This window comes from Cannabis sativa, chromosome 9 (genome assembly GCF_029168945.1).
Source record: "Cannabis sativa cultivar Pink pepper isolate KNU-18-1 chromosome 9, ASM2916894v1, whole genome shotgun sequence".
NCBI classification, from domain to species: domain Eukaryota; kingdom Viridiplantae; phylum Streptophyta; class Magnoliopsida; order Rosales; family Cannabaceae; genus Cannabis; species Cannabis sativa.
Genome location: NC_083609.1, coordinates 6,542,890 through 6,606,208, shown reverse-complemented (window position 1 = coordinate 6,606,208; position 63,319 = coordinate 6,542,890). Strand labels below are relative to the sequence as shown.

Genomic DNA, 63,319 nt, shown 5'->3' with positions numbered 1-63,319 from the left:
TGCCACTGATGTTGGCCACGTATACATGCCACGTTAGGTGAGAAAAAAATCAGAATAACACAACCCATGAGTCATTTTCAAACAAAATTATTTTGATATATATTATATAAATGTAAATTAATGTAGCCCAAGTGGGAGAATCTTAAACTTTTATTTGGGCTTACATTAACTTTTATTAGTTTTATTAAAATTTGGGATGATTGGATAGTTCTCTGCTGTGTTAGTCCATATTATTAGTGATCAATAGTTAATGGGCTTAGCATCTATATGTGTAAAGTATATGTGAAGTAGAAGTGTGAGTTTTTCTAGTTAATTAAAACTTTTGATGAGCAGGTCCAGCCTAACTAGGGTTATGTAGCTAAGTTTCCTCCCTAACTCTATAAATACATATTATCTCATCACAATTATATACTTTTGATAATCAAATAGAAATTAAAATTGTTTCTGATTTAGAGATCTAGGAAGGAAGACTTAGTTAATAATATTGCACTATCAAATTGTTGTAATTATTATGCATCAATCAAGTATATATTCTTAATTATATTTATCTAATTATTATCTAATATTCTATATTATATACAAATTTTGTATACAAAATATGCTTATATATTTGTTTGTCAATAACAATTACGCTGAGTTTTAAATAATGTTGAAGTTGTTAGAGTATAATTTTTTTTTTTTTGACGCGGTGATCAAAATCACACATGATTAAACAAAGCAGCAATCCACAATATTTCTTTCTATCAATATTAACAATAGCCTTTTATGATAGTGTATATATAAAATGGTCTTTCAATTTTATTTATTTTGAATTAATATTAATAAAGATAAATACTCCATTATATCTATTCTATATAAAGTGTGCCTATATAACTAAATTCTTGGTTTATGAGAAATTCATGGGTGACTTTTTATTTATATTTAATAAAATAATAAAATATTATTTATATATAATAAAATAATAAAATAAAAATAAAATAAATCCCATTAATATTTGAACTGATATTTGATGCTAATTATTCGAGAGTCACAACCCTCTTTCCTTCTTTATTCGAGAGTAATATATAGGTAAGTTTTGATTATATAATTGGTTTGTATAATGTCGTTTTCTTCTTGTGATTCACGTTCTAAAGTTATTTAGTCAAGTTTCAATATATTGAGACTGAGGTAGTGTCTTCGAATAATTGGAGCTCATAATTAGATTCATCGAAATCATCACCACTATCGTCATCGTCATAGAGGTAAAAATCAGCACTATCATCGTTATCGTCTCCCATGGTGAACCCACTCAAACGTAATATTAAACCTAAAGAATTAATTTTAGGAATCACACTACCGATCTCTTTAACCAACAAAAAAGAAAAATTCAATATTATAGGAGATAACTTATTTTAAAAATAATTTGTTTAATTAAATATATTTTTAATTTATTATAAATGCACTTATTTTTTTTTTTTGAATAAATTAACAATTAGCTAAAATAATTGCTGCAATCCAATATTCAAAAACAAAACACTGGTACTATCGTATAAAGGGCCACATAGTATTAATATATATATATATATATATATATATATATATACTAGCAAAAAAAAATTTATGCTAGGTATTTTTTACTTTATTTAAAAGTGATACAATTAAAAATTAAAGAAAAAATATAATTAGTTATTAGGTGAGATTATTATTATGTATATCTAAATAATATAATTTATAATTTTAATAATTAAAAGTAAATATCGGATGCAATATATTAGTGTTTAAGAAAGCTTGATAATTTAAATATGTTCTTAAGTTAACCCAAAAATAAAATAAATATTGATGTTCAAATAGTTAAGGAAACATAACATAAATGTGTGTAAGATAAAAAAGAAAATTAAAAATCAATCTCTAAATTGTTGATAATTGAAGATAACATCTGTCTAAAAATTGTAGATAAGAAAAATAATGATACTCATGGGTGGATTTTAATCTTCCTCTGCTTCGACAGAGACAATAGTGTAATTTTTGTATTTTACATTTTTTATTCTAGCCGGATCCGCATATAATTGGATTATCCATTTTTCGTTGATAAATTGAATATGGTAGTGTCGACAAAGCGACGATTTTCTGCAAATAGTTATTTATTTTTATTTAAGATGATTAGACATGGTGTGGATAATTAATTTAATTAAAAAAAATCTACTTATGCAAACAAGTAAAATTATTTTATTTATTTAAAACTACACATGTGCAGTATAATCAATTAGTTTGGCAGCAGTACATGAAAATATTTTTTCCATAATATCTGTGAACATAACAGCAGATAGGCTCTTTGAATTGTCATCAAGTTCAATATATGATATAACACTGTAAAATGCATAAAGAGGTCACTGAGCAAAGTGAGCTTACAATAATTTTCTATTTTCTTTAAATACAATTAGTGTTAGATAATAGAAGGAATCACCAACAATGGCCCACCGACTTTTACCTATGTTTTATTATTGTAATCTTAAATTCAAGTAGAATTTATTAAAGATTAGAATTTATAAAATACATAATGTGTAATTTCTAATCTTTCTACGACGAACGAATTAACCAAACATGAATAATAATAAATAAAATACTTACCTTCGAGGATAGAAACTCTGAAACAAATAAAATACGCGGTGACAAATTAATTGTATCAACAATTTCAATAAGTGTAATGAATAAAAGAAGTGAAACCAATCCTACGATAACAAATCAAAGAAATTCGAATATATTATTAAACTAATAACATGGATAATGGTAGGAAATAGAAGAATTATGAGAATCATGAGTGATGGATTAATTTTTACTTACTTGTTTGTTTCAAGTGTAACTAATTCTCTTGTTGATTGCATTGTATTATGTCACTATATAAACCATGTACGATCAACACTAATATGAGATATATACCGATTGTATTCTTAATCATCATCTAATTTAATTAGTTATAAATATCATAAAATATTTCACTTTATTTTCTAACTAAATGAACAAAAATAAAGTAATTTTAAAAAATTTAATATATTTTTATAATATTTTTATATTTGACGATTTAAAACCTTTATATTTTAAAATTTAAAATCTTATTTTCTTTATATTAACTATTTGAAAATATTAAATATACTAAACCGTATACTAAATCGTCATCAACCCTTATTTTCATCACAGAGCCTATTTCCTCGTGTCAAAAAATTAAGCTAAAGTCATGCCTATAAATTGAATAACGGTGTTGTCTCTGATTTACCAAAAGATGAACCTTTGCAACAGGTGAAAAGTTAACTAATAATACTGGAAGTAGTATTGAAGAGCCAACCTCAATTATAAACCGTGAGATGATGGTAGAAGGTGAAAATGAGGAGAAACATCCTCCTGAGGAGTATGGTGAGATTGATAGTTCTGATACAGATGATGAAAATGAAGATATTGTCTTTGGAAGCTCAACCAAGCAGTTCTTGGAAGAGTTGGAACGAGCATCAGGAGCAGGTTCTCATTTTGGGGCTGATAGTTCTCATGATCATTCGCAGAGAATTGACGGTCAAATTGTGACAGACTCGGATGAAGAAGTAGACACTAATGATGTTGAGGGAGGTGGGAAAGAGATGTTTGATTCTGCAGCATTGGCAGCTCTTTTGAAAGCAGCTACAGGTGCTTCCTCGGATGGTGGCAATATCACTATAACTAGATCATAAGTTTTAGCTTTTTATTACATGTCATATGACGCATGTCATAAAAAAATAGATTTATACAGTCGCGATGAAAAAATAATATGTGAGAAGCCAACATGCGGCCAAGAAAGATTTCCTACACCACGGTATATTACAAAAAACTTGTGATGTTATTGAAATTAAGTTAAAATTAAAAAACATACTAACAATCTTATTATGCATTTTATAGTGCTATAGCATATGTTGAACTTGATGACAATACAAAGAGCCTATCTGGTGTCATGTTCGCAAATATTGTGGAAAAAATATTTTCGTGTACTGCTGCCAAACTAATGAAATATACTGCAGAGGTGTAGTTTTTAAAAAATAAAATAGTTTTACATGCCTTTCATAAGTTGATTTTTTAATTAAATAAATTATGCACACCATGTGTAATCATCTTAAATGAAAATACATCATTGTTTGCAGGAACACCGCTGCTTTGTCGACACTACTACATTCAATTTATCAAAGAAAAAATGGATAATCTAGATATATGCGGACATGCCTTGAATGAAAAGTGCAAAATACAAAAATTACACTATTGTCTCTATCGAAGAAAATGAAGATTGAAATCCACCAATGACTATCATTTGTTTTCTTATCTACAATTTTTAGACTAATGCTATCTTCAATTATCAACAATTTAGAGATTGATTTTTAATTTTCTTTTTATCTTACACCCATTTAAGTAATGTTTCTTTAAGTATTGGAACATCAACTTTTAGTTTATCTTTGGATTAACTTAAGAACATATTTAAATCATTAAGCTTTCTTAAACACTAATATATTGCATTCGGTATTCACTTTTAATTGACAACATTGTAATCTATAATATTTAGATACACATAATAATAATCTCACCTAATCACTAATAATATTTTTCTTTAATTTTTAATTGTATCACTTTCAAATAACATAGAAAAAACCTAGCATAAAATTTAGTATACGTGCCTCGCACGTAGCTTTTTGCTTGTTTTAACTACAAGATTCTATTGCTAAAAGATAAAATGATGAGTAACAAAAAAAAATAAAATAAAGTAAAGCTAATTTTTTATTTTTTGAAACATAAAGATAAAATAATTTAAGCGACATATTTTACTAAATTGTAAACGTAGAAATAAAAAATATTATCCTTAATTAAATGAATTTAGTTCCCAAATATAAAATATGTTCTCTTTGAATAAGTGTTATAAAAATATAATAAACTCAATACCATAAAAAAAAAATTCTAAACACATAAAATGATATGAAAAGTGGACAAAACAAAAATACGTGATATTTTTCTAATATTATTACAAAATTCTATAATTGTAATTTCAACATTTTTTTTTTTGCTTAAATTTCCATATATGTGTGTGATTGAAATTCATAAGAAAATAATAATACTAAAAATGGTTAAATATAATATTTAAATAATGTTGAAAAAAAAATTAAAGAAGTTGATACATACATATTATAATGTAAAAAATTTGAGATAAAACAAAAATATATATATTTTAAAAGATAAAATGAGAAATTGACACGCCTCTGACCTAGGTTCTCTCGTTCCCCATGGCGAGGAAGAAGAAGCATGGTCGTCGGCCGGGATTGAAGGTGGTGAGTGATGTGATTTTGCCGGAGCTTCGACGGGAACAATAGGAAAGTGTAGCTGATTCGTTCGATAGCCAGGAGATGCAGGACTTGCGGCCAGATCAGATCTCAGTCCGGGAAGAAGAGGAGTCCCTGCAATCGGCTAGGAAAAGCTGGGCTGATGAGGTTGATCACTTCCAATCAGCTTCGCAGAGCCATTGGCAACAATTTTCAGGAGGTAAAGTTCTAAACTCAGATGCTAAATTGTCTTTTACTGAGACATTGATTAAGGAGGGTAGGAAAATAGCTCACATAGACTTGGAAGAGGTGAAATTAGAAGAGGAAAGTTGGAAATCAGCAGTAATTTGTATGGTTTTGGGAGCTAATATCCCGGCTGTGGTCTTTGAAGGCTTTGTGCGTAGAATTTGGGGGCACTTAGGCATTGTTCAAGTTGCTAGAATGACTAAGGGGCTCACTATGGTTAAGTTCAATGATGAAGCTACAAGAGATGAGGTTCTTGAGAATGGAATGATTCAATTTGATAAGAAACCTGTTATTATTCGACCTTGGTCCACGGATTTGAATTTGATTAGGTTGGTGAAATCGGTTCCGCTTTGGATTAGGTTGCCGAACCTTGGTCTCCAATATTGGGGGAAAAAATCTTTGAGTGCTATTGTTAGTACTTGAAGCCGATAATGGTGGACAAACATACCAAGGATCGAACACGAGTCCAATTTGCTCGCGTTCTTGTTGAAATGGACATATTCGATAACCCGGACCGTATTTGTTGGTTTGTTAATGAATATGGCCAGCTAGTTGAGCAAGAAATTGAATATGAATGGTTGTCGGTTAAGTGTAATCATTGCAAGGGGTATGGTCATTTAATAGCTGACTGCAGGAAAAAAGATAAGCCATTGGATAAGGAAAATGGGCAGATGGTTGCCGTTATAACAGCTGGGAATAAAAAGATTGAGGGTCAGGAAGAAGGGAACCAAGTACATGCTGTTGGTGTGGAAATTTCTGCTCCTATTGCACAAGAAAACGCAGCTAATGGTGTAGATAAAGTTGCTGCCATAGCAGCAGAAAATGGCAAAAAATCTGCTGCACTTGCAGCCGAGACTGTTGTGGCTGGAACTGTTGTTTTAACAGCGAGCAATGCTGAAGAGGGAAGGAAAAAAAGAACTATAAAGGCTCCTAATGGTTCTTGGCAGGCCCCTAAACACAAGGGATCGGATACTACTAAAAGAGCAGAAGTTGAAAAGCAACGAGTTCTTAGGAATTCTTTTGAATTGCTTGGGGAAAATCAGAGAGAGGAAATAGGTGAAGAGGGGCCCTTTTTAGTTGTTGATGGATAGTTGCAATATTGGAAGTTGGAATGTCAGGGGTTTAAATAAAAAAGAAAAGCAAGAAGCGGTGTTAGATATTCTGAGAGTAAATAATGTTGGAGTTGGTGGTTTGGTAGAGACTAAAATAAAAGGTGATAGGTTGGTTGAGATGATGCAAAAGAGGTTTGTCAATTGGAATTATTATACTAGTAATGAGATTGAGGGGAGAATTTTACTAGTTTGGAGGAAAGGCTTTGTTCAAGTGGAGGTAGAAGAGGAGTCTAATCAACATGTCCATTGTCGTATCAAGATGATTGGGCAACAGAAAGAATTTTTTGCTACTTTCATTTATGGAGCCAATTCTATTGATGAAAGATTGGAGCTTTGGAGATGTCTCTCTGGGATAAATATTTCTAAAGCTTGGATCATTCTTGGTGATTTCAATGCGGTTTTCAATCATGAAGATAGAGTGGGAGGTAACCCGATTTTAGCTGCTGAGCTTGTGGATTCTAATAATTGGCTTATGCAGGCTAAAGTTAGTCCCCTAAAGAGAATGGGCTCTAATTTTACCTGGTCGAATAAGCAGGAGTCCCGAATTTTTTCTCGCATTGATCATGTCTTCCATAATGAGGCTTGGGTGGATGATTTCCCTAATACTATAGCCAATTTCACTTGGGAAACTTGTTCTGACCATTGCTTATGTTTAATTCGTTTGATCACTACAGAGATTATAGGAAGTAAACCTTTCAAGTTCTATAATTTCTGGATTGATCATAAGGATTACAAGCAGTTGGTTATGGATAGTTGGAATAGGCCTATTAGGAGTCATGGATTGAAAGGAGTCTTCTATAAAACTTTGAGACTCAAACACAAATTGAAGGCTTTCAACAAGTCTTCTATTGGTGATATTGGAAGCTCCTATGATAAAGCAAAGGCCGATTATAAGGATGCTCAATCTGATCTCCAAGCAGCCCCCTAAGACAGTTCTAAGATTGAAAGAGAGAAATTAGCAGCTAGTCAATTTCAGTATCAGGAAAAGTTGTATCTGAGTTTTTTAAGCCAGAGGAGCAAGATTAAATGGATACAACAGGGTGATTCTAACACTGCTTATTTCCACTCAATGCTCAAGAAAAGAAGAGAGGATAACAGGATTGTCTCTTTTACCACAGAGCAAGGGAGTTTGAATGATCACTTTCCTGAAGTGGTTCAACACTTCCTTAATCATTTTCAAAACATTATGGGCAAAGAGAATCCAACATCAAGGCCGATTCAACAGGATTGTATTGACATGGGCTCAATTCTCACTTTGGACCAACAGGTACATCTACTGAAACCTTTCTCTCTTAAAGAAGTCAGGTCTGCGATGTTTAGTATTCCAAGTACTAAATCTCCTGGGCCTGATGGATTTGGTTCGGGGTTCTTTAAATCTGTGTGGCCAGAAGTGGGGAAGGAGATACACAGGGCTATTATTCATTTCTTTGAAACAAATCAATTCCCTGCTGATCTTCATAATACATCCCTCTCTTTAATTCCAAAAGTGGAAAACCCTTCTGAAGCTATTGATTATAGACCTATAGCTTGTTGCACGACCCTTTACAAATGCATCTCCAAATTATTGTGTTCTCGATTAGCTAAAGTGCTTCCTAATTTAGTTAATCAGAACCAAGGTGCTTTTGTAAAAGGTCGTTCAATAGCTTACAACATTCTCATTCTCCAGGATCTTTTGAAGAACTATAAGAGGAAGAATTGCTCCCCCAGGTGCACGGTTAAGATTGATATAAGTAAGGCCTATGATACGGTTAACTGGGACTTTCTTGAGAAGTTGTTGAATCTTTATTGTTTTCCTTCTAAATTCATAACTTGGATCATGCTTTGTGTGAGAAACACTTCCTATACTTTAGTTATGAATGGAAGGTTACAGGGTGCTTTTAAAGGAGAACAGGGATTGAGACAAGGTGATCCAATATCTCCTTTACTCTTTGTTCTGATTATGGAGTACTTGTCTCGAAGATTCCAACTTGCTGCTAGAGATAAGAGATTTAGATATCATCCTTTGTGTAAAAAGCTGAAATTGACCAACTTATGTTTTGCTGATGATCTAGTTGTCTTTTGTAAGGGGAATGAAGACTCTATCCAGGTGATTAGGGAAGTGTTGGAAGATTTTGGTAAAACTTCAGGTCTCTCTATTAATCTTGGGAAGTCTCACATATATTTTGGAGGAGTCTCTCAACCAGGTAAATTGGCTCAACTCATCAATTTACAGGTAGGGAGCTTTCCTTTCAAATATCTTGGTATTCCCCTTAGACCAACTAAATGGAAGCTTGAAGACTGTGGTACAATCTTGAAAAAAATGAAGGTCAACTTAATTTCTTGGGCAACAAAGCACCTTTCTTTTGCGGGGAGGGTTCAATTAATTCATTCAACCTTATTGAGCCTAAGGAATTATTGGATGAGAATATTTCTTGTCCCAAAAAGTGTGATAAAGGAGGTTGAGAGATTATGCCGTGGTTTTCTTTGGGGTTTAAAAGATAATCGGCCAAAGATCCATTTAGCAAGTTGGGAGAAAGTGTGTCTTCCAAAAGCGTGTGGGGGTTTGGGTTTCAAGGATGGAGTTCAATGGAATAAATCATCTCTTGCTAGGTTTGTTTGGGATCTTATGAACAAAGAGGACTTACTTTGGGTGAAATGGGTTAATGGTATTTATCTCAAGGGGGCTAATTTTTGGAATTATGATCTAAAAGGAGACACAAGTTGGTATTGGAAGAAGTTGTGCTTTTTGAGGAGATGTTTTTCGGTTACAGATATTACTTCTGCTGGAGCTAAGGGAAAATTTAAAGCTTCTAAGCTCTATAATTCTCTAATCTTGCAGCAGCCGGATCCTGCAGCTCGGGCCATTTGGTGTGGGTTGAATGTTCCAAAACAGAGCTTTATCTTGTGGCAGACAGCTCATTCTAACCTGCTCACAAGAGATAAGCTTGCTTTATTCCACATAACAGCAACTGATTTATTATGTGCTGTTTGTGGTTCTGACATTGAAAACTATCAGCATCTTTTCTTCACTTGCAGGTTCTCAAAGAAGGTTCTTGAAGCAGTCTTTGCTTGGGTGGGATTTAGTTGTTGGGCTGCTGATTTTGCGAGCTGGAACAATTGGCTTCGGCTAGGCCATTCTAGCTTGATTGGGAGGTTGTTGATTGTTATGTTGGCAGCCACCATTTATCATATTTGGAGGAATAGGAACAATTGTCATTTTTCGAATTACTCAAATACTGTCAGTTGTATAGTAAGCAAAATTAAAAAAGATGTCAAATATAGATTGCTTCTTATCAAGGATAGGAATGGCTCCAAAGTGGGATTAGATTTACTTAAGCGGTTGATTGTAATTAAGTGAGGGTGAGGTCTCCTTGTGAGTAGGGCTGTACATCGGTCGGTTTGGGCGGTTTATCCTATATATTTTCTAACCCAATTTAAAGTTCGGGTTGCTAAAATTTAAGTGCAACCCGCCCAATTTTAAAAAAAAATTTTATAAACCGACCAACGGTTTGGGCAGTTTGGTCGGGTTAACCCGCCCAAACCAGCAAATTTTTTTTTTTTTTAGTTTTAAAGTCAAAATTAACAAAAATTTAAAAAATAAATTAAAAATATCACATTCCACCAAAGTACAATACCATATATATGACTTTAAAACTAATAATTAAGTATATAACTTTATATTATTATATATTTAATCATTTATATTATATATAATAAAAACTAAAAAGTTTAAAAAAAAAAAAAAAGTGCAAAATCGGGTTAGTCGGGTTGGTCGGTTTAATTGGGCGGGTTAGACCTATTTTCAACCCGCCCAATTAACAGATTGGGCGGTTTGTAATTTTTTCGGGTTATTTCGGTTTGTAATTTTTATAGGTTTTTTCGGTTCGGTTTGGGCGGGTTATTCGGTTTAGGCGGTGTACAAATTTTTTTGTACAGCCCTACTTGTGAGAGCCTTGAGGGTGTATTCCTTTGTGTTGGTATGATTAATGAAGCTTTCTTTTTCTTGATAAAAAAAAAAAAATGAGAAATTGTTTGTTTTTTTTTAAAAAAAAGAAAAGTGAGAAATTGTTTGAAGTGCTCTTTTTACTATTTATTACTCTTTTGCCACCAAACTCGTTTTCTCTTCATGTGAATGTGAATAGAGAAAGACCTTAATCTTTCAAATAAAAATATCTCCATTTACAACCATATATTTCTACACAAGGGAGCAATTTTGACCCAAAATAGCTGGATTTTTGTTTTTTGTTTCTATAATCTGTTTTTGCTAAATGTACAACTTTTCTCCATTTTTATTTTCTATTTATTACAAATAATATATTTAAGGAAAAAATATCTTTATTATATCAAAGCATAAAGATGAATGTGGTATGAATATGAAAGCAGGTAAACGTTAAATTATGAACAATTATGATAAAATGTCACGCTTTATATACAACACAATTAGCAATTATGAAGAATTTTAGCAGCACACTCATTTGAATTAATTATAAGAAAACAATTAATTCTAGAAACTAATAAATTGCCATTCAATTCTATTATAAATAGGACATATCATCACATTTTTATTTTGCAGCACATCACATATATGTTGAAATTATATATTTTAATATTAGTGTAATCTGTATCTCACACAATAAGACGAAATGTATATATATTATAGGGACACGATTTTGTCTTGTGATGTATTTTTATGGGATGTATTTCGTAATATACAACAGCCGTTAGATGAGAGAGTTATATAATCTGAGAGCTAGGGTTGATCTAGGGGTAATTAGAGTTAAAAAATGGTAACGTACTCTGAGATCCATCTAATGTATTCTGAGACCCATCTAATCTACCATGAAATAAGCCACTAAGGCTAGTTTAGTGGTGAGGAGATGGGAAAAGGGAGAGGTCATGGGTTCGAACCTAGAACCTTGAAGCTATTAAGCTATTAAATGATTGTAAAATACTATTACGCTACACTCAAAAAAGAAATATACCATAAAATATACGTGAAATATATCACGGAACAAAATCGTGTCCATATATTATATAGTTAAAGGACAATAAAAAGAATATTACATTTTGAATTTCTCTATCCCTTAATTTATTATTATTATTATTATTATTATTATTATTTTCATAATTTAAAAATTGATATATTTAGGTGTGAAGTTGAAATAATGATAGGCCCATTGAACGCGTTATTAATATTATTGTCCTATGTTATGTTATGTTATGTGGTGTTGAATATGAATTGAACCGATGTGTGTGTAGATATGTGTTACATTTGTCAATGTATTCGAGTGTAAGCCACAAAGTGTGCTAAGCTGTCGTTTTTGATGAAAACGACATCTATTATAGGACTTTAATTTAATTGCTACAACATCAACAATACAAAAACAAAGGCACAAACATCTCTACTTATAATTTTTTATTCATTTTTAGAATTACATTACTAATACGTAATTACACCTCATGGTCACATTTGCCAATCCAATACAAGTCTATCTATCCTCATCATTAGGAAAAGACAGCTTTATCACCCTTTTTTTCTTTTTATATGAATTGAAAAATAAAATTCAGTACCAATAAATATTTTCTAAATGAAGGAATTGATAAAAATACCGTAAAATTAATACTTAAGAAGATAAAATTTTGAAGAAAGTATTATTATAAAACTAGACAGATAACAAAAAGTTTCTTATTTATGTATTAGATTTTAAAAATTATTCAACCAACTTGTGTTTCTATGACTCTCAAAATGAATGAGCTATTGCATTCTGTTACATTAACAAAAATTAAAAAAAGTTCTTTTTTAAATACATTTCGACAAGTAGTTAGGACCTGACAGAATGACCTCAGAGTTTTATCAAAAGTATGGGCAATTGGGGGTGAGGATGTGGTTTCTCAGGTAAAAAGTTTCTTTATTAAAAGTGTTTTTCCTAAGTGGTTGAATGATACGAACGTTGTACTAATTCTAAAGAGAAAATAACTCGTTAATATGGGAGATTTTAGGCCTGTATTATTGTGTAATATGTTATATAAGATCATATTTAAGGTCTTAGCTAATAGGCTTAAAGTGATTCTTCCGTATGTTATTTTGGATACCCAAAGTGTGTTTTTTGTGGGTTGATTCATTTTGAATAATATCATGGTCTCCTTCAAAATTATACATTATTTAAAGCAGAGAAGGCAAGGTAAGAAACTAAGAATTGGTCATATATGGCTTTAAACTTTAGTAAAGCATATGATTATATGGAGTAGGGATATCTTCAAAATTATAATTGTTGGATTGGTTCAATTATACAATGTTTAACCTCCATGTCCTACACTTTGGTTCATGGGGGAGGGAGATGAGACATGTCAGGAATAAGACACTGCGGTCTAATTTTACCTTATTTATTATATCCACAAAAAATAGAGATATTTACACAAACTAACTAAAAACTTTATCTATTTATATTTTTACTTTGACTAACATATTTTTTCTTTTATACGGATTCAGCATGTGATGGGTCAGGTATGGTCCACTTGCTAGTGGTAGAAGGTTGACGCGCCATTTGGCGCATTTGGAGGTTACTTTATTTATTTAATTTTTTTTAAAAAAATGAAATGTATCTTTCAAGTTTAGATAGATTTAAACACAAAAAAAAAAAAAAACAAATGTAATACCAATTAAAGGACTAACAGTTTTTAGCATAAGAAATAAGGAGAAAAGAAATAATTTGGCCAAATAATTACTTATTTCAAATAATACAAGAACTAATATAAATTAAATTTATCTTTCATTAATAAAATATTATTTTATGTTGACCAAGACCTTACTTAAATTATTTTTAATTTAAAATTTTACTATTTTTTTCCAAAATAAAAAATAAATATATCTTTTTGTTTTATTTTTAAAAATAGCATTTGCTCTTTTTCCATTTTTTTCAAATGTGCCACAAAATTAATTTTCTTACAAAAATATTTCATTATAAAAATATTTCAAATAAAATTATATCAGGTTAATATAATTAAATTTTTAGTAGAATTAATTTTATTTTGAATTCTTACATTTATAAATATGCATTTTTATGCACTTAACACAACTCCTAAATAACTTATTGCTAATTTCTAGAAATTCAAGTGAATAAAAAAAATTGCTAATATAAAATATCAAATCAAATTGTACTAATAAATAAATTTATGTTTAGTTTTTCTTAAGTACATATATTTTTAAGTTGATATATAAGCAATTTGTAGTTGCTTTTAAGTTGTTTAATATTTTTAAGATTGTTTGTGTAGTATTTTTCTAAGTTACTGTAATGTGTTGATGCCTAATTGATTTTTATATTAGAGTGTGGTTGTTATCGAGTTATTTATTCATTGTTATTAAGTTGTTTAACAATAAAAAATATATTTTTTAAGTTGGTGTAAAATTATTGTGTAAAATTGTTTTGTAGTTGCTTTTAAATTTATTTTATGGATTATTGGTGTTTTTTTTTTCTTCTTGGATTGCAATTAGTGGGGTTATTTTATAATGCCTATTTAATTTGCATATCATAATAGAGTTGTCATACAGTTGTTTATTTGTTGTTGTTTAGTTGTTTAACTAAAAAAAACGAGTACATATGTATATATTTTAGTTTTTCATGCGAATACATATTAAGATTATTGTTGTTGTATATTTTTTTTTTTGTGCCTTTCAAATTGTCAAAAAAAAAATGTATTGATTCTTAGTTGATGTTCGTATGTATTATAATAGTGTTGTTGTCCAATATTATTTTTGGTGTTGTTTCTTCGTTGTTATTTAGTTGTTTAATTGAGAGAAAATGAATATATATATATATATTTAGTTTTTTATGGGTAATACATTAAGATTGTTGTTGTATTATTTTTTATTTATTTTACATTTAAGATTGTCAACAGCAAAAAAAAATGTATTGATGCCTAGTTAATTTTTGTACGTTTCAAAGTAGTGTTGTTGTCTAGTAGCTTTTTTGCTGTTATTTAGTTGCTAAGAAAGAATAATTTAAAAATCTTTTACTTATAAAATAAATTATTATATTTAAAGTACACTTTTTTTTAATTACACTTTTTTAATAATATTTATTCAAAAAATTTCTAACAACGTTTTACAAATCGCATCAAACTTATTTTTAAAATCTAGTTATTTGGTTAAATATTGTATTGTAATGAGTTGATTTTCAGTTGAGTATTTGTTTTTGTTAGTAAATTAATGAATTGTTGTATTACGTGATTTGTAGTTGTTTTCAAGTTTCGTTTGTAATTAAGAGGTTATTTTGGTGTTATTTTTAAGTTTCTTTTGAGTTGATTTGCATATTATAATAAGGTTGTTGTTTAATTATTTATTCGTTATTATTTAGTTGTTCAAACAAAAGAGAAATAATGATATGTATATTTTTTACTAGATGTCTATCTTCTTTCTAATCAAGTATATATATATATTTTTAATACATTGAGTTAAATAAGTAATTTATAGTTGTATTGTCGAACTATATTATAATGAACATACACATCGAAACACAATTAGAAAAATAAGATATTAACTCTAATGCAATATGCAAATCAACTAATGAACTCAGAATAAACTATAAAACAACATTGAAAAGATTAGCACAATATTTAAAAATATTTATAAAATAGACTAGAATGTGTACAACGAACTATATTTTTAGTTATTTTTCGATGTTGTTTTGTTGTTGTTTATAGTTTATTTATTATTGATCTTAGGTTGATTTGGATGTTGTAATGCATTTGATGTCATGTTATTTATTCGTTGTTTTTCCATAATATTATTTTTAAATGAGAAGTCTTTGTAATTTTAAAACTTTAAAAATGTATTTAAAAAATTAAATTTGCAAATAAAAAAAAATGAATTGTTAAAATGTAAATAAAATATTTTAAAAAATATATTTATGAGAAAATTCTCATATACTTTTCAGTTGTTACACAAATATTTTGTAGTTTCTTTTAAACTTAATTTAGTTGTGTGTTGTTTTTGAGTTTATCTTGAGTTGATGTAATGTGTTGATACCTAATTATTGATATTTTATATTAGAGTGGTTGACTAATTATTTGCTCATTATTATTTAAATTATTAATTGTTATTAAATTGTTCAACTAAGATAAAAATAAATAGATATGTATATGTGTTTATATATTAATGTTGTTTTTATGTTATTTTTTCGCAGATTTTAGATTGTCGACATAATATATGCCTAAGTTATTATGTAGCACTGTTGTCTAGTATTTAGTATATTTTTAGTTGTTTTATAATTGCAAATATATGTAATGTTAGTTTATTTATTATCATGTATACCGTACAATATAAAATTATTTTTTATATTTTATAGAATAAAAATTATGTCAAAATTAGTGATTGACATGACATCTTGTCCATGACAATACCTAAATTAATAGTATATGTTGTTTTGCTATTTTTTTTTTTTTTTATAAATTTAACCTTTTTTTTGTGTCTAAAGATAATTTTTTTTTTGTCAAAGGTAATATCTAGCATAGTTGTCAATTTTATTTTAATAATAATAGGATATGTTTTCCACGTGGCAGCCTTTGTAACATTGTAACGGCAGAGCCACTTACCTAATTGAGTGTGAATGTTGTTCCCCAATTGAGTGTGCCTTTCACGCGCTCTTTTGTCCATTTTTTTGTGTAATCTTATTTCTTTACAGTATTTTTGTAAATACCAAATTTTAACAATAATATTTTTGTAAATATTAGATAGTATAAATGTTTATTTTTTCTAGGAGTAGTATAAATGTGTATTTTAGGTAATTTTAGTTTAAAATAGAAAAAACCCCAAGATTTTTTGTAAAAATTTAATTTTATATTTTTACGTTCAATTTTTTATGATATTTTATAAAAGTAATATAAAAATAATTAAAAAACTACATTAAAGTAATAGGAAAGTAACATCTAAACAATAACAAAAAAACAACATATAAATAACAACAAATTAACAAGAGTACAACTTAAAAATATATCAAAAAATCGTATTTTCTGTAAATAAAATCATAAAAGTCGTAAAAATATTTAAAATTCCATTCAACCATATTTTCTTAACTTTTTTTTTATTATTTTTGTGTATTTGTAAAAATAATCTAAAAAAAAAACCTAGAAAACATAAAAATATTAAAGGAAAAATTATAAAAACTAATCATTTTTTCAAAAAAAGTTATAATAAGATGTATCAATTCATACAAAACTTCTTTTGTTTGCTGTTTAATTTTGGCTTTACCTTTAGAAATAAAGAAAATAAAAAAGAAAAGACAAACCACAAATTCAAATACTCGAACAAAAGTAAGAAAAAGAAAAACAATTGGTTTCTTAAACAAAAATAAAAAATAAAAAAAAATAAAGGAAGAAAAAGAAGTCAAAAGTTGATTAGTGGCTGTCCACAAAGCAATTGACATTCTTAAATTACAAGCAAAGAGAGTCACGTTAAAGTCAAGTGGCATTTTTCGTAATTAACTCATTAAAACAATGGCATTTCCATATTATAATACACTTTATATATATATATATATAACTTATAACCCCAAAACCAAAACCTCTTTCATTTCATTCAATTTCTTCACTCCATTTTTACTATGGCAACCCTTCGCTTCATCGCCATTTGTGCGATCTTAGCCGTTAATTTAGCACTGGTTTCATCCTCAGCCATAGATTTCACTGGCAGCCACCATCTGAGCTGGATTTCATCGAGATCGGAATGCACAGGCACAATCGCAGAGTGTCTATTAGCCGGAGACGATGATCTGGAGATGGAGATGGACTCGGAGAGCAACCGGCGTATTTTAGCCACTAGGCGTTATATCAGCTATGGTGCGCTCAGGAGGAACACTGTCCCTTGTTCTCGCCGTGGAGCTTCCTACTACAACTGCCGACCTGGTGCTCAGGCCAATCCTTACAAGCGTGGATGCAGTTCCATTTCTCGCTGCCGAAGATAAATATATATATTATATAATTTTTTATCATTTTTTATTTTATTTTTTTGGTGTCTTTTAAAATATATTATTACATATGTATGAATCTGATCGAAGATTGTGTGTTATATACATTAAGAAGAAGAGATTGGAATAAGTTCTAAAAAAAAATTGAAAATAATGCTTATTACATTTATTTTTTTCATTTAATTTATTATCAAAATATACATAATTTTGCCTCTGATTTTTGTCATATCTATTTTTATATCAAAATTTCATTATGTGGTTTCTTTATATTCTGGGCAGGTTTGATCTACCAATTTTTAAAAATTTCAGAAGACATTGTTTTTTAATTAAATTTTATTTTCTTCACTTATTTATTTATTTTTTTTAAAAAAAAAATTGTGGCTATGAAATTTCGAGTTATCTCACTATTTTGTTTTGTCCTTGCAACTTACAACTGTGATCGTTTTTTCTTTTTCTTTTATCTTCAATTAATTGATGTACACAAATAAGAGGGAGGGACCACATGCCTCATTGATATTTGGTAGCCCTTTTCTCATTACGTGTCTTTGTTTTTTTCTTTTCATAAATATTATTATTGAGTGTTGAGTAATAATGGGTTAGGCAAATTCATAACATATTCGATTATTTAGGGGAAAACGCCAAATTCCAGCTGAGAATTTAATGAAGCTATACAAATCTAGTTAGACAAAGGGCTAGTGTAATGCCAGATTGCCATGATCCAGCACATTCCCAATATCACTTATTTTTTTATTTTATAGAAAAGAAAAGAAAAGAGAAGAAGAAATAAGTAGTAGAAGAAGAAGAAGCATATTTTGGGGGAATCTGATTATCTGGCCATACAAATGAAAAGAAAGCCCCCACATGAATGTGATCTCACATTCATTATTATGGCATCTCATAGTGCATATCATAAGTTTATCTTTTCCATACATTTTACATCATATTTCTTTGTCGCATTATAATCTACAGAAGAAACACAACTTTATTCTTCTATTTTTGTTTTAACTTTTATTATGCCTTTACCTACAGCAACATATAGGACTCATTTTTGTATTGTATTATTATATACAATTTTGGGTGTATCAAATCAACCCATAATTTATTATTTCTTACAATCCTTGCTAATCAAGAAGCTCAAGTGTGCAAGTGCAACACAACCAAGCTGCAAAGGTTCCATGGCCATTTACAAAAGGCCAATTTGAGTATGCTTTGGTGGCTTTTGAACCTAATGAGCCTAATTTTTATGTGATATTCTGCTGAGATTCAAAATATACCATCAATGGTAAATAAAATTGGAGTTTAATCTAAATACATAATTGAATTTGAATGGATTTGTGAAAAGGGTATTATAGTAATGGTTGCTTCCAATGTAGATATTTATAATATTGATAAAAATCAGATGTTAATACTATGACATTTAAAGATTTGGTGACAACGCATTCAGTGACAGTTGGCCAGTCACAAATATTTAAATCTAACATATAGCCACAAAAAAGAAAAGAAAGGGAAAAAAAGATTGATAGATTTCGATCCAATAATGAAAAAGATTGATACTTAAAAGCTTCCAGCTAATACTGGTCAGTGAAAATGACAACACATGCTTTTAAACAACACAAATGTTGAACTTTGTCTGAGAATTGATATTCTATTTACTACTCATTTCCGTATGCCAAACAAAAGGGTTCATAAAATCAGGGAATAGAAAGTTTAAACCAGAGAGTATGCTGTCAACCAACTCAAGCTGAGTCCTCACCAGACTTAGATTCTATCTTCGGGATTGGAGAGCCGGTTTCGGTCTTTGGCTTGGAGTTGGAAGGAAGTGAAGGCGAAGGAGAGCCTTCCACTCCCATTTCAGTTTTGAGATCATTGATGCTTTGTTCTAACTCATCAATTCTGCTTCCCATCTCATCAAGTGACTCACAGTTAAGGAGACAGTAAACAAGTAGAATTCAAGTACTTTAAACAAGGAAAATGATAAATTTTACTCTCATAATAAGATTCGTTGAAATATTATTAGCATAAAGTACTTCTACTAAATTTCATTGACTCAGCCAGTAAATTTATGCATATAAGGTGTAATCACTGGAAATTTCATCTAGAAGCCAACCATAAGAATAAGCAAAAAAGTCAAAGTGCATGAGACTAAGAATATAAATGTAAAAACCATGTAAAATTTTCACCACGCTACACGCCATAAATTTTGCCATTTTTTTCCGACAAACCAAGTAGACAAAGAATACAATTCGTACTAATTGTATAAATTAGTATGACTAGACAGAATGAAAATGCCAAGATGCTGTTAACAATGACCAAATTACACAATCATATCCCTCCCTAATATGAAGTGAATTAAAGTAGAATGAACTCAAGAAAAGTGACACACAAAGAAATAAAGAAAGGATATTCTTTGTAATGATAGAGTCAGACATTGCCTGGAATCTTGTTTGCTGTAAGCACAAACAATGTCAGCTTCTTATACCATATATCTTCATTCACCACAGCAGTATAAGTAATTATAATAACAAAACCTCACTTATACAAACAACTCACCATCTGCTGAAGAAGATTTTGTACCTGAAGAAAACAAAGAAGAAAAAAAGTTCAGGCAAAAGTTGTGCTTTAACCACTTTCATAATAAACTATTGTATCACAGAGAAAGGTAGACAAACTATAAACATCTATGAACAAGAAAACTGCAGTTTGCAGCCTATACTTAGTGTTTAGTCAGTACGATAACAATAACACAAAAACAATGTAAATCTGTGAAATGCAGAAACCAGAAATGGTATACAAACCCAAAGACATTGAAATTCATTTAATTTTATTCACTTCATTGATTCATTTGCTGGTCTCTACATTCATACCGAGAGTACCATCCTAAAATATTCAAAAAAATCCACAAACTTTGTCATCTCTAATCTATACAAAATGCAGCTACTGCAAGTAAGGATCTAATAACTGGAAACTTAGATCTAATACATAATATCCATACAACAACATATTGTTCAGATAAATAGTTGGCCAGAAACTCACAAATGCAGTCATGTCAGCAGTGCTCTGCTTTGATTCATCCGCATCATGTCCATCCTGCCAAAAGTGCCACAAGTAACATAATTATTAGCATGTGATTAATACTGTCAGCTCAAGGTACATGAAGGGTTGCTCATGGAGTCACTCATTTGCAGTTTTATCAATTCAAGTACGTTTAATTGACTCATACATACTATTGGTCTTAATAAGGAACAACCAAAAAAAAGGCAATTATAGCTGCAATCACAAGGAAAAGGAATAGCTTCCTCTGACCAATACTTTCCTGACTAGTAATCAAGAATTTCCAAATAAGTATTACAGTAACACAGAACTTTTGGGGAAAGGAGCTAATACTAAAAAGCTCATAAGATAAGAAGCCTAGCACCGTTCATCGTATTGCTATTGGTACAATTTAAGTATGGGTTCCACAAGATTTAATAATAATAATTTTTATAGAATATCGTTAAGCATTTATTCCTCGCACACTGGTTTGAACCCTTTAACTCATTATTCATGCTCTGCTATAATAAATCTCATGCTCTAAAATTATTCATGAAAACAAAAGCCTCAAATTTTAGTTTGAACCCATTAACTCATTCATCCCGAGCTCTAAAAAGATGGATTAAATACTAAAATGAGAGGACGAGCAATGCATATTTACAAATATAATTTTTTTAAAAAATAAGAATAAGAAACAAGCAATCATACAAAAGAAAATGAAATACCCAAATGTGATCAAACAAATTAAACGCAGTTACAGATCCAAATTGGGTAATTTTCCTACGCCGATTCAAATTATCAATCATGTATATTTCTTACAAACATATATAAATCAATTAGAACAAAATTCAAGGAGAAAAGAGAAAAGCAATTACCATGTTGGAGTGTGTTCTTCTCTGTTGGTTAGGGCTTGGAAACTGGTTTGTGGCGATATGCAGTGGTGGTGTAAAGAGAAGAGGCTCAGCAAATTTCAAATATCGTACCAATAGAAAAGCTGTTCAGGTATGAAATTACGATATTGTCCCGGTCAGTGGTACCTTTTTTTTTTTTACTATGGAAGTTAATTATTATTCTAGGTGTTAAATATGGAAGGAATATAAGATAACATTGCGATAAGTTCGTGCGTGCCGTGATCTATATTTAATTGTATTGTTTAAAAAGTAAATGTGTTGTGTTGTGCTATTAAAAAATATGAGTCATGTCTCGTAGTAATATTTTTAAAGGGTAGATCTGGTACTATCTCAATATTTTCGTACTGTGTTCGAATTTGTATTGTTTTTTGCTTGTGACAACCCGTATTTCTTTAAACAGACCAGCCTGTTTTCATATCCAGACTTAAATTTTTGCTTTACTTTTTTATATTTTTTTTTTATAATTACTAAATTATGTATATATTTTAAAATTTTAGTTATATTTATATAATTTTTGAATAATATTATAAAGATAATTATATAAAAAAATTATTAACAATTTAAATTTCTACTTATAAAATACTCTAATTTTTATATCACATTCTATAAATAAATTAATATATAATCTTAATTTTCTATGTTTTAATAATTTTAATTATAATATTATAATATTAATATTTAATATTATATTTAAGTTTTATTATATTTTTGATTATTTATAATTAATAAATTCATATTTTATTATTATTATTATGCATGGACGTGTGAGCGTAACACGTAGTATCTATGATATATAGATATTAGATACAAATGTATTATTATAAAATGATAGTGTAATACAACAGTGTAGTGGCATGTTTATCTACGCAAGGACATATCGTGTGTTATATGTATACTATCTGCTCATATTATATTTGTTTTACTGTCTTGTTGTGTTTTAGCTCACAGGTGCTCTAATGTGCAGACAAAGGTAAAGAGGTGTCAGATCAACCAAGAGTTCGAGGGTTTTGAAGATGAAATGTACATGTTTCAACCAAAGTGGACCACGAGGGTTGGGTCTAACAGGAAAATTTTATAGAAATTCTATTTTGCCACTTAGATCGTCTTGTATGTAAATGACTTGTAATATTTTGTAAAAGATTTTACGGGATCCTGAATATGTAGTTACATTATTTTGGCTTTAAGTTAAAGATAAATCTTATTTTTAAAAGTTGTTTTATTTAATTAGATTATTTTGTGTTTCATTACTTGGCTTATTGATCTCGATTAACTGGATTTGTGTAATATAATACAACACGTGGCGTTCTTTTAAATAGGGCATTGCACGGATGGTGTCAAGTGGGATTCCATCTCTATTCTTTGACAAGTTTACTCCTAATGATGTAAGGAAAATCTTATTTGTTTCTCCTTTTGATTTGGTCCAGGAGGATCGTGTGGAAACTATAAGCTGACCTTCTCTCTCAAATATTCTTGTTGGACTCTTGATGTGAATACCTTTAATGGTAGTGATGAGCTTTATAGGATTCTTTGGGGATCCAAACTTTACCCTTGCCTCAAACTATTCTTATGGAAAGTGCTCCCTAATGCTCTTCCTAGTGGTTCTCGGCTTAGAGGTGATTTTTGACAACAACTCATAATCTTCTATTCTTTGCGGTTTGCCTAATAGAAATACTATTGGCCATCTCTTCGATCTTTTCTTGGTGTTGCGAAGACTTTGTTTCAAGTCAAAGTGGAACTTAAGGATTGAAGCCTTCTATTTGGATCCAGGGATGTGGTTAATTTGATGTAATTTGATTCTTATAACTCTGTTAGAGTCCCACATTGTTAAGGTGTGAAAATACAATATAATATATAAGATGTATGGGCTACCCATCTCTTTGCCAATTGGTTTTGAGATAGAAAACCTCATGCACTTTAGCCACTTGAGTCCTTTGTGATCTGTTGTGAGCCCAAAGTGTCGTCGGTCCAAAAAAACGAACCAAAAGAGCCGCTTGTAATTTGAGGATAGTGAGCCAAAATTGATGGCGGTCTAAAAATATGAGATATAAAAGAGCCGCTTGTGAGCCCAAAGTGTTGCTGGTCCAAAAGAAGAGCCAAAAAAGAGTCATTTTTTATTCTCTGTGAGCTAATGGTGTCACTTGTGATCGAGCCGTCTTAGATTGGTGAGCAAAAACTAGCTACCATCCTGAGTAATAGTGTCACTTGTGATCGAGCCGTCTAAGATTGGTGAGCAAAAACTAGCTACCATCTTGAGGGGTTGTTAGACTCCCACATTGCTAAGGTGTGAAAATATAACACCATATATAAGATACATGAGCTATTCTTATCATTGTCAATTAGATTTGAGATGAAACCTAATGCATCTTAGCTACTTTTATCCTAAATTCTAACAAACCCATTCCTCAACTGTTATATTATTTATAATAATATAATATATAGATTAAATATGTGTAATAAACTAATAATATGTAACATATGACTATATTAGTTGTCATCTTTTTGTAACATTTTGGGAGTTGTTACTATGAGTAACCTCCACCATTATCACCAACATTAAGAGTGTAAAAGATGTTACACACCTTTATTTGAAATTCTTAATGCTATAGGAGTTATGGTGTGTGTAAGAGTTACATTTGAATCCATAACATCTATAGGGGTTATGAGTTTGAATTTCAAATGATGATATCCTAAACACTATATAAAGAGGTCTAAGGTGCTCATTTTGGAGATGAAGTTTTCTATCAAGAAAGCACATTGCTAGAAAACCCTAAAAGGCTTGATAATTCCCAAAGCTATTTCCTAGAGAGTTCCCTTAGTGCTTAGAGATAGGGGGAACAAAGCTTTTGGACAAAGGTGTAATACCTTGTTCAAGTCATGGTGATCCCCACTAATCTACACTCAAGGTTGTGAGTGAGTGTTTATATATATATTATTCTCTTGTTATATATATACATATATTATATTACATGTGTTGTAATCTTCTCTTCTACCTTTCATATATATATATATAATATATAGTGTATATATATGTATAGTAACATATATTTAATCAATCTCTTATTTTAGTCCTTGTATTATTTTACAATAGAGTTGTAATAAATCTTGATTTTCTTCCATTGTTATAAAATCTCTAACAATCAAAAGCTTATTTCTTTTCAATGGAAGAGGTGATAAGTCAAGATTGTGAGAATACAAGGATAAGAGATTTTATGTAAAAAACTATTCATGGGTGAGCATGGTGGTGTTTATTATGTGATTTACTATATTTTATATAATAGTAATATATATTATATATATATGAGTTATATATATGTGATCATGTGTTTATATCATATTATATATATGATATTTAAAATTTATATCATGTTATTTTATGTATATATGTGAGATATATAATATATAACATGTATATATATGAGTAATATATATTATATATATGTAGAGCATGTGATATAATATATATTAGTGAGATTAAATATGTAGAAATAATTATTTTTATGTATTTATATGAGACATGCATACATAATATATGTTATATATGTGTATATAATATATATCATGTATATTAATGTGTATATATATGTTATATATGTGTGAGGTATGTAACAGATATAGTTGTGTAATTAATGTATATATTATGTGTATATGATATATATGTATATTATAGTATATATGTTATATATATGTGAGATATGTAACATATATATTGTGAATTTAATATTGATCTCATGTGTATGTTACATATAAGATGTTGATTAGTAACATACATATTATATTAATGTATGAGATATATAGTATGATAATAATGTTGATAGTAATAATATAATATTATTTATTGCTATTGATGTGGAAATTATTATCATCTATTTTGTGAATAAAGAATATTTTAAATTCTTTTTCAATTTGGTAGTGAACATCTCACTTATGAGATAATAAAAGATTGCTTTTGAGAAGTTACATCTTTTGTTGGGTTATAAGAGATAAGCATCTCATATTTGAGATAAGAAAAAGTGGACTATGAGAGTTTCACTTTTATTGGACTTGCATTGTCATAAGCAAGAACAAATTGATTAAAAGTGAATCCAAACTTGTGAAATGAGCTATAAATTGGAAGAGCAATTTTGGACTCAAAAGTAAATGAATCAATGTGGATTCAAAAATAGTGAAAAGATAACAAAATTGGAGAAGCAATTTTGAATCTTAAATGATCAAAGTTGTGAACAAAATTGATGAGAATTTTGTTAACTTTGGTATATTTTTGGGCTAATCTCAATAAGGAGATAACCTTAAAATTATGAGTAAAAATAATCACATTATTTTATGAGTAGTAATGTGAGTTTTATATTTTAGTTTTGTTGAGAAAACTAAAAATGTCAAATGGTATTTTTAAAGTGGCCTTAAAGAGTCATTTTAAGAGGAAAATACACAAAAGTGATATTTTATATACACTTTATGGTAAAAATGTGGGGGTGAGCCACAAATTTAATCAAAGTGTGTTGAGACATTGTTGATTAATTTATTTGATTTTGAATTTAAATTCTAAATCAAATTTGGCTATGTGTATATGTAAAATTTTGACATATTTTGGTGTCAAAGTTAAGTAAAAATAATTTCAAGAAGGAAATTAATTAAAAGAGTTATAGAGACAAAGTGGTCTTCTATATTTTAAAATCAAGATATTGTCTTGATAATGAAATGTGAAAGTGTGGGGGTGTATAAGAAAATTTAGACATACTTGGTGTCTAAAAATAAAATATGAGAATTTAGACATGTTTGGTGTCTAAATTGGTGTATTTTTGATATGTTTGGTATCAAAATTATTGAGAATTTGAGTTGTGTGAAAATTAATCTTATATGATTGAATTTTCAAAGCTTAAGTACTTAAGGAGAAAAGTGGTCACAAAGTGAACACTATATTTTGGCATGCATGATTCACATGGAATCAATAGTGAGAGGTTATAACAAATCGCTTAATCTCCGTACAAGATTAAAGTATGAATTTTCGAGGGATGGGACCTAAACTCCCTTAGTGTTTTGCTCATTGATGGTAACCTATCTTAACACTAGTAAACATCTAGTCTTAAGTTCAATAGGTAATAACAAGTCAATAGAGTGAATATGGTACTCAATTGTCTCATCTATGAATGAGTACATGTGGTGAAAATTGAGGGTTAAAACCGAAAGGTTTTTTAATGGAGCTTAAGCTTAAGAAGTGTCTAAAGAGTGGTGAGACACTAAAACTCCACCTATATGGGCTAGAGGTGGTGCCGCCTCTTATGAGAATTGGGAGTCTTCTCTAGAGAGTCCATGAATTAGAATTTTGCACATGGCCATTAACGGTGCAAGAGCGAGACATGCGGTCTCAAGTGAGCATTAGCGAGGGTGTGTGTGTTATCACCGGTTTGTATTAAAGGAATAATGGTTCAATGCTACGGCAACCAAAATTTCATCAAACTTTGTGGTAACTACACTAAGGTAAAATTCAAGTCGAAAGACATATTACCTAATGCACCTAAGCAAGATTTCTTCAGAAGTGTGTATTTAGTCAATCAAAGTGGGGGAATGTTATATTTTGATATAATATTTTTGATTGATTAAATAAATGTTACAAATGTTACAAGTTTGTTACTAAAGAGATAATATTTAATCTAGTGGGGGATTGTTATATTATTTATAATAATATAATATATAGATTAAATATGTGTAATAAACTAATAATATGTAACATATGACTATATTAGTTGTCATCTTTTTGTAACATTTTGGGAGTTGTTACTATGAGTAACCTCCACCATTATCACCAACATTAAGAGTGTAAAAGATGTTACACACCTTTATTTGAAATTCTTAATGTTATAGGAGTTATGGTGTGTGTAAGAGTTACACTTGAATCCATAACATCTATAGGGGTTATGAGTTTGAATTTCAAATGGTGATATCCTAAACACTATATAAAAAGGTCTAAGGTGCTCATTTTGGAGATGAAGTTTTCTATCAAGAAAGCACATTGCTAGAAAATCCTAAAAGGCTTGATAATTCCCAAAGCTATTTCCTAGAGAGTTCCCTTAGTGCTTAGAGATAGGGGAAATAAGCTTTTGGACAAAGGTGTAATACCTTGTTCAAGTCATGGTGATCCCCACTAATCTACACTCAAGGTTGTGAGTGAGTGTTTATATATATATTATTCTCTTGTTATATATATACATATATTATATTACATGTGTTGTAATCTTCTCTTCTACCTTTCATATATATATAATATATAGTGTATATATATGCATAGTAACATATATTTAATCAATCTCTTATTTTAGTCCTTGTATTATTTTACAATAGAGTTGTAATAAATCTTGATTTTCTTCCATTGTTATAAAATCTCTAACATCAACTACCTTAATGAAACATATATAAAGAAGGAGTTATAGTTATTTTGCTACAATCAAGCTTTTCACCAAAAGATTCTTCATCAATGTAGATGTTATGGCTAAAGAGATTACTCTGGATTTTAATTAGCACTGGAAACATGTGTCTTTACATAAGGAAGTTTCTCTCAACAAGGTTTTTCAAGCTATTGTTTGTCCCAGTCTTCCTGGGCGCCATAGAGTTTTTGTTGACACAACTCACTTGCTAAGTGGGGGCTAACTAATGTTTTGTTCGGATTTTCTTAACTTTTGAAGAAGTCTTTTAAAGTTTTTATGACCATTACATATATATATCAATGTAAAAATAAATTACCTCTAAATGAAATCAATTGATTTTAAAATCAAATTGATTGAGTTTTATATTTTTGGCAATTATTAAAAGCAATATATTCACAATTAATAAGATAAAAAAAAATAAAGAAAGAAAGACATAACTCTCTCTCGTACAAACAAAATGCCAAAACATTCTCAAAAAAAACTCCTAAACTTGCTCCAAAACGTTCATTTCATTCCAACCCCAATACAAATTCCCTTCACCATATTTTCTCTTCCTTCGATTTAACAATTTCTTCTCATCCCATATATTCTCCTTTTATGGTTTATTACCCAACAAAAATCCCACAATGCCATCCCAATCTCTCCATTCTGCTACTTTCGTTCTCGACCAAACCACCATCAATTCCAAGATGCCAAAACGAGAAGACAAAGCCAAGGCCAAGACCAAGAGAGCCCTTCGCTCCCTCCTCATAGCGGTTTCAGTGCCTCTTTCACTTACAGCGGCCATCATTTTCTTTTTCGGGTCGGGTCAACGTTACCGGGCCTTTGCAAAGCCCTTTTGGTTCCCACCCTTGTGGTTCATACACCTTGCATCGTTGGGCTCGTCATCTTTAATGGGCTTTTCGGCCTGGTTGTTTTGGGCCGACGGTGGGTTCCATGCCCAACCCGATTCGTTGCCTCTGTACATCGCTCAAGTTTCTCTGGGCCTCGTTTGGGACCCACTTGTGCTTGTGATGGGCCAAACTTGGCTTGGTTTGGTTTTTGGTTTGATACATTTTGGGACTCTCTTTGCTTGTTACCGTACATTCCGACGTGTCAATCCATTTGCTAAGGATCTTGCTAAGCCTTGTTTGGCTTGGGCGTTTTATCTCACACTTGTCAATTTTAAACTTATTTATCTTTGAGTTTTTTTTTTTATATATATGATTGTTATTTTAGGTTTTTTAATTTTGAAGAGCATTACCTCATTTTCATTGAGGGTATATGAATAGAATTGAACTGTGTATGAAATTAGAATAGGAATATATGTATGGTTATGAAATGAATGATTTTATTTGGTGGTTGAATTTTTGAAATTAATTAGTGTTGGAAATTGGAATGATGTTATATGTCTTTTTTATAGAAATATAATGGACAAGTGATGTATTAAAATGGTATTTAGCATTTTTGTAGTAAAAAAAGCAATTTATATTTTAGCATTTATATTCTATTTTATTGTTGATTTATGAATATGTGGTATTATAATTTTAATAATTTTTTAATTATATATTTATTGATTATTTAAATTTTACATAAACTATGGTATATTTTCATAGGTTCGCCGCGAATCATAAGTTAAAAATAAATTTTAAAATATAATTTACTTTTGTCGTTTATAAAAAAATAATATTATTATTTAAGCATTTTTAATTGTTTGTTTTTTGTTATTAAAATTATAATACCACATATTCATAAATCAATAATAAAATATACTAAAAATGCTAAAATATAAAAATGTCAGGGCTAAAATTCTCTTTAGCTATTATATGTGTCCGCTAGTATTTATCTTTTTTTCTTCTTATTATTAATGTATATGAATATAATAAATTAAAGTATTAAAAAATTAATATTAATATAATAAATAAAAAAGTATTAATATAATTATTTTTCTCAAAGTATTAAAATCAAAAAAATAAAATTATTTGAATTTAACGCAAAAATATAAATTAAAGTAAGTAAAATAAATAATAAAAATATCAATATCTAATAGTAGAAATTTAATGTTGATAAAGAAAAAAAAAGTTTGAGGATTAAATTACCAAAATATAAAGTTTGGGGACCAACTTGCCAAAACTTATATAGTTTGGAGACTAATTTGTCAAAAAATAAAGTTTGAGGACCAACTTGCCAAAATATGTATAGTTTAGGGACCTGCGGTACAAATGAGCCAATTTTAGTATAATTTTAGGCTAATCTCTTGGGGAGATAATCTTAAAATTATGGTAAAAAAATCACATTATTTTATAAGTAGTAATGTGAGTTTGATATTGTAGTTTTATTGAAAAAACTAAAAATATCAAATGGTATTTTTCAAAGTGACCTCAAAGAGTCATTTCAAGAGAAAATACACAAAAAGTGATATTTTATATACACTTTATGCTTGAAATGTACAAATTTAATCAAAATGTGTTGAGACACTATTGATTAATTTATTTGATTTTGAATTCAAATTTTAAATCAAGTTTGGTTATGTGCATATAAGTGAAAATATTGACATATTTGATGTCAAATTTTGGTGAAAATAATTTCAAGAAGAAAATTAATTTTAAGAGAAATTATAGAGACAAAGTAGTTTTCTATATTTTAAAATCAAAATATTATCTTGATAATGAAATGCGAAAGTGTGGGGGTGTATACTCCAATATGAGAAAGTTTAGACATACTTGGTGTCTAAAATTAAATTATGAGAATTTAGACATATTTGATGTCTAAATTAGTGTTTAATTTTGATATGCTTGGTATCAAATTTATTGAGAATTTGAGTTGTAAAAAATAATCTTTTATGATTGAATTTTCAAAGCTTAAGTACTTAAGGAGAAAAGTGATCAAGTGAACACTATATTTTGGCATGCATGATTCACATGGAATCAATTGTGAGAGGTTATAACAAATCGCTTAATCTCCTTACAAGATTAAAACATGAATTTTTGAGGGATGAGACCTAAACTCCCGTAGTATTTTGCTCATTGATGGTAACATATCTTAACACTAGTAAAAATCTAGTCTTAAGTTCAACAAATAATAACAAGTCAATAAAGTGAATATGGTACTCAATTGTCACATCTATGGATGAGTACATGTTGTGAAAATTAAGGGTTAAAATTGAAAGGTTTTTTAATGGAGCTTAAGCTTAAGAAGTATCTAAAGAGTTGTGAGATACTAAAATCCCACCTATATGGACTAGATGTGGTGTCGCCTCTTATGAGAATTGGGAGTATTCTCTAGAAAGTTCATGAATTGGAATTTTGCACAGCCATTAATGGTGCAAGAGCGAGACATGCGGTCTCAAGTGAGTATTAACAAGAGTGTGTGTGTTATCACCAGTTTGTACTAAAGGAATAGTGGTTCATTGTTACGACAGCCAAAATTTCATTAAACTTTGTGGTAATTACACTAAGGTAAAATTCAAGTTGAAAGCCATTTTACTTAATGCACATAAGCAAGACTTCTTTGAAAGTGTGCATTAAGTCAATCAAAGTGAGAGAATGTTATATTTTGATATAATATTTTTTATTGATTAAATAAATGTTACAAAAGTTATAAATTTGTTACTACAAATAGATAATATTTAATCTAGTGGGGGATTGTTATATTATTTACAATAATATAATATATATATATATTAAATATGTGTAATAAACTAATAATATGTAACATATGACAATATATATCAGTTGTTATCTTTTTGTAACATTTGGGGGAGTTACTTGTTACTACGAGTAACCTCTACCATTATCATTAATATTAAGTGTGTAAAAAGATATTACACATCTTAATTTGAAATTATTAAAGCTATAGGAGTTATGGTGTATGCATGAGTTACATTTGAGTCCATAACATCTATGAGGGTTATGAGTTTGAATTTCAAATGGTGATATTTTAAACACTATATAAAGAGGTCTAATATGCTCATTTGGATAAGAAGTTTTCTATCAAAAAAAAGCACATTGCTATAGGAGTTATGGTGTATGCATGAGTTACATTTGAGTCCATAACATCTATGAGGGTTATGAGTTTGAATTTCAAATGGTGATATTTTAAACACTATATAAAGAGGTCTAATATGCTCATTTGGATAAGAAGTTTTCTATCAAAAAAAGCACATTGCTAGAAAATCCTAAGGCTTGATAATTCCCAAAGCTTGCTTAGAGATAAGGGAAATAAGCTTTATAACAAAGGTGTAATACCTTGTTCAAGTCATGGTGATCTCCACTAATGTACACTGAGTAAGTGTATATACATCATATATATTCTTCTCTTATTTTATATATGTATTATATTATATGTGTTGTAATCTTCTTCTTCTACCTTTCATATATATATATATATGACATATATATAGTGTATATGTGTGTGTTGTAATATATTTTTAATCAATCTCTTATTTTAGTCCTTGTATTATTTTACAACAAAGTTATAATGTATCTTGATTTTCTTTCATTGTAATAAAATCTCCAACAAGATTAACCTCTCTTATAAGATAATCTTAAATCTTTTTTTTTTAAAAAAAAAAAGTGGATACCAAACATTACCTTTCATCTTAATACCATGGATTTAATATATTAATATTTTACGTAATTTTTTTAAACAATGTATCAGATTATTGCGTTCAACCAAATAAAATAATTCAATTAATAATAATCTAACTAAATAGTAAATATTCTTATGCATAACCAAACACTGAGTATAAGTTTCCAAATAATCATATTTTCTATTTTATTATTTCATTTAATCAAATTATTTTAAATATCTAGTACCAAACACCTCTATATAGTGTGAAGTAAAGGAAATAGTCATGTGCTCTCCCTTAATTTTTTTTCAATCATATGAAAATAATATTTTAATTTTTATCTTGATATATCTATATATTTTTATTTTTATGGGTTTTAAAGTATAAGTTTGTAAAAATATAATTTATTATAAAAAATTAAATAAGTTATTTTATGAAATTTTTTTATAAAAATATTAAAAAAATACGAGAAAAACAATATAAGATAACTAGTTGGTTACTCTAGAGGTACATGATTATCCATTGATTACATTTTTTTTTTATAAAATATTTTTTTTACAAATAGCATAAAATTCCATAAAATCTATAATTTTCTCTTTTAAATTTCTTTTTTTATTTTATTAATTTTCTCAACTCTATTAAGGGCGGGTCTTCCCGGGCCATCCCATAAGAAAAATGTGCATCCTTAGGTAATAGCAATAGCAATGCCTTAGTACAAAAGATATCATATTTTCTTACTACTTTTGTCTGACTCTGGTTTGAGTAGCTTCTATATGAATTTAATCTTCTGTGAATTTTATAACCCAAGTGGTAAAAAAATAAAAATATAGTGAGATCTTCTATTCCTTAAATTATAGATTTGTATTATTAATGAATGAATAGAATAGGGAAACCTTGTTAGTGGAGCCCGACAAATGGGTAATTGTAAGAAGGTCAAACTTGGCCTTGAGTAGACTTTGTCTGGGTCCTGGACAGCCAAAGATAAGAGAAGAGTTGTTTGTGTCTATAAAGAATTTGAATCGAAATACATGTGAATATGTACAAAGTATCTAATTAACAATCTAAATAAATTATTCAACATATAAATCTACACATTCCATTAGTAAAATAACACTACACATGCTTTTGTTTTGTACATTGTCACACTCACACATATAGATCTTTCTTTATTTGATTGGGATTTTTTTAAACAAAAAACGACTAACAAGAGTGTGACAAATAGATGACTTATTATGACAATTTTATTAAATCATTTATGAACGATTCTCATAGTTATTGGGTGAGAAACTAAAATAGTATCTCTTTATTTGGCTTTTCTTGTAGTACTAATTATTTTTTAAAATGATTTGAAAAAACAAAATTAAAATGATACTAAACTGGGTATAAGTGGTAGTTTCTAATAAATTGACAAAGTTTGTAGTTTAATTTATATAAGTTAGCTGCTATGGTATAGTTTTTTCTCTCTAAACCCTAGGCATTTTGTGTGTCGCAAGGGTCTTCTTTTGGTCTTCCTAGCCAGTAGGGGTGTTCACAAAGTATCCAATCCAATCTGCACGATCCAATCCAATCCAATCCAATTCGTAAAATGCGGATATCCGCACTTGTGCGGATTGGATTGGATTGAAAAATCTAAAATCCGCACTTGTACGGATTGGATGTTGTTTGACCTCAAAAAGTAACCGATCCAATCCAATCCGCACTTAATTATATATATATTTTTAAAAAATTATAATATGTAATATATACTAATTAAAAAAAAGCCACAAAGTTCTAATTTCTTAATTTTTTTAGTAATACATTGAGTTGGTGAATTTTATTTATTTTGTAATAAAAAACACAAGAAAAATAATTCTTATTAACATAGACACATACACATAAAGTTTAAACATATATATACTAGCTTATTTATTTTAGTAATTAGATACATATATATTTTAGTGTAAATCTAAAAATAAGTATATATACATTGATATATATGTATATTGGTTTAATTTGTATATAAATAGAGATGGAAATAGATTATTATTGGAGATTAAGAAACAATAGTCTTTTTTTAATTTTTTTTCTATGAAATATTAAATAATTTATTATTAAAAAAATAACCGATCCAAAATAACCGATCCAATCCGCACTATTTGCGGATTGGATTGGATTGGATTTAAATTCTTATGCGGATCGGATTGAATCCAAAATATGAAATCCGCACTTAGTGCGGATTGAATGTTGTTTGACCAAAAAAGTGCGGATTGGATCGGATGAACACCCCTACTAGCCAGGGTGTGGCAACGTACTTTATGTATGTTGATTGGACTCTTCATAGTATTTGATAGGTTCTAACAGTCGGAATCTTTGGTTATATATTGGGACGAAGAGGAAGTGATGCAACTTTGAGGTTGGTGGCTCTAGTGGGTTTAGGATTAATTCAATGGGGTGGGGGTGGGGGTGGGGGTGAGGGTAAATCTGAATGGTGTTCTTAGATGGAGCAATGTTTCTGAGGGTGGATTTTCGGTTCATAGATCAGTGTGTGGTTGGACTCGGGAGTTATGGTTCATTCGTGATGCAGTCGCTCTTTCAAATCAAGGTGCTTTCGCTTTGAATTTGTTTTTTTATTTTTTTTTTAATTTGGTAATATTGTCCCCTCCAAGGGAGGGTGTTTACCACCTTATTTATAGACAGAGAGTTTGATTGCAAAATAGAATCAAGAAAAGGAAAAACAACTAACTAACTACATTTAACAACTAACTACTGAGAAACAAAAAAAGGTTAGGTATTAATATCTCCCCTCAAACGAAATAAGGAGACAACCATGTGAATTTTGGACTTAAGGTAGTCCCATCTCTCTGTAGACAAGAGATTTTGTAAGTATGTATGACACTTGATCAACTGATGGAACAAAGCGAACTGCTAACTTTTGTGCCACAATTTAATCACGAACAAAGTGTAAATCAATCTCAATGTGCTTCAAATGGGCATGAAAAAAAGATTAGCCGCAAGAGCACTAGCACTTTGATTATTAACCCATATCACAGGACAACAATTCATGTGGATTTTAAGTTCTAATAACAAAGACGTTATCCATTTGAGTTCAACAGCAGTGTTAGCTAATGCTCTGAAATTGCTTTCAGTACTAGAACTTGCTGCTTTTTAGTAGACCACGATATTAGATTTCCTCTATCCCCATGTAGATCGTCGATCATCAATACAACTCGCTCAATCTGCATCCGAGTAACTTTCTAGAACTATTTTAATAGAAGGATGAAATACTAAGCCTTCTAAAATGGTACCTTTGAGATACCTCAGTAATCGTTTGCAAGCCTTCTAATGAAAAGTAATAGAGGCCTTGATTAATTAACTTGGTTTATTCACAATAAATGCCACATCTTGTCTTGTTAGTGACAAGTACTGTAATGCTCCAATTGTACTTCTGTACAATGTCATGCATGGAAATGGTTTACCTTCAGCTAATGAAAGTTTAGTGGCAGGCAGCACTGATTGGATTAGGGGAGCTTTTTGCACCTTCCATATGAAGCTTCACAAGAAGATTAGTGATGTTCTTTGTTTGAGAGAGATACATACCCGTTGAATCTCAAAAAATTCCCACCCCAATAAGTACTGTACCTCACTTAGATCTTTAAGTGCAAAATGTTTGTTGAGATTAGAAGTGAGCTTGTTTATAAGAGTCAAATCAGGTCATGTTAATAGTATGTCATCCAAATACACTAGTAAAATGATTAGAGAGTTTCCTGAGGTGTAAACAAACAATGAGTTATCAGCTTTTGATGTTGTGAAACCCCACTGAATGAGACAACTTTTGAGCTTATCATTCCATGTCTGAGGTTCTTGTTTGACGCCATAAATAGCTTTAGGCAAAAGACACATGTGATCTAGTCTTTCTGGGTCAACACATGTAAATAGTTCAGTTAGTGATCCATTGAGGAATGCATTGCTTATATCGAGTTGTTTGACAGACTACTTGTGAGACACAACCAAAAATAAAGAAATGTTCTGACTGTTACTGGTTTTAGAACAGGAGAAAATGTCTCTTCATAATCTATCCCTGGTGTTTGTAGATATCCTTTGGCCACAAGTCTTGACTTGAATGGATCTAGTGTACCATCAACATTCAATTTTACTTTGAGCACATACTTGTTATCTATGACATGCATCCCAGATGTGTATGGAACAAGGATCCAAGTGCCAGCTGATTTGAGAGCCCCAAATTCATTCTTCATGGAGGCAAGCCACTAAGGATTCTATAAGGCATCTTTGAGATTTTTCAGTTCAGTTGGGAGAAGAGACTCTAGCAAAGGATGCTTTGTGGCCATATATGATTTTGGCTTGAATATACCACCCTGTGGTCTAGTTTTCATCTGGTGTGTTTGATTTGTAGTAACCTCAAGTGAGCTCCCTGTATTGGATTGTAAAGGGACCTATGGTATGGTATCCGAGACAATTGTTGTATGGGGTAAAGTTGCAACATTGGTAACTGTATTTTTAGCAGGTAATGGGATGGGAGATGTGTTTATGGGTGTTGTGACATTTTTTGTACGGGGTAAAGTTGTAACATTGATAATTTTATTTTGGGTAGGGAATGGGATGGGAGATGTGTTTATTAGTGTTGTGTTTACTGGTATTGCAGGGATAGGAGCAGATATATGTTGTTGAGGTGTGCTATAGGAGTTTGGATAGGAACATATTGAGCTGCTGATGGAGTAGCATTGACTTGGGTTGTCTTAGTACCATTGGAAATCATGGCATTAGAAGAAACAAGATTAGTATGTGGTTTAAAGCATGAGGTTGTAAAGCTAGCAGTAGGAACATTAGTAGGTTGAGAATGTACTTGATCTGTAGCTTTTGAAGAGAGAACACCAGGGTAGTGGCCTTCATTATTGTAATAAAAATCTTTCCTTGAGCATTCTCACACATATAACCCTTGTGATATGATGAATACCCTAGGAAAAGGCATTTTTAAACTTGAAATTCATCTCGTGAGAGTGATAAAGTCTGAGATGTGGAAAAGAAGCACATTAAATGGTTTCATAATAGCATAATCTGGTAAAGAACCAAACAAATACTCAAAGGGACTAATGTTGTGGTCTGTGCAAAATGACAAGGTGTGGGATGGTAAGAATAAGACTGTTAAGGAGGTACTTTCGTTGGCTAATGGTAGTTTTGATCAAAGGAGATGTGCTCAAGATAAAACTTTTAATTCATCTTTGTTCTCTTTACAAGAAGGTGAAAGGCACGAGCACTGAATTGCACAGGTTGGTAATACGATCAAAATTAATATCAATGCAGCTATCTTTAGCAATCTGAATAAGTATGGGTACGGTTGGATGGCACGAGACTCTTCAGGCAAACTTATTATGGCTCGAACAGCAAGCCGGATGGGGGTGGTTGATCATGTTCTCGCTGAAGCTATTGAAGTTAAGGAGGTGTTGAGTTGGTTGAAAGAAACATGGAAGCATGATGTGGTGGTGAAGTCGAAAGTTTTGTCATGATCCAATTTATCCAAAGTCGTTAGATATGACTTCTATTTTTTAGTTCTGTATTGCTGAGTGTCAGCAAATTCTTTCTAGTTTGATTATTGTCTTTTTAATTTTTATCAAGCGATTCACTAATTGTGTTGTTCACTATTTGACTAAAACTTTACAATTATATATTGATTGTACATATTTAAATTCTATGATTCTGAGTAGTTTACGTGATGTACTTTTAAATGATTTGTGACTTTGGGTTAATAAAATTACATTTTTTTTATTAATAATAATAAAAATTAAAATATAATTATCTCTGAATTAATACACCTAACAAAAATACCATAATTATAGCTACATTATTATTATTATTATTATTATTATTATTATTATTATTATTATTATTATTATTATTATTTTAAGTTGAGGTATTTTTTTTTATTTTTTTATTTTTTTTGACAAAGTGATTAAAATCACTCATGAATTTACGACGCCCACGTCCGCCACCGGCGCTGGAACCTCCTCGAACCAGGATAGCTCATCGTCTAACCGCAGAGCATGCTTTGCCAACCATAGGCCGCTAAAAACTTAGAGCGAGCCCCATGGGACAAAACTGCCCCCGGAAATTTAGACAATAAAGCTATAACATCTTCCAACAACGCTCTCAACTCAATAAAAACTGAAGTTCCACCTGAAAAAATATCAAAAAAATAGAATAAAACTTTAATTAGAAAATTATTCAAACTGAATAGAATCAACTAACTGCCAAGACTAAGCAACTAGATCTCCCTATAAAATACTAGAACTAGCCAAAGGGAGTACCCTTTGGCTAGTAATAACTAAATTATAGCATTCTACTTCATAACCTTCCTAGGATCCCTATTCCTTACCTTTACCCTTTTAAAAACAAACATAAATAAAATTTTCCTTTTAATACCCATTATTCCTTAAATATTCAAAATATTATATACTAATTCTTTCATTTATTTCTTAAAAGCATTACTTATTTTTAGACTAAAACATGTCAAAATTCTTAATAAGTCAAATTGTTTATTGTTTTATTTATAGCGTAAAACATGGTATCTATAATCTTTATTCAACCTAAATTAAACCAAAATTGTATTAATATCCTTAAAACTTAAGTTTGTACTCTTCACATTCAAAAATACATTTTTCCTAATACCTCTTAATTATACATTTAATTAATAATATTAAATTAATATTAATTAATCCAATTCGGTATTATGACATAATGCTTCCTTATTTATTATTTAAAAAGATGACCTCCTAATTATTATACCATTCAAATTATTATAAAAACCATTAATATTAGTATCTTCCTATACAACTAATAAGGCAATAATCTCAATACTTCATTAGCATTTACTTTCCATTAATTTTAATATCTTTCCAAAAATACAAATAAAATAAAACAAAATATTCTCAATTCACAATAAATGTTCCTACCTCCAATTAATTACGAAATCTCACATTTATAATTTATATACCAAAATTAATATTATGTTATTTATAATATTATGTTATCTATAATAAACTCATATTTATAATTTATCTAGCCAAAATTAATATTATTTTATCCATAATAAGCTAATAAGGCAATAATCTCATAATTACATACCATAATTGTTAGCTATTAAATTTTATAATATTTTTATAATTAATGATATCTTGTAATTTGAACCAAATTACCCTAAATAATTACGGGCCAGCCATAAATCAAGGGTGAAAACCTTGAAAGGCACCAAAGCCATAATAATGGCGCAGCTCATCCATCAAATTTGTACTTCTATTTCTTCCATAAAAAAAGCTAATACCACTCATCCAGAAATTATTTAAAAATACAAATAATGTAATAATTTTGGTGCATTCCCATAATATTGATAACAAACCAAATTTCCATAATAATTTGACTTCCCAAGTATATCTGAAGCAATATATTCTCATTAGACCATTGGTATTACCACCTCCCTTTATTACAAGATCCTCAAGATTCTTATTCTTTAATTAATTTAATTAATTATAATATTAAAATCTGAATACTAAAATTTCAAACACGAAAATTCCTAAAAAAATATAAACCAAAATATAGCTAATAGGAATTAGCATTTAAAGTAAACCCTCTTAAACCTTATTTCAGTTTAAAATATTCTTTAATTCATACCTTAACCCAAATAATCCTTTTATTCCGACTAATAAATCTGTATAGTGCATAACTTTAACTTTAAAATATTATTCTGTCAAAATTTTCTTATACATTCAATACCGGAAATCGTGAAAATTTAAACAAACTACCCTAAATAATTAGGGGCCCAACCATATAATAGGTGCTAAAGCCTTGTAAGGCGCCAAAGCCATAAATAATGGCACAAAATAGAACAAAATCAATATAAACAAACCTATAACAAAATTACCACTATATCCTATTATATCAGCTCACCCAAAAAAGAACAAAATCAATAACAAACAACAAGATGAAATCAACTATCCACCATTTCAGCCTTCAACCCAACACGACACTGACCGAGATCTCCCAGGCTCAAAACTAAATTTAAAAAATTTAACTCAAAAACTTCATCACACTGTGCAAACATTTAAGCAAAAATTCTAAAATCTATAGGTCTTTCACTAACTCAAAAAGAACCAAGCATAAATTCTCAAACAAACCAACTACAAACAATCTTAATGAATCTAAAACTAAAGGACTAGTGTTATCTAGATTCACATACTGTATGTATATACAATCTGTGGCACAAAAATGAAAAACGAAATAATATAAACTAGAGGAATAGTGTTACTATGTCTTAGAAATCCGTCTCCTATGGAGAAATTGGGGTCTCACGGGCCAAGAAAATTTAGGGTATTAAAGATTTTGGGTTCGAAAAGATATTTCTAAAATTCATAACTCATATGAATATCTAAAAAGAATGAAAGATTTAATTCAAAACAAAAAAAACTCACCTCATAATCGAGTTTTCAATCCAATCCAAAAGAGGATCTGAGATATCATTCAGATCTGATCTATCTTTTGTTTTCACAGAGTAATATAGAGAGAGATTGAACATATAGTATTATATATTGATTTTATTTTATTTATATAAAGCTTATTTGATTTGATAGAAAGGTTATATATTACTGTATATCTGTTCTTTTGCCGTGGCAACTATTTTAAGTTGAGGTATTAAATCAAGATAATATATGTAAATAGTGTGGTGTGTCTAATAAACAAAAAAAAAAAGGAAATTTCATTTTACATGCTTAAAAAAATATTTCCTTACAAAATTTAGACTCTTAATTAATTGATACAATTGAATGCTATTGTTTTCAATTTCTACCCAAAATACCTTCCTTTTCATCTCTCTCTCTCTCTCTCTCTCTCTCTCTCTCTCTCTCTCTCTCTCTCTCTCTCTCTCTCTCTCTCTCTCTCTCTCTCTCTCTCTCTCTCTCTCTCTCTCTCTCTCTCTCTCTCTCTCTCTCTCTCTCTCTCTTCCTCTTCCTCGCACCACCGAGACACCCAGACCCGGGCACTAAGACCACCAACCACCACCACCACCGAACCTCCTCTCCTCCACCACCGAACCTCATCATTTACCCAAAACTCAATCTAACAACCCCCAAATCTCACCTACCCAAATCTTTCTCTCTTCCTCCTCCTCAACTTTTCTCAACCACCATCGCCATTCATCACTGCCCACCTAACCCTCCCCCAACCAAAAGCTCATTGAACGGCGCCACCACACCACGAACCAAGATCGAGACAGACCACCAAAAACTCTTCCTCGCTATATCTTCCTCTTTTGAACTTGTATTTTTTTGAGACATTAGATGGAGGTAAAGGGTATGGTTTTCCGACCAAAATGTGATTATCGATACTCTATCGATGGTTTTGTCTATGCACGACTATTTTTGTGCACAGACAGAAATCATCGATAAATGTCATCGATATACTATTGATAACCTATCGATAAATCTCATCGATAAACTATCGATATATGTCAAATTGACAAAACTGTTACACAAACATAAATCATCGATAAACTATTGATAAGCACGTTTTGGTTAGAAAACACCATAACCACAACCATTTAAGGACTGAAACAAACACAAATCCAATAAAAAAAATAAATAAACACGAAGATGAAGATGAAGGCGAAATCTGGTTAGCATCTAGTCGGGCTCAAAGACGAGGTCCCCTCTTCAGTATGGACGACGCTCGTAGACAAAGATAGAGGTTTGGGGCCTTTGGGTTTTTTCAATGCTTGAGTGCTATGGAGGTATGTATCTTGGGCCTCTGGGTTTTGTCTGGGTTTTTAGGGTAGATGAGGAGGTTCGGTGGTGGAGGAAATGAGATTCGGTGGTGGTGGTCTCGGTGCCTGGGTGTGGGTGGTCACGGTGGTGTGAGGAAGAGGAAAAAAGAGCGACGAATAAAAAGAGAAAAAAAATGAAAGAGAGAGTATTTTGAGTAGAAATTGAAAACAATAATATTTAATTATATAAATTAATTAAAAGTCTAAATTTTATTAAAAATATTTATTTAACCATGTAAAATGAAATTTTTCTTAAAAAAAAATATACAATAATATAATTATTCCTAAAAAAATAAAAGAAAATCACTAATTTTGGGAAACCAGTTCCCAAAAGGAGGGTGAGGGTCCATAGCTACGCGTATTCACTTTCTCAGAATATATTTTCTCTTCAACGTGATGCGTGCAAGAATATGCTAAAATAAAATTGATGAAATAATAAAAAAACAAATCAAAATTATTAATTAAATAAATCAAATTAAAAATAAAAAAATTGCCTCAACACTCTCTCTCTGTCTGTAACCCATTTATGATTTTCCTCTGCAATTGCATCATCATCCTTCTTCAACCCCTCTCTCTCTCTCTCCCACCGACTCTTCAGATTCACAATCACATTCCCTCTTTTCTTCTTTCCTTAACTTATTAAATCAACATTTCCGAAAATAACCCTAAATTTCCCTTATTTTACGACACTATCCCATTAGGGTCCGGAGGTTTTCTAGTTTCAGATAATAAAGAGTAAAGACCACCCGAGTCGCCGGTTCAACTCGGCCGAGTCAGAATGCTGGTTGAACGGTGTCTGGGAGTTCGCCGTGTCCGTCAGATCCAGAGGGCGATCCGCCATGGAATGGTGTCTTTTCTTTGCTTATTTCTTACTGTAATCGTCCTACGTGGCACCATCGGTGCCGGAAAGTTTGGAACCCCCGAACAGGACTTCAACGAGATCCGTGACCATTTGTACTCGCGCCGACGTGGCGAACCTCACCGTGTCCTCGTTGAAGCCCAAAACGACGCCGCTTCGGCTGAGTCTAACAGCAACAACTACGCTACCTTTGATATCTCTAAGATACTTAAGGACGAGGGTGAAGATGATAAGCCTGATCCGAATAAGCCGTACAGTCTCGGACCCAAAATATCCGATTGGGACGAACAGCGTGCCGAGTGGTTGAAGGAAAACCCTGGTTTCCCTAACTTTATCCGACCTAATAAGCCTCGGGTCCTTCTCGTAACTGGGTCTTCGCCGAAACCGTGTGAAAATCCAGTTGGGGATCATTACTTATTGAAGTCGATCAAGAACAAAATTGATTACTGTAGGCTTCATGGGATTGAAATTTTCTACAATATGGCTCTTCTTGATGCGGAGATGGCTGGTTTCTGGGCTAAGCTTCCATTGATTAGAAAGCTTCTGTTATCGCATCCAGAGATCGAGTTCCTGTGGTGGATGGATAGTGATGCAATGTTTACAGATATGGCTTTTGAGGTTCCTTGGGAGCGGTACAAGGATCACAATTTCGTGATGCACGGGTGGAACGAGATGGTTTATGATGATAAGAATTGGATTGGACTCAACACTGGAAGCTTTCTTTTGAGGAATTGTCAGTGGTCGTTGGACATTCTCGATGCTTGGGCTCCTATGGGTCCGAAGGGGAAAATCAGAGACGATGCTGGGAAGATTCTCACTAGGGAGCTCAAAGGAAGACCTGTTTTCGAAGCTGATGATCAGTCCGCCATGGTTTATCTTCTGATGAAACACAGAGATTTATGGGGTCAAAAGGTTTATTTGGAGAATCATTATTATCTCCATGGCTATTGGGGTATTCTCGTTGATCGTTATGAGGAGATGATTGAGAATCACCATCCGGGTTTTGGCGACCACCGTTGGCCATTGGTGACCCATTTTGTCGGTTGCAAGCCTTGTGGGAAATTTGGTGATTATCCAGTTGAGAGGTGTTTGAGACAAATGGACAGAGCTTTCAATTTTGGGGATAATCAGATTTTGCAAATGTATGGATTCACTCACAAGACTCTTGCTAGTAAGAAAGTTAAGAGGGTTAGGAACGATACTAGTAACCCTCTTGAAGTGAAAGATGAGCTTGGATTGCTTCACCCTGCATTCAAAGCGGTCAAGGTATCATCATCATGATCATGATCATTATAATAATATAGATCTTTTAGCTTCAATTTCAAGTATAATGTTGAGATGGGAAATTCCATTATTATTATTATTGTTTTCTTTTTTGGTCATAATTTATGATGATACATATATCAGTTTGTACGTTATCAGTTACTCAACTATGTTCTAGCACCACCATCATTGGCTGTTTCTATTCTCTCTTCAATTTTTTTTTTGGATCTGTCTTGTAGCTATTTAAAGTTGAAATTGTATTGATTTTTGAAAGAAAAGCATAGCATCCCTTCCTCTATCTCAAGACTTGTATTACTGACTGGTAGAATCAAATAAGATGAAATTACAAAATCGGATTTTTATGTTGGTGGTGATTGAAACTTTCTTGGCTTTGACCTGTACAGTTTATATATTGCCTAATGTGAATTCTTGACACTGTTGAGGGATAATTCTTTTCTTTCATTTTCAGCAATAAATTTTGGTAAGCATAGTTGGGTTGTGTTATGTACTGTCTTATGATTGGATTAAGTGATAGAATCCCATTTTGCTTAAAGATTTTACCACATGTTTGTTTTTGTTTCTTCTCGAGAACTTTAAATTTTCCATGTAAGCAAACACTATGGAGGAACTAATAGTTTCTAATAACTAGTGGCAGTGGCTGTATTATGTTTTCATTCAGTTTTTCTCTGTATTAGCTCAAAGGTATATTGTACTAGATTAATATAGGGATCTGAACTCTGAACATTGTGAAGTGAAGAACTAAGCTTAGTTGATTTCACTTCATGGATATGAACTAAACTGTAGTTGATTCCACTTGAAGATTTATTGGATGGACACTACATAGATGTGACGCATTGCAAGTGGTTAGTAGTTTTCATGTTGATAGTGAATTGTCTTTGCATAATGGTTATTATTGGCAAAATTTCTCTTGTTAAATTCTTTTATAGTGTAATTATCTTTGTAAATTTTCTTCAAGCATATATCCACTATGTGATATCTTATATTGGTTGTCACTTGCTACAAAATTTTCTCAATTTAGACTTTATTTTCACTTTGTCAAGTACCATAGAGGTTCCTTCCAAAAAATAAAATAAAAAATAAAGTATGAAGAATGGCTTTCAAACAGAAGAGAGAAAGAACTATGTTAGCCAATTTGAGATATATGTGGGTGTGTGATGAGATTTATAAGTGAATGGAAAGAAAGTAATTGTCTGTTAGCTTAGCTAAGAGCCTTGATTTGTTTTCATCTCATTTAAACGATCATAACAGAAATCTCTTGTAATTAGTAAAATTAGTATAATTTAACATAGAACATGCCAAAAATAGTTAGCAAAGATCAGCAACTTGTTTATTTTTTATTTTTTCCCTTTCAAGGGTAATAACACATCTTTTCCCAAACAGGCCTAATACATCACAATCAATATAATGTTTTTTCTTTTTCGATCAAAAATATTAATGTTCTATCAAAAATATATATATATATATATATATATGTATATACAGCTCATTCTCGTAAAAGTTTGCTTTAGTGGTCTGCAAAAGTTGATTTTTTTTTTTTTTTTTTTTGAGCAAGCAAAAGTTGATTTTAATTTGTAAAAGTTCATCTAAATATGGATTAAAATATGGTATTTTGCATGTTTATCTGCATTTGTAAAAGTTGACGTATTGTTTTTTATATTTATTTTTAATATTTTATTATTAAATTATAAACTCTTACATTTATTGTTGATTGCTTTATATAATAAAAATATGTTTTTATATTTTTAATAAAAATATTAACCAAACTTTAAATATTTGCATCAATTTTTGTAATTGTGTAATGTAGCTTAATATTAAAAATTATAAATATATCACAAATCATCTTTAGTGTGAAATATAACATAATATTTATATTTCTCATTGAAGATGTCTTAGTGGCTCTATTTATAAAAATAGTGTGACTTTTGGGGTATTCTTATCTTTAGGAGTATTCATCCGATCCAATCCACACTTTTTTGGTCAAACAACATCCAATCCGCACTAAGTGCGGATTTCATATTTTGGATCCAATCCGATCCGCATAAGAGTTTAAATCCAATCCAATCCGCAATAGTGCGGATTGGATCGGTTATTTTGGATCGGTTATTTTTTTAATAATAAATTATTTAATATTTCATAGAAAAAAAATTAAAAAAAGACTATTGTTTCTTAATCTCCAATAATAATTTATTTCCATCTCTATTTATATACAAATTAAACCAATATACATATATATCAATATTATATATATACTTATCTTTAGATTTACACTAAAATATATGTATCTAATTACTAAAATAAATAAGCTAGTATATATATATTTAAACTTTATGTGTATGTGTTTATGTAAATAAGAATTATTTTTCTTGTGTTTTTTATTACAAAATAAATAAAATGCACCAACTCAATATATTACTAAAAAAGATTAAGAAATTAAAAGTTTGTGTCCTTTTTTAATTAATATATATTACATATTATAATTTTTAAAAATATATATAATTAAGTGCGGATTGGATTGGATTGGTTACTTTTTGAGGTCAAACAACATCTAATCCGCACAAGTGCAGATTTTAGATTTTTCAATCCAATCCAATCCGCACAAGTGCGGATATCCGCATTTTGCGGATTGGATTGGATTAGTTCGTGCGGATTGGATTGAATCGGATACTTTGTGAACACCCCTACTTATTTTCCACATTTGTTTCTACCAATGATTCTTTTAGTATAGCATTACCTTTTTTTTTGGTGCCACATTATTTTATCATCAAGTTTGCAATCCCTACTAGAAATTTTAATAATTATTAGCATTATTGTGATTAAAAGCTCTTTTAATTATATTATTTTAATTATATTATTTGTTAGAATTTTTCTTCCTAAATCTTTAATCACTTAGGTTATTTTTTCCTCAAGTCAGGCCCATCGGCCTTCTTTAGTCAGGCCCATTGACCTTCTCTGGCTTAGGCAATCGAAATCTGTAGTTTTGTATTACGGTTAGTCTCGTTTATGTGACATGATTTTAAGTGTCTTTTGTTTAGATTATTGCGATTAGTCTTGTCTTGTGACATAATCTTGTTTTATTTTATCTCTGTAATAAGTTCGTGTGGCTGAAGGGTTTGTTAATAGTAGAGTTACTTACCTTCCATAATAGTTGAATGCTTAAGCTAAGGGGTTGAATGCTCAAGCTAAAGAGTTGAATGAACTTGTTAAAAAGTGGATTAAAATAAATATATGTATCTTTGAGGTTAATAGTGATGCTGCAATCTTTTTTATTATTTAACTTTAATTTAGTTTCTTTTATAAAACGATTCAAAGGACTGCTTGTTGGATAAGGAAGATTTTGGTTTTTCTCGTTCCTTCTCTTCGATAAGAATAGGGATTTGAAATGATACAAATTCCTCTTTATTCTGTTGTGCTCCGCGAAGGAACTGCCTAAGCATACTTTTTCGGATTCAAACTTCTTTGTTCTTTCTAAGTCTTCTTCTTGCATAGAAGAACGCAACTGTTGCAAAAACCGGGATTTTAGTAGTAGGCGGCATCCCCTCTTAGTTTTGAGTAGGTGGAACCATTCTGTTTTGGTTCTTCTCCACATTATTAAGGGTCTAGTTAATTGGTTCTTTTTTATTCTAATTCTTTTCAAACAGATAAAATGTTCTAATTATATTGTAGATTGTTATTAATAAAATTGCACCATGCTAATCAACTCAACATTCCAACTACCATTCTCTAACTTCAAATCAACAACATATGAGATTTTTTTTAAACTACCGGCTCTTCCAAAATTCTAACATCATTGTTTAGTATGTACGATCTAAAAAATTCTCCAAATTTGTTTGGAAATCTTCATTTATGAGTGCTAGAATTCTAAAACATCCTTACCTTGTTCTTTGGTTTACAAAGAATAACTTATTTGTACTAATGATTTTTTTCCCTTGTTCTTGTACCAAAATATACTTGAACATAATTCTCAACCACGTTCTCATTCAAGAATGCAGCAAGGTAGGTTCTGCTTTTATTCATCGAGATAAGTTTACCAAAATATATATTTGACTTATTAAATTCACCATTTACACTCCTCACTTCTAGCATATTTATTCAAACTATCAATGAGGTGTGTGTTGACAAAAATATCTTCACTTTAAATTCTTTTGGTGATGGAAGGATATAGATATAAATAGTATAATAATAATTACAGTAAAAACATTACAAAATATTCAAAACCAAACTAACCAAGAAATATATTTAAAACACTAACCAAAACATGGTTGCATGTATGGTGAGTCATGTTATTTACTATGCAGTTGAGGAGAGAGTAGTACGTATGAAATGACCGACACTATTGTATGGACAGAGTCAAACATATTGTGGTTTCTTCGGTGGACTGCACTGCTTTCCACATGCTCTCTCTCTCTCTCTCTCTCTCTCTCTCTCTCTCTCTCTCTCTCTCTCTCTCTCTCTCTCTCTCTTAAGTTATAGTTGCATTACCATGCTAGTTTTAAATTTGCAAATTAAATTACAAAAAATAAACATAATGATTACCATTACTGTTTATATAGCGACAATGATATGTTTGGTCCCCACTGTTGACGGAGTGGGAAATGGCTCCCTGAAGATCGATATTAACGGAGCTGTTTCAATGAAAGAAAGGAAAAACAGGTGTTGGCGCACTCATTCGAAATTCCTCAGTGGTTGCTAATGGCTAGGAGTCGTCACAGAATGATGCCCCCCAAAAATAGCTGAAGAATGGGCATTATTACAAGTTATGCTCTGGGGTCGAGAGAATAATATTGAAATTCATCAAGTGGAATCAGATTGCTTAAACTTCATTGAAGATATCCAAACAAATAAGCCTATTTTATTTGCATATGGAGCGATTGTGAGCTCTCTAAGAGAGGTGATCTTCACTCCCCACTGTTTCCCTTGATCATATTTTTAGGCACAACAGCACATAATTTAACATATATGGCTATTGGGCTAGATAGCACCTGATTTTGGAATGGCAATGACTCCTACCTGTATTCACTGTAACATGTTTTTGGGTTGTTTCCATTCAAAAAAAAAAATGATATGTTTGGTCCTTTTACTAATTCAAAGCTCTAATTCACTAATATTCAGGGTAAGAGCTACATGGGTTGAGAAATATTGTTTTTTGTATCCATTAATCAAAAATACTTTCATTATATTTTATTAAAATGTACCCACTTTTGTGAGTGGATTGCTCAATATACTCTCACTCTCTACTTAAGTCTAAACCTAAAGTATATAATGGAGGCATCATCTATAAAAATAAACATACCTTAAAAGAATATGAAAATAAGGGCTCGTTTGGAATGCCGTATTAGGTCGTATTGTATTGTATTGTATTATATTGAATTGGATTATATATCATATTTTTATATAATACTATGTTAAACTTTAATTTATACTAAAATATTATATATTTAGGTGTCCATAACAGTTAATACCACATATAGTTTTACATAAAAATATTGCATAAAATACAATTTAATATAATACAATACAATACGACCTAATACGGCGTTCCAAACGAGCCCTAAATGTAAAAATTAAAACATGTAAAGTAATGTGGGTATACAACGTAATTTCTTTTCTATATATATTTAAGAAAGTCCACCGACCCTTTTTTTCCAACTAGGCCCACTGGCCTTATTTGGGTTTATGTGCGGTTTAGTTGGGGTTGTATTTTATTAGTGTCATTTAATTTTTGTTGTTGCGATTAGTCTTGTTTTCAAGTATGTTAGTCTTGTCTTTGTGACATGATTTTGAGTGTTTTAGTCTTGTTTGACATGATTTTGAGTGTTTTAGTCTTGTCTATGTGACATGGTTTTGTTTTGTTTCGTTGTTGATTTTTTTTGTTCTTCAATGGCTCACTATTACATCGCTGTTAGTGGTTGGGAATAATAAATTGTTTGTGACTGAAAGGGTTTTTAGTAGCACAATTACGTACCTTACACAATAGTTGAGTGCTCAAGCTACAAGGTTGAACCTGTTGCAATAGTTTCTATATGTTAATAGACATTTTAACTTTAAATTGGTTCTGACAAACATTTTAGCAAACACATTATATACATGCATATTCCAATACATTTTAAGCTATAATTAAAACTTAATTTTAATCACCCAATTGAAGTAACAGATAAAAAATTATAAAAACAAAGATAATTTAAAAGGCAAATAAAAAGACCCATTCCTCTTTTTGATCTAAAATTTTAGAAAATTTATATATGTATGTGTTTGTAAATATATGTGAAAGCGTTTTTATTTATTTCTATCATTATCAGGGAAAGAATAATTAACTCATTCAATATGTATTATAATTCTCAATAAGTAAAGATGTGAAAATTCAAATTAAATAGATCTCTATTTTTCCAACTGGTAACAATGACAAATTATTGATGGAGGCATTATCTCTCTTTTTGTTTCTCTCTCTTAGGTATACGGTTTACCCTCATCGCTCTTTGCTGTGAGCTCAAGCAAACCCCATCCTCGAAATTCCCAATTTCAAAAAATCCTAGCCACATTCTCTCTCTCTCTCTCTCTCTCTCTCTCTCTCTCTCTCTCTCTCTCTCTCTCTCTCTCTCTCTCTCTCTCTTATTTTCTTCTCTCTTTCTTTTATCAAAACATTACAGTAAAAATTATTAAAAGAAAAACAAAATATAAACTGAATAAAAGTTAAAATATATGCTTATCAGATTTTTGTAAATAAAAAATATAATTTAATATAATTTTGTAAAAATTCTTAAAATATATATAAATCGATTATTTATTATAAACGGTCTAGTCCAGTTTAACCGTTAATTGTTTATTACAAATCACAACTTAACCTTTACGTAGTAAACGGTCTATATTAACCAAACCACAAAAAAACAATTCTCCCGATTATGGTCTACGGTAGTTCAAATTATCACGGTTCGAACTTAAACCACAATTTTCCAATTTCGATGAAAAGCCCTAATAGAGATTGAAAATAATATTTTATTTTTATATTTAAGTAATTTTTTTTAATGTAATAAATATATTTTATTTAAATTATATATATCTAAATATTAAAAACTAACTATCTATATTAATCATCCAATTTAGATTTTTTTTTTTTGAATAATGGTTAAATTTCATTAAACTAAATCATCCAAAACCAAGGATGCAAAAACAAAAGGTAAAGAGTCTCTACTAAAAGTACGGTCAGCCTCAGAAAGAGAAGATCGTGTCAAAGCATGCGCAACCTTAGTAGCAGACCGTTTAGCAAAAATAAAAGAAACAATATCAAAATGAGCAACCAAAGTCATACAATCATAAAGAATATGGCCATAAGGAGAAGCCATATTTTTGAACTTTTACAAATCACTAATGACCCTTAAACAATCCGACTCAACGACAACATGTGACCATCCATTTGCTTTACTCCAAGAGAGAGCTTCCTTGATTCCAATGGCTTCAACAATATGAGGTTGCAAAGCACCTTCTCTAGATAAGCTTCTGGCTCCCAAAACCCAACCCGCAACAGACCTTGCAATCAAACCCAGACCATACCGCCCTTGGTCGGCAAACAGTGCACCATCCACATTAACTTTGACAAAAGGGAAATCAGGTGTTGTCCATTGCTCCACAGGTAGTGCAGTTGGCTCGCTTAAGCTTACATTTGTGACATTAAGTTTTTGAGCATTAAACCAATCAACATAATTAAACTGAGCCAGTGCCACTACCTCCCCCGCATCAGGGTGTTTGAAGTTCCAGACCAAATCGTTACGATGAGTCCAAATTGACCAACAAACCATACTAGCCTCAAGAGCTTCAGCCGTATTCCACGATGCCAAACCCGCTTCAAACCAATTTGAGAACAACATTGCATCAGGCGCCACATCAGTAATTGAAACCTTGCTCCAGCAACTTTGAGCAAAAGAGCACCGCACCAGCACATGCAGAGTCGTCTCAGGAGCAGCAAGACAGAACGGACATGTTGCAGCAATTGGAATATGTTTTATGGAAAGATGAAACCGAGTTGGGAGACTGTTGGTAGAAACTCTCCACAGAAAATTAAGAACCTTTGGAGGAAGCTGTAACTGCCACAAGAGCCGCCAGAACCCAAAGCTATCATGGATATCTCTGTTGGATTTCATTGATTGAAGCAGAGAATATGCACTCTTAACAGTGAAAACCCCTGACGCATCATGTAACCAGTACCACAAATCAGAACTCATATGACTACTTAGCAGAATTTTCCACACCAAAGCTTGATCTCTAGCAGTGAGCACATCAGCTAAAACTTCCCCATCCCATTCAACCAGCCCAACTTTTATTAAAGAGACAACCGACTTTCCCACAAGCCCCGGATGGACAGATTCAATGTAAGGGTTCATCTCATCAGGAAGCCAAGGCTTAGACAAGATTATTAACGTTAGAACCATCACCCACCAATCGTCGAACCCCAGCCCGAACTAACTCCTTGGCCTCAAGCACACTTCTCCAAATATAACTCGGATTATACCCCAAAGTCGATGTGAGAAAAGACCCTGACGAAAAGTATCTAGCCTTGTAAATTTGCCCCATCAAGCTATTCCCACAAGTCAAAACTCTCCACCCTTGCTTAGCAAGTAGAGCTAAGTTGAAGTCCCTTAAATCTCGAAATCCCATACCACCATTGCTCTTGTGTTTCGTGAGCTTGTCCCAGCTTAGTCAGTGTATGCCTTTATTCTTGTTTGACCTCCACCAGAACTTGGTAATAGCTCCCTCAATGTCCTGACAAATTCCCACAGGAATGAGAAACACATTCATTGTATAGGCCGGAAGAGATTGAACAACTGATTTAATAAGAACTTCCTTTCCTGCACGAGATAGAAATTTATTGTCCCAAGACTGGATCCGCTTCTGAACTTTGTCCCTGAAATAACCGAAGATGACATTTATATTCCTGCCAACAGTACTCGGGAGCCTCAAATACATACTGTGCTCAGTCGCTTCATGGATGCCCAGAGTAGCACAGATGGCCTGCCACAAATGAGATGAAGTATTAGTGCTAAAAAAGACAAAAGACTTTCCAAAATTAACACGCTGTCCCATTGCAGTAGCAAACATCCTAAGCAACTGAAGAACCCGATTCATCTCACCATTGGTCGCCTTACAATACAAAAAGCTGCCATCCGCAAAGAGCATATGAGAGACACTAGGCCCTCCATTAGCCACTTTACAACCATGCAACCACTTCTTCTCTTCAAACTTGCAAATAAGAGCAGAAAAAGCTTCAGTACATACCAAAAAAAGATAAGGAGATATAAGAGTCTCCTTGTCGTAGACCTCTACTAGGCACAATAGGCTCCATAGTTCGGCCACTACTCACAATCCGGTACTAATCCAATTATCTGTATAAAATTTGGATATACTAGAAGTAAAATATGGAGGATTGAATTATTTGAAGCTCACACTTACAATTCCTGTCTCTTGTTACAAGCAATGATGTTTGTTGGGCCCACAGTCCTAACCCAATCCAACACAGTAGATTCTTCTTCCTGACCCTGAGTCCATATAATCCATCCAATAAGGTACGTACACGTCACTACTACATATATATGCAGCAAATATAAAACAAGAATGGCGCGTGGAAAGTCACGTGGTTTTTCCCCTCACCGAAGTCCCCGAGTTTGTAAATTGTCTAGTAGAGTCGTCTCTCACACTCACATCACAGGCTTTTAAACTGAACCATTAAAACTCTTAACGACACTATAAAAGAGAAAGAAAGAGAGAGAGAGAGTTCTTTTCTCTCTTTTTATTGTTTTCTTTCTTTCTCTCTCTCCAACTTTTTGGCGGCTCCTCTGGATTTCGAAGCTTCAGCTCCTTAACGAAACCCTAGTTTCTTCCGGAGGACTTGTTAATACACCTATATACATACATCTGTATACGCGCGAGTGAAGTTTCTTCTTGAAAATTGAATTTGGAACCGATTCTTTGGAGAAGGCGGCAATGGAGGCTTCTGCGGAGAAAAAGAGTCACAAACAGCAAGAGTTTGCTTTGGCTTCAGTCTCTGAGCTCGCTTCTTCTTCTTCTTCCTCCTCTGCTCTATCTTCTTCGCCTATTGTTGCTCGGTTCAGCGTTGATGGTGGAATCCCCGAGCTTCGGTTTTATCAAGAATCTCAATCGTTTGCCGTTGTCAATGTTGATCTTCGAGTGGCTCAGGTCAGTTTTCTTTTATTGAGTCTGGTATTTTCATTTTTCGTTTGGTTTCCGAGAACGTGAGAGAAATGTATTGAAAGAGTGAAAATAACAGGAGGACGCGGATCTTTTGGAATCTTAGTTACAAATGACTTGTTTAGTTTTATAGATTTTTTTCTTATCACAAAGGATTATTGCTGAGGAATAGAGTGCTAGTCCAATGGTTTAGAATATTATAAAATAGGTTTAACAATGTAGAAAAGGGTAAAGAAAAGAAGCTGATTCAGAGAACGAATTTGTTTTTACTGTTAAAGTATCTGTTTTTAGGTTTTTGAATATTTTTTCGTGGTTTTTAAATTCGTGACTTGTTTTACGCTAATCCTACACGTATATATTAATTATTGCATATTGTGGCACAATACGAATGATCACTTTAAAGATTATAATATGCTTTTGTGTGCTTATTTTGTTGCTCAGCTATTCAAGTTGGGCCCTTTGACCTCTGTTTGTGTATCCGAAGCGTCTGATACCAGCAAAGAGGTAATATTTAATTATTTATTACTATTAAGATTGATAAGAGTTTGCACTTCAAAGTTTCCAATTCTGATCAGTTAAAGTTTATAAGATAGTGATAAGACTAAATTTCCTAATAGATATTGATTTATTTCTTTTACTTCCAAACTAGAAGTATTCTAAGGGGGTGACTATCCAGTTTAGAAATGAGGCTGAGAACAGCGCCTTCCACTGTGCATTTGAGCAACTGAAGGAAAACTTCATTAATCAAGGTGCTATTTTAGAATTTTGGCTCTAGAGATTTCTTGTTTCTCATCGACGTCGATAATTAAGTTAACTTAACTAGTTTGAAACATGAAACAGGGTGCCCTTTAGCTTTAGGAATTTCGCGAAAAGGATGCTCCCTAGCTTCAGGGAGACTTGAATTGGGAGAACCTTCTCCTTTATGTCATTAGTGCTTGTAACTACTTGATCTGATATATTGAGATTGAATGGTTGCGAGTCTCACATGTAAAATACAATAATGCTACTGAGACATATAAACTTAATAGATAATATATAGTTGAAAGAGTGTCTATTTTTCCCCCTTCCTTCTGCCTAACTTTTATTTATTTTACTTTTATTGCTGGCATTTGTGTATTTGTTTAACATTCCCGCCTTCCTTAATAGATAATCTATAGTTGAAAGAGTGTCTGTTTCCCCCCTTTCCTTCTGCCTAACTTTTATTTATTTTATTTTTATTGATGGCATTTGTATACCTGTTTAACATTCCCGCCTTCCTTAATAGATATTATATAGTTGAAAGAGTGTCTGTTTTCTCCCCTTCCTTCTGCCTAACTTTTATTTATTTATTTTTATTGACGGCATTTGTGTACCTGTTTAACATTCCCGCCTTTATTTTGTTCTTGCAGGAGGACGATTACCAAATGGGGAAACATCAGTTTCTAAAAGCAAGTTCGATGATAAAATAGAACCATCTTCTGCTAAAATGTATTTCCATTATTATGGACAACTGCTTCATCAGCAAAACATGTTACAAGATTATGTTAGGACAGGTAATTTGAATGAGCTGTCAAATTTTCTCTCACGATCTTCAATTGTGAACGTTCTGTCATATTGTGTGATTTAGAATTTAGAGCTGACTTTTATACGATTCTTGCTGAATTAATTTTTATATCTGCTGTTTCTTGCTTTGAATCTGTAGTAGATAAGAATATTGAATTTCTGTGAATAACAATGATCCATGAAATGAAGATCATTTTAAATCTTGGTAACATTTTGTCAGGAACATATTATGCTGCTGTCATTGAGAACCGTGGTGATTTTTATGGTCGTGTGGTGGTCGATGTTGGTGCTGGTAGTGGTATCTTATCACTCTTTGCTGCTCAGGTACCCTTTGCTCATCCCCCTACTAAGTTTATGGGATTTTCCATCCGTGAGAAATGAACATGGAAAGACAAATAATGACTTCGTATGTTTTCTTTTCTCTATTGCTTTTAGGGCTACCTTACTTATCTATATTATTTGATCTTGATAGGCTGGTGCAAAACATGTTTATGCCGTGGAAGCTTCTGAAATGGCAGAATATGCTCAGAAACTAATTGCTGGGAATCCAGCTTTGAGTCAACGAATCACGGTGAGAATTTTTTGATACTCAATCTTTTACTTTTGAGGTCATTGTGTTCTCTATTTTGTTCTCTTAGGATTATTTTTAACTTTCTATCTGTGGATCAGTTATATAAATTTCATCGTGTATAAATATTAGGTGATCAAAGGAAAAGTTGAGGATGTTGAATTACCAGAGAAAGCAGATATTCTCATCTCAGAGCCAATGGGTAAGGCGTTTCATCCTTGCTTTAAAGGGAAGCTGAAGAGTTCTTCTAATAATGTTAATATGTATTGCTTACCTTTTTTTTTTTTTTTTATCATTTATGTTTTTTAATATGTTTCTCATGCTTATAAAACTTCTGACATTGTTTTAAGGGGTTTAATTAGAACATGTGCAATAAGGAAAACCAGAAAAAGGAAACTAGAATAAAAAATTATCAACAGTGTTGATTTAAAGTGGGTTATGGGTATTGTAAGCTCTATTTTTGCTGGAGTGAGTTCATATATAATTTCTCTTTGTGTCTTTAGGAACCTTATTAGTCAATGAAAGAATGCTGGAGTCCTACGTAATTGCAAGAGATCGGTTTCTTCAGCCAGCGGGAAAAATGTTTCCTACAGTTGGAAGGTAATACTGCTTTTGAAATACATGCAGTTCTTTTAAAATGTGGTGTTTTTCACTAACCGAGCTAGCATTATGATATTATACCTGTTCGGATTGCAGCTCCATTTGCTTTTTTTTTTGGGTGGACGTTGGTTACGTTTGGGTAGTGGGGTTTGATAGGATTGGATTGGATAAAAAATAAAATTTAGAAAAATGATGAGTCGACCATATTATTATCATACACTAACTGAGATGGCATATGATATTCTACCTGTTCGGACTGCACCTTGCTTTTTTTTTTTTTTTGGATGTTGGTTACCTTTGGGTACTAGGATTGGATTGGACTATTTATTTATTTTTTTAAAGAAAAAGTAAAGAAAAATGATGAGTTGACCATTTACTAACAATAAATTAGATATAAATATGTTGGATGCAAATTAATAATTCTTGTTTCTTACTATTAAGATGCATGGAGATAAGGATTTGATAGGATAAAATTATCTCAAAATGTTCAGTGGGATTAAGTTATCTCAAACTAGGGGGATTATTTAGGTTGTTTCATTAGTTTTTTCATATCCTTTCTATATAACAAAATTACATTTTAAAAATTATATATCCGATCTCGTCCCCCTTTCCAAATGTAACCTATGCATTGACATGAAAACAGTAACATCATTGGAGTGTGTCTGTAATCTGCATATATATATATATATAATGTATATATATTCATGCTGCAATCTTTCTTGTATTGGTTGAAGAAACAATTATCATACGCTTTTAACAAACAATGTGCTAGCGCTAGATTCCATTGAACCTTTGATTGCAGCAGACCTGCTTCCTCTACCAATCCAAAGCTATAACCTTACAGATACAGTAATAGGAGAATAAAAAAAAGCCCCTAAAATCATGTCAATATCACCAAATCAAAGTTTTATATTTTGAGTATTTTTTCCTTGCATATAATATGTTATATACAAATCTTTACTTGTTCAGTTCTCGTGATTTTAAGTTGACTGCTTCTGTAGGATACACATGGCACCTTTCAGTGATGAATATTTATTCGTTGAAATTGCAAATAAGGTATGCATGTCATTGTTATTATTTTCCACAACTTTCTAAAGGAACTAGTACTGGATTTTACTTTCTTTTTTTAAGAATGGGTACAAATATTTTAGGTTTTGATACAATAGTTTATGCATAATGTACACAATAAATGCATACATTTGTCTGTTAAATCATAAACAGATTGACAATGGTGTTTGCTATTCCCTTTCTTCCCTGCCAAAAGCTGTATAGATAATTCTCTGAAGAAGATTTAATGTCGAGATTGATAATTTCGTGTATTTTGTTATCAGCTATCTTTGCTTGTTGGGAGATGCAAATTTTAATCAAAAATGTTCTTATTTATACAGGCACTCTTCTGGCAGCAAGAGAATTATTATGGTGTGAATTTAACAGCCTTGCATGGATCAGCATTCCAAGGATATTTTTCACAGGTCCATATTAATCATTGTTTGAAAATTACCATATATTTTCTGTTAGAGAAGTGCTTTTCAAATTACTATTACTATTTTTATTTAATATTATATTTATTTTTTGCAGTGGTTTTGAAATTATTTGTAGCTTGATATTCATCTTTATTATAATAGAGTTCAGCCCTGTCCCTGTTTAAAATTTGTCGGTTTGTGTTTATGGTCATTCCTATCTGTTAGTTTGCATTGGATGTTTTTTGGATGGTTTCATTTTCATCAGTTGTGCTGATCCTTGAATTAGATTCTTAAAATATTGGTGTTCTTCTACTTATATTTGGGTGAGACAAACTCCCGAGTATGAACTAAATCAAATGTGATGCATCTTAGACGGGATAGACTGATCAGATACTGGGATAAAATTGTACTTTTTCTGGGAATCTCTTTCTTGTGCTTGTTATTATGGCTGGAGAACATTGATCAGCATTTTTTCAAACTTGTTAGCTCTAGACATTGTTTTTCCTTGCTTCATGATTAGTTCTGTCTTGCTAAAGCTTCTATTTTTTGTGGGTTTTTGTACAGCCTGTAGTAGATGCTTTTGATCCAAGATTGTTAGTAGCTCCTTCAATATCTCATTTGATAGACTTCACTAAAGTCAAGGTATTAGTATTACTTATGAATTGCACCTCCTCATTTTTACCAAGATTTTCATCTGACTTAGGATTTTATTCTTTTGTTTATGTTGTTTGTTGGTATATCCGCATAAAAATGAAATAAAATAAAAATACATACCATTTAATTCATCATTGCAGGAAGAGGATTTGTATGAAATTGACATACCACTGCGATTCATAGCCTCTGTGGGTGCTAGAGTGCATGGACTCGCATGCTGGTTTGATGTCTTGTTTAATGGGAGGTAATTATCTGATCTCTCTCTCTCTCTTATATATATTTATATACATTCGTATAAGCAAATGAGCTGTTTTCTCATGTATTTTGAACTGTTTAATCTGCAGTACTGTTCAAAGGTGGCTTTCCACAGCCCCCGGTGCACCAACGACACACTGGTACCAATTACGTTGTGTTCTTTCTCAGCCTCTTTATGTCATGGCTGGACAAGAAATTACCGGACAACTCCGAATGGTTGCCCATAATGCTCAAAGTTACACATTATATTTGACGTTGTCAGGTAGTTTTTTCTTCATAACCAAAGCTAACTTCTCTGTTGTTTGCTTTGCTTTCACCGAGTGTTGTGGTTTACTGACAATCTATGCTCTAACTCAACAGCCAAAATGTGGGGCCCCGGTGCCGATCAAGGAGGAGTAATTCAAACCTCATCTTGCAAACTTGATCTGAAAGAACCTTACTACAGAATGTCTCAACCACAAGCTTACACATTGGCTCAAGATCAGCAACCGCACCAGCTTATACAAACACAGGTATTGAACTTAAACAATTTGATTGATTCTTATTCATAGTTTTCACTGAACTCAAATCTCATGGTTTATTCACTGTAGGATATACCTATTCAGTCACAGGAATTAGATGACACTGATTTAATGGTACAACCATCTCCAGCGTCAGTTGCACAGCTTAACACATTGAATGTTTAAGAAGTTTTACTTTTTCTTCTTCAAGTTTTAGAGATATTTGATGAATTGTATGGCCATGTTGGCATTTATGTTTGTAACATAGACCTGTTTTTTTTCTTCTTTTGTTCCTATTATTTATCTAGTGCTGAGATTCATTGGTCTCTACCTTACCCGTTGTTGTTCCGGTATGTTTAGATCATTTTTGAGTGGTTGTGCAACATATCTTACACATCCTCTATACAACACTATTTTGATTTAACTAGCCCCACAATAAAGTTACATTGCTGCTGAAGTTTTTTTCCTTTCTTTTTTTGGCAAAGTTGGGAACTTCATTGAAACTAAAAGAAGGCTACCACAGAGGGGGTAGCTCCCCAACAGTAGATTTAAAAGAATGCGATCACTTAGCGATTGATCAACTATTATCAAATTTGGTGTTACACTATCATTAAATTTAGTGTCAAAAAGTATTATCACTTTAACCAATGGAGGAACAATATCACCATTTTTGTTCAATAAGATACCAAAGTGGATGATTGACTCATTCCATACTAAAAATAATTGCAGGAAATCTTTTGATAACACGGATTCCTATTTCTCAATAATATCCCACGATCAAGATAATTGGCTGAATCCCGTGAAACTATTTCATAAAAGCTCATTGATATCTTCTTTTTATCACGACATTAAAAATTATATTAAAAAAATATTTCATATTAATATATTATTTTTTTAATAAAATTTTAAAAAATCAATACCACAATGCACTTCTCTAAATAAAAGAGTGAGGCATGTAATAGGCAGTTTGAATTTTATTTTTGGCGTGTTAAATTTTTTTGATTTTTTAAAATTTTGCAGGGTATCTTAAATAATTATAATATCCACGACTATGAAAAAATTAACTAAAAAAGTCTCTTAGAATGTTGAAATAAGTAAGAGTACATCACATACATTGTTTTTTGGTGTATTAATTTTTTTTTGAATTTTTTAAATTTAAAAAATATCTTAAATAATTATAATATGCACTACTATAAAAAAATTTATCAGGTGCCAAAACAATACATTGTAAAACTTCCCAAAATTAAATTCTTAATATGATAAATAAATCAAATAATATAAATATATAAATATTAATTAAAAAAACCATATGCCCTGTACTGCAGTGTAACATTAACCTCAAAATGCAATCTTTCATAATATCTTATTGAAACAAAAAGGAACGAGATATATATAAAATACTACTTGGAAAAGCCTTAAGATATCTAGCTATGTAAATAAAATTACATTGCGCTGCTGAAGGTTTTTTTTTCTTTTTTTTTAACTATTGTATGGGGTCAACTATGAAGAAGACATGCCAAATGGACTAGATGTTATACTTTTATGATTACGTATAAGTTGATTATGGCGTTGTTGTTAGAATTAATATTGTGGACTAATATAATCATAAGCTTAATACCATAAACACAATCATTAACTATGTGCCCAATATTTGTTCATAACCATAATGGGATGGTTGATAAATTAATTATGTATTAGAGGCACATGAGAGCACCCTTTATATTATAATTGGCCCATTAAATTATAGTATACCATAAAAGGACCACTTAAGCCCTATTAGTGAGTAACCCCTTAGGGTTATAAGGGTATGAGATGTATGTATATATATGTCATTGATGGTAGAGTGGTTTTAAGGTGTATGGTAATAAGAAAATTGGGGATTGCTCCACATTGTGGCTCTAAGGGTTTGGGTTCAATCTTGAAAACTTGTTGGTGATTCTTGTTGGAGGCATTCAAGCAAAATGACTCATGTGGATGGATTGGGAGGTATGTGTATTTATGAATTTTGATGCTCTAAATAAATATTAATCTTGGTTGATGATTATGAGTAATAAAGATTAGCATTTAATGTGTTTTGTTAGCTCATAATCTGTAGAAAGTTTAACAATTGGTATCAGAGCCAAAATATTGATTTTAGAGCTCAAATTTTTTTATAAACCCTTTTTTATTCAAATCTGAAATTGTGATAATTATTTTCGGATTAATATGTTAATGTTGTATAAATATGAGTTCTATGATTTTAAATGTGTTTGTATATGTTTTGGGAACCATTTTTTATATTTTCCATGGAGGTACATGGAAGCTTAACAATGGAGGAACCCATTTCGGATTTACCATTTTTGATATATCATTTTGTGTTTTTTGAATTAAATGGGTATTGCAAAATAATAGAGGGTTGAAAATGGAACAAAACCCCTCAAACGGCGTCGGATTTGGTGGCCGGAGGTGGTATATCCGTCCGGGTCACGGGCGGGTCGCGCCGTCCGGCTTGCGGACCGCGGACCCGAGTGTGGGTTTTTTTGTGACAGGGACGACAGAAAACGACATGTCGTTTGCCACTGTCGGGCAAAAACGACATGTCGTTCGCCCTTCGGTTCAGCCCCCACGAGCAAAAAACGACGTGTCGTTTTAGGTGGGCTTTGGTTGTCGTTCGGTTTAAACGACATGTCGTTTCCTGAAAACGACGTGTCGTACAAACGGAGGCTCAGCCCTTTGCAGCGAAAAAACGACGGGTCGTTTATGACCCAGCTGCATGTCGTTTTCACCAAAACGACATGTCGTTTTTCATAAACGACACGTCGTACGTCAGGTTTAAAAAAAAAAAAAAAAAAAAAAAAAAAAAAGGGAAAAGGGCAGGAGCGTGGGGGCGTGTGCAAGGTCATTTTTTGGACCAATTTTCACCAATTTTTTCATTTTTAGCCTTCTATCATTCCCACATCTTTATTTTATGCATAATATTAATTCATGAATTTATTCATAATCTTAGTTATTAATATTATCTTGTTATGGCATAATTAATGTTTATTTAAACAATTAGTGCTTATTTTCTTACCTATCGTAAGATTAAGCATGGAAAATTATTTGGTAATGA

At 31.2% G+C, this 63,319-nt stretch overlaps 7 protein-coding genes across 8 annotated transcripts; 5 read left to right on the top strand and 2 right to left on the bottom strand.

Moving 5' to 3' along the window:
- The first annotated feature begins 2,756 nt into the window (after window positions 1-2,756).
- On the top strand, window positions 2,757-3,695 carry LOC133031199 (translocase of chloroplast 159, chloroplastic-like). Its single transcript, XM_061104639.1, has 2 exons — window positions 2,757-2,766; window positions 3,274-3,695. The coding sequence occupies exons 1-2, from the start codon at window positions 2,757-2,759 to the stop codon at window positions 3,693-3,695; spliced, it is 432 nt and encodes a 143-aa protein (XP_060960622.1).
- Window positions 3,696-17,165: 13,470 nt separating this feature from the next.
- LOC115722284 (protein RALF-like 33) lies at window positions 17,166-17,812 on the top strand. The gene has a single exon (XM_030651452.2). The coding sequence runs from the start codon at window positions 17,236-17,238 to the stop codon at window positions 17,593-17,595; it is 360 nt and encodes a 119-aa protein (XP_030507312.1). The 5' UTR covers window positions 17,166-17,235; the 3' UTR covers window positions 17,596-17,812.
- Window positions 17,813-19,122: 1,310 nt separating this feature from the next.
- On the bottom strand, window positions 19,123-21,678 carry LOC115722285 (heat shock factor-binding protein). Its single transcript, XM_030651453.2, has 5 exons — window positions 21,504-21,678; window positions 20,632-20,685; window positions 20,149-20,172; window positions 20,003-20,045; window positions 19,123-19,510 (listed from the first exon to the last, which is right to left on the bottom strand). Exons 1-5 carry the CDS (start codon window positions 21,504-21,506, stop codon window positions 19,335-19,337), a joined length of 300 nt encoding a protein of 99 aa, XP_030507313.1. The 5' UTR covers window positions 21,507-21,678; the 3' UTR covers window positions 19,123-19,334.
- Window positions 21,679-28,368: 6,690 nt separating this feature from the next.
- On the top strand, window positions 28,369-29,304 carry LOC115723525 (translocator protein homolog). Its single transcript, XM_030653019.2, has one exon. It carries the CDS (start codon window positions 28,585-28,587, stop codon window positions 29,140-29,142), a length of 558 nt encoding a protein of 185 aa, XP_030508879.2. The 5' UTR covers window positions 28,369-28,584; the 3' UTR covers window positions 29,143-29,304.
- A 13,332-nt stretch (window positions 29,305-42,636) lies between these two features.
- Window positions 42,637-44,782, top strand: LOC115722224 (xyloglucan 6-xylosyltransferase 2). Its single transcript, XM_030651376.2, has one exon. It carries the CDS (start codon window positions 43,088-43,090, stop codon window positions 44,447-44,449), a length of 1,362 nt encoding a protein of 453 aa, XP_030507236.1. The 5' UTR covers window positions 42,637-43,087; the 3' UTR covers window positions 44,450-44,782.
- An 8,358-nt stretch (window positions 44,783-53,140) lies between these two features.
- LOC133031198 (uncharacterized) lies at window positions 53,141-53,783 on the bottom strand. Its single transcript, XM_061104638.1, has 2 exons — window positions 53,759-53,783; window positions 53,141-53,703 (listed from the first exon to the last, which is right to left on the bottom strand). The coding sequence occupies exons 1-2, from the start codon at window positions 53,781-53,783 to the stop codon at window positions 53,141-53,143; spliced, it is 588 nt and encodes a 195-aa protein (XP_060960621.1).
- A 293-nt stretch (window positions 53,784-54,076) lies between these two features.
- Window positions 54,077-60,685, top strand: LOC115722623 (probable histone-arginine methyltransferase 1.4). 2 transcript variants are annotated; one of them, XM_030651879.2, is made up of 15 exons: window positions 54,077-54,634; window positions 55,088-55,150; window positions 55,299-55,395; window positions 56,035-56,178; window positions 56,409-56,512; window positions 56,661-56,759; window positions 56,889-56,958; window positions 57,260-57,356; window positions 58,358-58,412; window positions 58,745-58,828; window positions 59,384-59,461; window positions 59,614-59,717; window positions 59,818-59,990; window positions 60,089-60,240; window positions 60,319-60,685. In XM_030651879.2, the coding sequence occupies exons 1-15, from the start codon at window positions 54,422-54,424 to the stop codon at window positions 60,412-60,414; spliced, it is 1,629 nt and encodes a 542-aa protein (XP_030507739.1). In that variant the 5' UTR covers window positions 54,077-54,421; the 3' UTR covers window positions 60,415-60,685. The 2 variants fall into 2 exon arrangements, with proteins under 2 accessions (XP_030507739.1, XP_030507738.1); XM_030651878.2 differs by having other exon boundaries at window positions 54,139-54,634; window positions 55,296-55,395.
- The last annotated feature ends 2,634 nt before the right edge of the window (window positions 60,686-63,319 follow it).

Coding starts and splice junctions, on each gene's coding strand:
- LOC115722284 (XM_030651452.2), top strand. CDS start 17,236: ATGGCAACCCTTCGCTTCATCGCCATTTGTGCGATCTTAGCCGTTAAT.
- LOC115722285 (XM_030651453.2), bottom strand. Junction 20,046..20,148: donor AAAATCTTCTTCAGCAGATG/GTGAGTTGTTTG, acceptor TTGTGCTTACAG/CAAACAAGATTCCAGGCAAT. Junction 19,511..20,002: donor TGACTCTATCATTACAAAGA/ATATCCTTTCTT, acceptor ACTGTGAGTCAC/TTGATGAGATGGGAAGCAGA.
- LOC115723525 (XM_030653019.2), top strand. CDS start 28,585: ATGCCATCCCAATCTCTCCATTCTGCTACTTTCGTTCTCGACCAAACC.
- LOC115722224 (XM_030651376.2), top strand. CDS start 43,088: ATGCTGGTTGAACGGTGTCTGGGAGTTCGCCGTGTCCGTCAGATCCAG.
- LOC133031198 (XM_061104638.1), bottom strand. CDS start 53,783: ATGGAGCCTATTGTGCCTAGTAGAG. Junction 53,704..53,758: donor GCCTATTGTGCCTAGTAGAG/GTCTACGACAAG, acceptor TATGTACTGAAG/CTTTTTCTGCTCTTATTTGC.
- LOC115722623 (XM_030651878.2), top strand. CDS start 54,422: ATGGAGGCTTCTGCGGAGAAAAAGAGTCACAAACAGCAAGAGTTTGCT. Junction 55,151..55,295: donor CGTCTGATACCAGCAAAGAG/GTAATATTTAAT, acceptor CTTCCAAACTAG/AAGTATTCTAAGGGGGTGAC. Junction 57,357..58,357: donor ATGTTTCCTACAGTTGGAAG/GTAATACTGCTT, acceptor CTGCTTCTGTAG/GATACACATGGCACCTTTCA.